Consider the following 57,375-nt stretch of genomic DNA (forward strand, 5'->3'; position numbering starts at 1 on the left):
GTACCAGACCGTGCAACAATAATCAAAATGACAAAGTACAAGAGAATTCAAAGTGATTTCCTGGTGTCTAAGATCTCTGCATTGTCTGTATAAAAAAATGAAGTCTGGAATTAATTTTTTCACTAAGTTTTCAACAATATTCTGGCCTGTTAAACAGTTATCTATATCGATACCGACATCAATTGATCTGAGGTTTTATAGATTTTTCCTTCACAGATATTTCAAATGAGTTACTTTTGCTAAGTTCTGGCTTTGTATCAAAGAGAATAAGTTCAGTTTTCCCGAGGTGCAGAGACAGTTTGTTATTTACAAGCAATTTGCCAATTCCTCCAATAGTTTTGTTACTATTTCCCCAGGGCTTTGCTGGAAAACAGAATTGCGCTATCGTCTGCGTAGAGAAGTGATTTGGAATCTTTACTAATGCTTAGTTCGATGTCATTGACATAACAGAGGAAAAGAAGGGGTCCCAAAATACTCCCCTGGGTACCCCAAATGTAACATTTTGAGACGAAGACACGACATTTTAAATAGAGACGATGTGATCTCTAAAAGACAGATATGAAGAAAACCAGGATGTACAATCAACCCCTATTGTCTTTAATTTGTCACATAAAATTATATTGTCGACAGTGTCGAACGCTTTTTGTAGACCCAACAGTATCAAGCCTATATAAAGGCCTTTTGTCAATTGACACTTTAAATTATCAAATTGGTGTATCAGGGCCGTATCTGTAGAATAATGTCCTGTAAACCCAGATTGATGTTGGCACAATAAATTGTTATCCATCAGAAAAGTATTGAGTTGGGAATAAACAGATCTTTCTAATATTTCTGACATAGTATTTTAAATACTGACCGGCCTATAATTACCGGCATATGCTATAGATTAGATTTCTTTTTATAGATAGGTGTAACTTTTGCGGATTTCAGACTATCTGGTACAACCTGGAAAGAGAGGGATATATTAGTTACATGGTTAATTGGTGCTGTTGAGAAAACAGGCAGAAATGTTATCTAAGCCAGTACTTTTGGACGGGTTTAAATTTGTAAGTTGATTGTAAATCATAGGTAACAGGTGTAAATAAAAACGTTGTATTACATTTATCTGATAAAATAATTGGAACAACTGTAAACAGGTGCCGTAAATATTTTGGAAGTTTGGCAATTAAGCAACTGATCTTGCAGCAACATTTGTGTAAAACGTATTAAAGTAATTTACGAGTGTTTGAATCATGACATAAAACATTATCTATTTCCAAGATGATGCTGGATTGATCTTTTTTGGAGCATGACCTATGTCCTTCAGTATACTCGATATAGTTTTTTTATTGACCCTTTGTTCCGCTATTTTGTCTAAGTAATAGCCTGATTTAGCAGTTTTAAAGACTCTTTGTATTTGGTTTCTGATTTTACAAAACTCTATATGTGTTTCTTGTTGTCCATCTACCCTGTGTTTATGTAGCAGTTTGTCTCGGTTTTTGAATATTTCCCAAAATCTCCCCATTCATCCACGAGTCTGTCATTTGCATGATGCGTGTTTCCTTAAACGGCGCAAAATTGTCAATGATATTTGATATTATTTCACTAAGTCTGTTCCATGCTTCATTCATGTCTGTTATAGAAAAGAAAGAGAACCAATTAACATCTAGACGTTTTTGAATAAAATTATCCTAGCTATACTCTGTCATTGAACGTATTATCATAGTTTTGTGACTTTTAAACGTAGGTTTCACAATTTTTCTCGTGCAAAATATGGTAAAATGGTCACTAAAACCAGTATGAAGAACGCCATGTTGGGTTCTTTTTTCAGGAGAATTAAATAAAATATAACCAATGGTAGTTGTGGAATTAGATGTGATCCTGGTGAAATCTATTATAAGTTGTTTCACTTTTAATTTATTTCAAATCTCGTTGTAGGTTCTATACAAAATGTTTGTATCCTGATGGACGCAGATATTGAAATCGCCAAAAATTATGAGTTCCTCCTTCGGATCTGTAAAATTTGTAATTTCCTCAAAGATTTCGAGAAATTTGTCATCTTTCGGGCTTCTATAACAAACGCCGACAACAATTGGTTTGGTTTTAGGTAATAAAATGTTAATCCAAGCAGACTTAGTTGTATCATTTGGTATGTCCTTTATTGTAAAATCGATATCATTTAGATATAAATACACACACCTCCGCTTTTTTTTAAGTTCTGTCCCGTCTCATCGTAGTATAGTAGTTTATGTGTATCTCGTGAACCGTGACCATGTCGTCAAGTCTAGTTTCACTTACGGCAAGTAAAACCGCACGCGTATTACGTGCGAGAGATCTCAATTCAGATATCTTCGGTAATAACGATTTATATTTATATGGACAAAATGAAGGCTTTTTTGCGGAATTTTTCAAAGTCATTGTCATTGTTCTGCTCATTGAGTCCAGAGTGGGGATGAACGTCGCCACATTTTAATAAACATGTAAACAAAAACGACAATTTTGATTTGTTTACCTTTTACGTGAGCTGTAATCTGTGATATCTTCGCTTCAGAATTTCAAATTGTCCAAACACAGAATTGCCGAAGTTGTAACTCTCAACGCCGATTATAGATGGATCCTTTGGGTTGAATAGTTGATTTGAAGTGAAATTTTCGTTGTAATTTGATGTCTGCGTTCTTAAAAGGTCAAAGAAGGGATTATCGAGGCACCTAAATTTACACCACTGCTCTCGATTTAGAGCTCGTCATACCGTTAGGTAATCTTCATAGCGACACATTGATACAACAAATTGACACGGCTGACAGAAGTTCAGAGGGGCCAGACCAGACATTTCGGTGTCCATATTTGCATTATAGAACGTCTTGTTAGACATCTAAAGGAAAATGGGCAGGGCGTCCGCGCGTGACGTCAAAACGGTTTATTCGTTTCGCGCATTTGCGCAATTGGCAACTTACTGCCACTGAATCTGCCCTTTATACCATAGCTACTCATAACCATCCTATCCATGCAAAAAGTGTCAAGAAACGATTGCGGGAAGTTGGTTTGCGGGCACGTCACCCGATTGTAGGTGCTCACAATCAATCCAATTCAATTTCAGATTATAGAGTTCTCATCCAAGTCCCTTCAATTACTCCTAAATCACTAACAAGATACAAATCGTTGATTTTGCAGCTTGTTTCTGTATGGATTAACCTTCATTCTTACTCTAAAATATCGAACATTATACTCGACGTCTTGTCTAGAACCATCTTCAAAGTTTACCCTGCGTTTCTTTATCCCTTGAGTATATATATATATATATATAAACTTAAAAAAACTGGAAAACACGATGAGCTGTAAAACATAAGCGCTTTCATTTCTTCTTCAGGTGTTATGTACACAATGTAAAACATATGAAGAAGAAATGAAAGCGCTGATGTTCCACAGTTCATCGTGTTTTCCAGTTTTTTTAAGTTTATATATGTTTTCTGGACACGGAGAATTTACCATATTTTCACTATATATATTGAAGTTTTAGACAATGACTGATTATATGATCACGCATATACTACAAAAGGAGGTGAAGTATGGTTGAACATAAGGATTTCAACTGTTCGAATGAAGCGAACAATCATGAACGTCCGCTCTATCAAAACATTCATCAAAACGAAAACGATTGACGAACAGGTCGCCGTTTGTACGTGTCGTCGTAACAGAGCGCCATTGGTCAATCACCCTAATTTGTATCGTAATGTAATTACATGGTATACATGTCAACACGCACGCACGCACGCACGTACGCACGCCTGACACCTGAAATATGTTTGTACGTTGCTACATCTGTGGTATAAACCATGAACACATGATACTGATATAAGTTGGAAGCAAAGCTTGACGCAAGTACACTTAGGGGTGTTTTAAAGATCCGGTTAGTGACAGATTCGATATAAAAAGGAAAATAACGCACCTCACCATCGAGATGTCAGGTCGTAGGGCTCAAGTTCAGATTCCCAGCAGATTTGGTGAATTCTAGACGTTTTGTCCTTGATCATAAGTTTACCGTTGGTTGTAAATTTACCGTTGGTTGTCCATGTTTGGGAAAATTGTTTAGACTTCACTAAGTTCCTTGCAAAGAAAGCTTAGCGACCACGATATTTCCTTAGTTCCTTGTTGGCAGAAATACCTTTAAACCTCGGCTGTACTTCAGCAGTGTTAACTTTGCACCAACAGAGCTCAAACGTGCAATGATCTGGCGTGTCTTAACTCTACTCTGATCAGGTTTGCCGACTGGATGAGATCGTTCACTAGTCTGGGGAGGTCGGTCGACGCCGCACTCTTGGACAGCCTTCAGGATGGTAGCGGAAGTGTCCTCTTCCGCCTTGGAAACCAGAGAAGCGCACGAGGGTTCTCCTTCCATACTACTCCATGTCGTTAAGCTGGTGTCGAAGATCGTCATTCTCAACCTCGAATCTGGTAACCTTTTCTACTAAAGGAGCAATATGTTGTTGTACGGAGAGCTGCAGGTTTTGCTGGATAGTCTGCATGTTGTAAATATTTTTGTCTTTATTTCCTCCAAAGATGAAGAGCATTACATACAAATTATAAAATAAATCAACTTGAAAAGCATACAATTAAGGCGGAAATTAATGTAGATGTTACAAATTATGATTATACATACAATATGTTAGTTTTATGTAATTCATACTCCGTCAAGAATTATCTTGCAAGTTATAATGTTATGAAGTAATTACATACTAAGTATATATGTCACAATAATAGTTTTTAAGTGTATATAATACAGAAGACCTCCTGGCGCACTATACATAGCCATATAGTTCAAGCGTCCTTTTTATAGAACATGCTGACTTCAGTCTAAATTGTTCAAAATCATGTTTGTCTAACTGATAGGCCAGAGGACATCCTAGTAAAATGTGAAGCAATATATACTCTGGAAACGATTGTAAGTATGAAATAAATTCAATACTCGAAATAGACACAATTGCGCACCATAAATCGTCACGTCCAATTTCTGTTAATGAACAATGTAGAATTGCATGATTCACAATATCTGTATAAAAATATCCACAAAAATGACACAAAAATTGTGTATTTGAGTTTCGTATGGAAACAATAAGTTTGATTACATAACGGATATTATCAAGAGAACTAGGGTGATACAGAGCTAGTTTCCACAAACAGTGTGGTTTTAAAAAATCGTGCAGTAGTTTAAATCTTAAAAATCTGCATTGTTAGACATTCTTTGTAACCATGCATTTGTTTCATAGTCTTTTAAAGAATTATAAGTCAGTTTCGTCCAAAGTGTTTTGTTTGGAAATGTACCGTCATCCAGTAAAAGTTCGAAATGCTGGAATGAATTATACTTTTTGAGGATGCTGACAATATCTGATATATAACCATTTTGTACATATTCATTCATTGTATACAAAAAACATCTTACCATAAAAATTTTACTGGTCAAATTACTTCTTCTCATTCTACATAATTTACCGTTGGTTGAACGTGTTTGGGAAAATTGTTTAGACTTTACTAAGTTCCTTGCAAAGAAAGCTTAGCGACCACGATATTTCGTGAGTTCCTTGTTGACAGAAATACCTTTAAACCTCGGCTGTACTTCAGCAGTGTTAACTTTGCACCAACAGAGCTCTTACCTCTACTCTGATCAGGTTTGCCGACTGGATGAGATCGTTCACTAGTCTGGGGAGGTCGGTCGACGCCGCACTCTTGGACAGCCTTCAGGATGGTAGCGGAAGTGTCCTCTCCTGCCTTGGAAACCAGAGAAGCGCACGAGGGTTCTCCTTCCATACTACTCCATGTCGTTAAGCTGGTGTCGAAGATCGTCATTCTCAACCTCGAATTTGGTAAACTTTTCTACTAAAGGAGCAATATGTTTTTGTACGGAGAGCTGCAGATTTTGCTGGATAGTCTGCATGTTGCTGAGTATGTGGACTCGGACCGCCATGGCGATCCTCTGGACATCGGTATCCGATAATGCCGCGCCCACGGGATCGGTGGGTTGAAAGCATGGTGAAGGACGTCTGTAGAAAGCCTGGTTGGGGTTGCTGGATTACCTGCTGGAGGACAGGGTAAGTCTTTTTGTCACTGATCATCGGGGAGGATAAGTCGAATCCAAACACACTGTCGGATAATGAGGACGAGACAAATGATAAATGTTTTTGTTTTTAATTGTTTCTGATGATTGGAGATGGTGTCGGGGAAGATGGTAATGCTCTCTTAGAAGATACAGGGGTATGGTTCGTGTAGGACATGTAAACAGATTACGATCAGTTCTCCTTATGTAACACACGCGCGCATGGCGTTCACATTACCTACACGTGCACTATACGTTTGCGGTTCATTAGTCACAGGTGTGCCTACATGGCACTGTAAGTAATTTCAAAGTATTCGTATAAATTGGTTACTTCATAGATATAACATGCGATCTATATTCGAGGGTTTATGTAACTCATCAGGCAATAGCAACACCAAACCTGGACTCCATATGGAAAATGACATTTGTATCGGAACTCTGTCAACACTGTCCATATCTACCAAAGGCACACGGTCCTTGACTTTTTTGTTTTATATCAATATCATTGTATAATCTTCCCAAAATGGACATTTCTTAGGGAAGGGAGAATGATTTACTTCGTAGTGTTTGAAGTAATTTTCAGTTCTCACAAATAATCAGAAAACAAAATTGAATATCTTTATTATGTACAAAAATAAAAATGATATTACCAAACACAAGCTAATGTTGAATACACCAACAATAGCATTATGCAGCTGTTTCGTTCATCTACCACTCGTTTGTGCTGTTATGGCCCTGAACAGATATATACAGTCATTTACATCTTATCACTGGCAATGAAAAAGTCAGTTATATCAAAGCAGTTACGTAAGTGAACCTTTATAAATATACAACAAACAGTAAACCACATCGTCATAGATATTTATACAATACCGTCGCTAGATACCCGTTGTATTCTGCATTCAAACTTTGTTGAAAGGACTAAATGGTTAGCTTTCGTTAGTTTTTCCCCGTGCGTTTTATTCGGACAACCATTGTAATACTTCAAATCAGAATCTTCACAATAATATAACACTCTCTGAGAGAAATTAATAAAGATTATCAGCTTCAAACTAACACTAGCCGACACTCGTTTTGATCGGAGATAGCCGACTTCATCCCGTGACCTTTCGGAGAGTCGTTTTAACTTTATTAGTTAATATTATTTCTTACTATGTATAATCATGTAAATAGCCAAAACTTAATTTGCCAGACATGTTTCAATTCTTACTTTGTAAAATGATCTCTTGTTTCACGCTATACGCGTGACAGAGGGAAATAAATGAATTAGAATTTATCTTAATCTGAAATGGCATGCGCAAAAACATTGTTTACACTCTCCGAACAATACTGATATGATTTAGTGTAGGGTCGTTTACGTTTTATCTTAATGTTTTGACGTTGCTAATAAAATGGTTATGCAAACTTTGAAATATCATAATTAACAGAAAGTACACAATTCTTTACATATATTTAAATGTTATAATGTTTTTCTTTGTTAGTTATGAAATTAATGTCTAACGAATTAGTCCCTTATAGGACACTTTAATACAAAGTTTTATATATCTGATAATTTCCGAAGAACGCCAGTTAAATTCATCATTACAAAGCCACAAAAACATCAAGACAGCTAATGAGTATATTTACTTACTTTCCCACCATTTCTGTACAGCATCACAACGTACCATTTTATATGAAGGCTTTATTGATATGAAGAACTATTACAATTAAACGACCATAGATTTTGGTACGGCGTTAAGATATTTAAAATGAAACCTAATTTTATCTAAAAGTGTGGTGTTTTTTAGAAAGTTGTGGTTACTTGTACTGATAGCAACAAGATCTCTTGGCGACGTAAGCTTCATCTGTAAAATATGACATGAATTCAAGGTTGTTTGTTAGTTTACCATATATGAATATCTTAGGTGGTGTAACTGCAATAACAAAGGAACATTATGAAATGATAAACGGCTATTCAAACAAATTCTTTAGATGGGGAAGGGACGATGATGATTTATATAGAGGGTAAGTTTATTTAATTTAACTCCTGCAATGACACAGCCTTACTACTTGCAATAACCACACCGGACTCCAAACATGTCGGCAGGAAGAGTAAACTTTATTGACTCCACATAGGAGAGTTACATAATGTTAAGGTTGCACAACAGTAATGCATACAGTACATTGCATCCTCTTTCGTTATATTTTTTAACATCAGACATTGCTGTTATCATTACATAAAAAAATAGTTCAATACTGGTCTATAAGGAATTAAAAAATGATCAGCACATTTATATCCCTATTCACTGTACATTTTGTATGCCTACAGAAGTTGAACCTGTCCATGACCTCAACCTGTCAATTAAGTGCTTAATTATCACAACTATACCAAAATAAAACATAACTGACTAGACTTGGTCATATATAAAACAACTAAATTAAGCTAAACTACCAAATTGTCAACACAAACTATTATTAATGGATAATATGTCAATGAGTCACTCGCGTGCAGTACACTCAATGAGTCTATATCCCTACAAAGTCATCAAGGTATTTTGGTTTCCGACTCTCGCGTCCCGACCGCGTTCGGATCTCGTTTTTCGCGACCTTTGGCACATCCCTTGGAGGGTTAACACATTTTGTGCTACTGTCTCTTCTTGGACTACACGGCGCATATCCTGAACCGATCGCGTCCTTTCTCGAACTGTCTGGTGCTACACGTATCTTTGGGTTTTGGTTTCCTGGCACTAAACTGTATGGCTGCGCGACCTTTGGTTCATTCGCGACGATTTTGTGCGGTTCTTCACGCGTTCTCATGAGGTGTTCTGTATTGCGCCTGTATTCTCTCGCGCTGTCGCCTGCTTTGACGATATATGATCGTGGTGTTCTTGCTTTCCCTACAACTTCGGCAGGTTTCCACCCTGAAGGGGTTTGAATACGAATCGCGTCACCAGGTCCGATTTCTTTCCTGTCCTTCGTATTCCAGTTATAATAATATTTCTGCTGTTGGCGGTGAGCCACAAGTTTTGATGTCACCTTACTCGGGTCAGGAACTTGAGGTTTCCGGAGATTCGGTGTAATAGGTAAGAGAGTCTTCCCTCGTCTTCCCATCAGTCTCTGCATTGGAGAACCTGTCTCCTCATCGCGCGGTGTGTTACGTAGTTCTAACAAACTCAAATATATATCATCCCCGGATTCTGTGCATTTCTTTATGATGTTTTTCACCATTTGGACTGCCTTCTCCGCCAATCCGTTTGCCTGCTGATGTAATGGAGATGACGTAAGGTGGTTGATTCCATAGACAGACGTGAATGCCTTGAATTCTGCGCTCGAATACCGTGGACCATTGTCGCTGACTAGAGTGTCCATGATTCCGTAACGGGCAATGTTTTCCTTCATGTGTCTAATGACTGTACTTGTCCTAGTATCTTTAAGTGGTGCTACCTAAATGAAATTGGAATAATAGTCAACTAGCACCAGGTAGGTTTTGCCATTGAGCTCGCAAAGATCGGTCCCTATCTTGCTCCATGGGAGTGATGGCACAGGGTGGATTATCATCGGTTCCTTGGGCATCTTGTTCCTGTACGTGAGACATGCACTGCATCTACCTACAACGTCCTCTATCTGCTTATTCATGCCAGGCCAAAAAACTAATTCCCTGGCTCTCTGTTTGCATTTGACGATCCCCAAGTGTGAACTATGAATTGTTTTGAGGGTTGCCGCCCTCAGGTCAGTAGGAATGCACACACGTTCCCCACGATATACAACTCCGTTGTATGTAGAAAGTTCGTCACGATAGTCCCAGAATGGTAATGCTTCAAAAGGCACATCTCCCTTATCCTGTGGCCAACCCTGGCATATGACTTGTTTGAGGACCTTGAACTGGTTGTCCTCTCGGGTTGCCTTGGCAATCGTGTCATGGTTACCACACGATAGAGCCTCTACAGTCAGAACCATCATTTCATCGTCGATTGGCTTTTCACCGACCTCATCTAACGGTAGTCTGCTGAGACAGTCAGCTAGTCCTATGTGTTTTCCTTGAACATATGTCAACTCAAACTCATATGGCTGTAATTTGAGTAGCATCTTTTGCAAACGCATCGGCGCCTTGTGTATCGGTTTCCGCATAATGTTTTCAAGCGGCTTATGATCCGATTCAATGGTAACGTCAGATTTTCCGTACAGCAGTTTGTGAAACCGTTCGCAACCGAAAACTACCGCTAGCATCTCTTTCTCAATTTGCGCGTAACGCTGTTCAGCTGGTGTGAGGGCTCTTGATGCGTATGCCACAACTCCATCCTCTTGAATGATCGCTGCGCCCAATCCTTTCATAGACGCGTCTACAGTCACTCTTACGGTTTGTGTACATCGTAGTACCTCAATACCTTTGTTGAAGTTAGCGTGTTCTTTATGTTCTGGAACGCTTCCTTCGCTTGGTCCGTCCATTCCCACTCTTTGGCTTGTTTCAGCTCACGAAGTGGCGCATTGAGCTCACTCAAATTTGGTATAAATTTTGATACATATGCCAACATTCCAAGAATTGTTTCCAACTCATTGTGGTTCTCCGGGTCTCTCATACGCATGATCGCCTCAACTCTCTTCTGAGTTGGTTTGACTCCGTCTCCAGTTAGTCTGTGACCCACATAATCGACTTCTGGTTTAGCCAATATACACTTGTCTTTGTTTAGTTTGAGGTTGACGGACCTTTCTCTTTCTCTAAACGGGCATTGTGCTCTTCAATTGTCTTACCGTGTACCAGCACATCGTCCACCACTACCTCAACACCATCCAGGTTGCCAAACTGTGTAATCATTTCGCGTTGGAAAACTTCTCCAGCACATTTCAGACCCATAGGTAAACGTAGGTACCGGTAACGCCCAAACGGCGTGTTGAATGTGGTTAGAAATGAACTTTGTTCTGACAACTTTATCTGATAGTATCCCATGTTAGCGTCAAGGGTTGAGAAGTATTTGCTGCCGTGTACGCGGGTTACAATATCATCAATACTGTTCATTGGATAGTGTTCACGGAGTATGGCCTTATTAAGGTCTCCTGGGTCAATGCATATTCTGACTCTTCCGTTTTTCTTCCTCACACACACCATGCTATTTACCCATTCAGTTGGATGTTCCACGGGAGAGATGATACCACATTTCTGCAGATTGTCTAGCTCTGCCTTTACTTGCTCGCGAAGGATAACAGGTACTGGTCTCGGCGCATGAATAACCGGTGTAATACTCTTGTCTATCTTTATTTCGTACTCGCCCGGTATGCACCCAATCTGGTCACCTACGACGTCATCGTAGCTACGGAATATCCCTTCCATAGTTAGCTCTACTTCGTTTACCCTGGCTATGAGTCCAAACTGAACACAATCCTCTCTACCTAGTAGATTTACTCTGGTCGCAGTGTCCAAAATTTGAAACTCGACCAGTCGCTTGACTGATTTGTACGCGCATGGGAGGGTTACCATTCCGCACGCTTTCAACGGTCTGCCGCTAACGCCATTTATAATTACATCGCTCTCCTCGATCTGGGAATCTGACAGAAATTTGCTCGCAGAGTCCTTTGACAAAACATTACATCGCGCTCCGCTGTCGATTTCAACTGTTAATGTTTGACCATTAACATCGAGATGTGCTTTCCAGTCATTGTCGCTGTGATGTTTGATGTTAAACACGTCAGTTTTGAAAACATCTTGCACAGTACACTGATCAAATATTTCACTGATATTGTCCTGACTGGCATCCTGGTTTTCGGTATAATGTACCTTTTTGTTACCACTTCCTCTGTCGTGTCCTCTACCAGTGCCCCTGTGTCCTCTACCCGCACCTCTGTATGGTCTACGGTTTGTCCGACCGCGGTCAAACTTCTGGTTACAAACACTGGATGCCTTGAAATGACCCTTTTGACCGCAGTTGTCACAGTATTTATTATACGCAGGGCGTTGTTTATATTCATGATGTCTACAACAGCTTTTACAATATGGGTGGTCTCCCTTGTAGCTCCTTTCGCTATCTCTCTTATGCCTAGTCGAACCACGTCCCCGACTTCTGTGTACCATGTTTACATTTGGATTTTCAGCCCCAAGATTCTTCAGATGTGCTGCAGTTAACTCAACTTGGCGGCATGTTTGAATTACTTTGTCAAGTGTTAAATCTGCGACGGGAATTTCCATAAGTTTTTCTGAACATTTCCTGTCGTTTACGCCATTGATAACCATGTCGCATATGAGCCCCTCAGTCTGTTCCACATACTGACAATGTTCGGCCTTCCGTTTCAACGTCGCAATAAAGTCCATGATCGATTTTGCCTCTCGCTTGGTGTTTAGAAATTCTTGCCTTTTAATATTTCTGTATGTGTGAACACCAAAATGCTGATCAAACTTTCTGAATACAGTGTTCAAGTCATGTTTATCTTCAGCAGCACGTGCCTGAATACCAGCATCCTCGTTAGGTTGGACTTCCGGTGCCCAAACAAATGAATCATATATTTTCACTGAGTCTCTGCCCATGTTTGATAACAAAGCACCAACCTTTCGTCTGCCGGGTTTATCATCAAGTCCTAAAGCGTTTAGATGTATTAGAAAATCACGCTTGTAGAGTTCCCACTCCGGCGCCCCTGCTTCTGATGGGTTGAAATCGGGTAAGTTTTTAATGCCTTTCCCTGCCATTCTTCCTTAAACGCTGGTGTGTAAAGGAGAATCAGTGTTTCAGCTGTAATTAGGACTTAATATGATGACTATATCATGTCTATCTTTGCCGATGAAGGTGGAACTTCTGACACCATGCAATAACCACACCGGACTCCAAACATGTCGGCAGGAAGAGTAAACTTTATTGACTCCACATAGGAGAGTTACATAATGTTAAGGTTGCACAACAGTAATGCATACAGTGCATTGCACTACTCACCATGGTAAGCACTTTTATGGTACTGTAATTAATTTCAAGTTCCAAGGAATTTTCAGCTTAATATGATTAATTTTGCGTTGTTTGTTACGCAATATGCAGCGTTCAAATGTGTCGATTTTTCATTTCCAATGCAAAGAAATCTAACTCCACCCACTTGGTAATTATTGGAGGTGTCTGTGGCAACACGTCACCTTGCGGCGGATCTTTTTGAACTTCTTTTTCGTATAAATGGAATGTCTGTTTACTCAATGACTTGGTGTGTGGAATAGAAAATATCTCAGTTTCATGCTGGTATGAAAGAAAAAAAAATTCTTGCAAACTTATTATGAATGAATATGTGAACAATCATTTAGTTTGCGATTTTTTTTCACACGAGCATGGAAGTAAAATATTACTATCAGACTTAAATGAAAGGAATCTAAATCAGAAAGGAATCTTGTGGAAATCTTTCTTCTGAGTACCGGATCATAATGCGGATAATAATCTTCCTCGTTTCAATTAGATCCCCAAATTTCACTCGAAGCGATGATGATGATGATGGTGATGATGATGATGATGATGATGATGATGATGTATTGTAATGTTAACGGAACCAGTATGCCGTTTTGTTGTTTGACAAATATATATCAGAAAGTAAATGCTATTTTGTATTTTAAAGCAGCTTGTACTAATTAAAAAGTTCGTACAAAAGGTCCGATGGGCGTGTATTGCTCACAGGGGGTATTATTCTCAGAATCATTAGAAACATGACATTCTTTCAAGTAATTTTACATATTGCGAGGAAAATAATGAAATTCTAGGGATATTGATTTCTTTAAAGTGTCCGTTTGATGAGTTTGACCAAGGTCATTGCTTCATCCCAACTATTAATATCATAACTCAGGTCCTCTTGGTTGATAAGAAGTCACCTTGAAATATTTTTTCAAATGAAATATCACTTGAACATACCAACCAATATGACCGTTGGTGTCTTGGCTGTTGTTAAAAGGTTTATTTTAAGACCATTGACCTACACCTTTACATTAGTGAAGGTAATTTATTTTGAAGCTAGGAACTCCTTCATAAAAAAACAAGAAGAAAATACCAACGTGTCAACATAATCATAATTCAAACTCATATTCCATAAAACTAGGGCTAACTATACACAAAAGAAAGATATGGATAGAGACTCTTGAAAAAAAGAACAAGGAGAATAAGACCATGAGTTTATGAAGAATAAGCGTTTTCTGCTTCATCGACTACACCCGCCATATAAACATTGGTCATGTTATCAAATGAGAACAAGTTATATACGATGGAACCAACAGGTAAACTAACGAGCATCAAACACGTCCAGATTCATATCGCACAAAACAAATATTTCGCAATGAGATCAATATGATGACCATAAAACTTCCACATCATTTCCATCACTCTGCATCTTTTGAAACCAATGTGTTATGAGTTTGTCCGTCAGTTGACTACTTCTTGGTTGTAAATCGTAATAATAGTATCAGGCCCTTGTATATCGAATCAACCATGGTACAAAAAAACAAAAGCCGACCTCTATATCACGAAAGTGCGCCGTTGAGCGGGTGAACAATGTCCCAATGTCACAGTATTATATATATACATATAATGTGCTCAATATGGACCTCATAATGTACACGGGTACATCATCAGAACTAACACGTGATAAATAAGTATGAGATTGTTGACAACTGTCGTGAACACACCACTTCAATACACATGATTCATGTATCACTATATATGTACATCATGTATATATATATATTACTGCAGTATCTACCTTATATGGTCAATATCCACCTTAATTGATAAGCTATATCTTGATATATTATCGTAATACGATATAGATATGTAACATCCTAACAGAGTTTATACATAACAGTGAAATATATCTTGTTTGTTTTTCAGTTGTGGTGCGGTACATTTATATTTTACCAGTTGTCGTAAGAATGGCGTTAGCGTCGACTACAAAGTTATGTATTGTATTTCTCCTAACATGTATTGCAAGAACCGGAAGTGTCGAAGATATGTCGTACCAGACTTTGTTTATAGAAGGAATGAAGAAAATCTACGATATGCAGGAAAATCGGTCACCACTTTCACCCTCCAGTTTAAAAGTATCCCCGGCCCAGCTAAGACTGTTCCAAGATTCAATTGATCCATACAGAATATTAACTGGATCCCCGGGACCCCGGGCTAAGCCCGGTTTAGGGGCTGTTGTCGGTGGATTTAATGTTTCGGACACTTGCTACAACGATACCCAGATGATCGGCCCTTCCGCCACGTTGGTGCAGCTTTGGGCGCTGAAAAGTAAGATTAATGTTATAAGATTTATTTCTGCATGATCTACGACTTTACACTGACAGATCTATTGCTTATATATATATATACTAGTACAGATATCAAAGATATCGGAAACCTAGCGAATTTCGAAAATTAGTTTCCGAGAAAAAAAAAATTGACTCTCAAATATAGTTAACCTTTCAGATTAGCACGTAGTCGAAGCATTTAAAAGGGTGCACTAGTCATTGCCATTGACTATGAAGTGCTATTTTACTTTTATTCCAGTTAAGCGGTATCACTGATATCACCAATTTAATCGACAATATTATAATAAAGTGTTACCTCCTATTCATTATAATGATATCACCTAGGATGGCAATGGACAGTGTCATCTTCATCAGACAAATGACCAGTGCAAAGCGTGTAGTATCGAGGTGTTTTCTGATGAAGGTGACAGTCGTCATCGAAATGTCACATAATTTTTTGAACTAGTAGATATATAACATCTACTGAATCATGTTTGCCGAGTTCTTGGAAGACACAAGGACCCAGTTGATGTCTGACAACGCCATTGTTTTACCTGCTGGAGATAAATAAAAAAAAATCTTTTCTTTCTTAATGGAAACTGTGTACCTTGCATTTTGGGTGATTGCTCAGACGAATTGCAATTTCTGTATTATGAATTTTCCATTTCTGTATAGCAATATTTCTGCATCTCCTACCTATGTATTTTACATGTTGATTCGATATTCAAGAGCCGTTTCCCATTATCACGATTTTCATGCAAGAAGTCGTTTACTAACTGTCAAACACGTAACACAAGGGTTCAAAAGATACTGATGAAAATTATGGGAAAGTATTATGGTCGCCATAGAAATCTCTTTAGGAAATGTTCTATTTCTTTGTGCGACATGAAGCTGGATGTGTTTGATGCTCGTTAGTTTGCCTGTTGGTTCTGTTATTGTATACCTTGTTCTCATTTGAGAACCATACATTACTTACTTGGATTGACCAAGGTTTACATAGTGGGTGTCGTCGATGAAGCAGATGACGCTTACACTTCCTGAACACCTGGTCTTATTCTCCTTGTACCGTTTCAGGAGTCTCCGTACAAATCTCTCTTTTGTTCCTGGTTTGCCACAGTTGTGTGGAATTTTAGTTTGAATTAAGGTCCCATTTACATGTTCTTATATAAACGGTAAAGACATGTTTTTCAGGAAACTGAGACCATGAACTATTCTGCTCTATCATTGTTGTCTCCTTGGCTAAATTTGTATTCTATCCTCCATAAATTAATTCATTATAAGTAATATCATTATTATGTCATTGGGTAAAACACCCGTGGCATGTCGTGGGTAACACGTATGTTGTGAGGTAGCCATGAGCTACTGCAAGGTTAGCCCGCCAAAAATGGCTGGTTGTTTGCGGAGCCAGAACGCAGCTAGCAAACAAACCGTATGTTTTGTAGTTAATAGACAGGAATACAGAAAGACAATACAGATATAGTCTTTAACCATTACTTTCTAGTGATAGACGCCGGCGGAAAGCCTCCGAGTGACATTTTAAACGGTAACCAAGGATGGTTTGGTTCTTACGACGAGTGCCTCAGTGTGACGAGCGACAAGTTTGAATACGGTCAAAAGCCTCCACACTTTAATGGGAAGTACTGTATAGTTAGCGTTCCTGTGAGCATTCTGAACATACCACTACCAAACGCTAACCTTGGACTGTGTTTACCAGATTCCTGTTCAGAGGCGGATGCTGTGGCACTCACAAACGCAGGTATACCAATGCATTTTGTTTTTTGTTATACTTTGTTTAGTGTGAATATTTTTTCTTCAATAACACATACAAACTGTAATTGTTTTATATTTCCCTAACATTATCATAGTTTATAATAAGATTCGCCTTTTAGGCAGAATGATCGTCCGCTAAATAACATAACAATAAGATGAAATGTTTTAAAGATTCACGAGGTTCGTGTTGTATATTCCAGTAACACTCCAGTGGACCTTCCTTATATCTGTAACAAGCATTAGGAATCTGTTCTTAAATTTAAGTTACATGGTCAGGCCTTGATATCAATTCAGCATTAACTTATACAGCCTCATAAACCGACACAACATTTATTGCTTGACATGATATTGCAGCAGCTGAAATTGTAATATATATTGTACTTTTTGTTGACCAGTCATCAGACTGTTATTGAAAATTTAGTGTTACTTTAAGAATTGTAGACTTTTGCATTCATTGCCGAGTAAATGACACAAGTTTGTGTATCGTCTGCTGTATTTCATATTTCACTCTCATATGCAAATTACTTTTCAATCTAAATGATGTAGATACCTTTAAATGAAATAGCCTTGTTGACTGTTTATTATAATGGTCACGTGATCAGTGTCATTTACAACATATATCTATGAAGTAGTACCACTTTTGACGTCGACGTTAATCCTTTTTTATAACTATTAGTTTTTCGTTTTTTTTTTTTTTTTTTGGTTTTGTTTTTTTTTTTATCAGTTTTGTTTTTGTTTTATAGAATAAATTCTAACACCTGGATAGTCTGGGCGTTACTTGTAATTTGCTTCACAGGAAAAACACCTCTTCGGTTTAATGTTTAATTTAATGTGTTATCTAGCTCTAGAAACGATTGAACCTGGAAAAGTTTTGTTTTATGGACAATGTAAGATGTTTAATTCAATCTGTTTCTTAGCCCTAGAAACGATTGAACCTGGAAAATTTTCATTTAATGGACACTGTAAGAAGAAAGTCCTGGAGTTCGATGACAAGGCTGTAGGCGCTGTGTAAGTATCATCACTTACAGACAGAATACCACACATAAGCACCATATATTCATAACGTGATAAATTAAAAAAATAAACAGAAATATTCCTCGCTACAGCACAGAAAAAAAAATAAATGACCAATTGGCTTCATAGAAAGAAATCCCGAAAGAAGGTATGCTATTATAATTCCATACTTTCAGAATTTTGTGTGGGTTCATCCTCGCCATGATGATCGTGGGTACAGTTTACGACGTGATAGTTGTTCGTGGTGTATTACGTACCTGGAGTCGAGTCGACACAGCTTTACCAAGCACATTAGCGACCACGACGTTTGGACCAGAGTCAAATGAAAAGACAAAACTAATATCCAGTGATCAGAACTCAACAGAAGTGAAAGATGAGCCAAAAGAGCTGGGTGAGTACTGTGTCATATAAACTAGCCACAGTCTCTACTTGTATAACGAATTCATTAACAATTAATCAGACTCAATATGCTGATTTTTTCGAATATATATGAAAAGTTATCAAAAAGGGAAATAACCGAGGACGTAGTGGTATGATCCTTTAGAATAACTAATTGGTATTTCACGCGTCACCAAGTGTCCAAATATCTATCTATAAACCTGTGATCTAATATTGTTTTCTAACACTTAAAAATCTTTACTTGTTTGTTTAAAAAGACGAGTTTGTTTTCGTCAGAAGATGAACGTATCCTTATACACACCTTCATTTTCAAAACATCATCATTTAAACAAAACTAATCGTGTCATTTTCTGACAATGTTTTTAATAAATCGTTAATTACACTTTTCACGATAATGTTTTAAGTATTTAACATTTTTATTGACCCTTTAGGTTAAGCAGAGACTTGACAAAAGACGTGCCATTGGTTTACTGTTAGAAACTAAAATACAGCACGATTTGATCACTTTTGATGTTACAAAAATATGACAACATGCTCTATCCTATCATTCGAAAAATGAAATTATCACATTGTAAAACTACTACTCTGTACATTAAACAACATATCAAGATATACTTCAAACAGCATGGATCAAATCTGGAAGAAATTTATTCATAATTAAGTCACTTTCTACATTCAGGAAGAATGTCAAACATATTAGTGGCATTTTCTGTCTACACAAATGGCGCCAAATTACTTAACACCAGTGTTCCAGCAGGTAGTCTAACGGCTCTTAATGGAATCCGTTTTCTGAGTATGACCTGGGTCATTCTTGGTCACACTTACTCTACAGGGATGAATTTTGTTCGTGAGTATCAAAATAGATTTTTTATTTCGCTTTCGATACGAGTTTTCTCTATTTTATTTTATTTTTTCCTTGTGGTTTTCTTTCGGTATAAAATTCAACCTATCGGTTTATATTACTGTCAGAACACTAATAAAGATTTCATCGTTTTGTCTTTGTATTGACACATTTTGTACAGACACTTTTTTACTTGTAGATAATGTTTCTACGTTTTGGCCACAAATGGCCAATCGATGGACTTTCCAGGCCATCATGAATGCATTGGTTTCTGTCGATACATTCTTTGCATTAAGGTAATGATATTTCAAATGACAATATTATAAAGTATGTATATGATAAAATACACAGATAACCATTTTTGTGCAAGTGCGGTTCCAAAAATCAACAGTTCTGTGATAGATGTCGACAAATGAAGGTTGATGAAGATCAATGCAGACGTTATTAAAATGATGTTCCCCTCACACGAGAGATAAGCTGGCTTATAATCAGAATGGTACAAACCAAATAACACGAGTGAACGGGACACGTCGCCGTGTTTGCATTATTCGTTGTTTAAAATTTAAGGTAATTTGGTTCAAAATGACTACTATACTGTTTTGCAGTCATAAAACCCAAACACTTACTGATACATCGAGTAGATAAAAAATGTCCAGGGTTTTTCGGTTTCTCTCAACCACAATCATCTCAAATATATATCAACATTGATAACGAGATAATTTTTTATTTAAATGGATATGAGCGTAACAATAATGTGAATTATAACCCAAAAGTCTAAGAAACACGTTGCTTTCACATGTTTTTTTCTAAGCTCCTTTGATCAGACACATTCACAATAATCACGTTTGAGAGAAAATAGCCCCACGATATGACAATAACTTTTATTTATAGAAAGTTATCTTTGTAGAGAATTACACTCAACAATTTAAACAACTGCTAAAATTAGAGATGGCAAGAATTACAACATGATTGTTAAGAGGTACTTCATATCATATATTTAGTAAAGAATATCTCTCCAATAGACTTGATAGACGTAAAAAAATTTAATGTTTAAAACTCGTCTTAGCATAATTCCTCATTATCAAAAGTATAGTGCGTAACCTCTACAAACCTCGAAAATAAGACGCTGTCTGGGCTTATTTCCAGTACAGGCTAATTTCTGGGTCAGCTTGTTTTCGAGTTTTCAGCGTATTACAGTGAAATCGAAAGATATCTGTTAAAAACATTTCCGAACATTTTTCGAGTTAGTAATGTTAATATACTAAAAGGATAAAGAAACGCAGGGTAAACATTAAACCAGAAATTAAGTATGATATCGGGCTTCATTTAAAACGAAATTTTGTATACTTACAGATAAATTAAAGCTTAAAAATTTCCAAATTCTGTATTTTGCATCTGACAATTGTTTTAGAGGTACTAACGATTAAATTGAATGGACCCATAGGATTTTGAAATTGAAATTGAACTGAGTCATCAATATCTTGTGTGTCCGCCTTTTGCTGTGGTCACGGCCCTTATTCTTCTGGTCATAGAGTTCATGAGAGCGTTAATCCGTCTTATGGGGATGTTGTCCCACTCTTCAATCACAGCTCTGGTCAACTGCTCTCGAGTAGCAGGGGATGGCTGGCGCTTTCGAACCTGTCTATCCAACTGGTCCCAAAGATGCTCGGTCGGGGACAAATCAGGGCTATATGGCGGCCGATCTAGTGGTTGAATATTGTTGTTGGCCAGAAAGACTTGGCAAATCCTTGCTACGTGGGGCCTAGCATTATACTGCTGGAGGATTAGATTATGCTGCTGTAAGACAGGGATAACATGGGGTCGGAGGATCTCATCTCTATACTTAGCTGCTGTTAAATTGCCATCAATAACAACCAATTGTGATTTTAACCCGTGTGAGATTCCTCCCCACACCATTACTGAACCGCCCCCAAACCTATCCCTCTCTACAACGCAAGCGTCCGTAAAACGTTCGCCACGACGTCGGTAGACACGTTGACGGCCGTCAGATCGATAAAGACAGAATCGTGACTCGTCCGTAAAGAAAACTTGTCTCCACTGCCTCAGCGGAAACCGTCGTGGAGCACGTGGAGCACGTGCAGCGACCCAGGTCATGGACCTACGTAGGGGCGACGTGCTCTTACACCAATTTCTCTTAATCGGTTCTTTACAGTTTTTGAACTTATAGGACGCCCTTGATTTCCACGAACATTAACAGCACTATCAACGGCAGTAAGGCGCCAATTACGCACATGAGAGATGACAATATAGCGATCCTGACGTCGTGACGTTACGCGCGGACGTCCTGACCTAGGTCGATCGGCCAATCGCCCAGTTTCCCGAAGACGTCTTACAAGACGTTCTATGGTGGAAACATTAACACCAAAGTGCCTAGCAACCTGATTTTGCAGCTGTCCTTGCATCAGCATCTGAATGGCCTTACACTTCTGAACTTCTGTGAGTCGTGCCATTCTTAAAACGAATCGAATTCTCAATTAATTTTAGGGAAGCAGTTGGTCTGTATAAAGACTAACGAAGAGTGACTTGACCAACGCTGCATGAGACCAGAACAACACGGTGCACGAGATTATTGTTTTTTCCTTCCTCCATTTACCAGAGCTGCGCACTGTACCGTGACTAAATTTTCGATACATGACAAGGTGTAATATGACCTAATTACTCAATCCAAAATGTTTCACTTTATTTGGAGAACGCGTTTTCAAAATATCGGAATAAATATTACCTTGCGTTTCTTTATCCTTTCAGTATAGAATAAAAGTCATTATGACACCACAAGTAGAAGCTGTGAGTGTGATGTTTCGATGACACCACGGTCACATTCATCAGACAAATGACCAGTGTGGGGCGTGCTAGCAGTAACTTGCACAGTGTATCTGATGGTACGGAATCGACCTGCTGTTTCGTCTAAACTAAAATCTGATGTACATAAAATGATGTGACGAAATAGTCAAAATATTATATAAATATACACAAGATGATTTGCATTTTTACCGAATTTACCAAAAGAACGTTAATACCAGATTTGCCCGATATCTTATTCTTTAGCATATTTTACAATACAATTTGTTGAAATAAAACGAAATCCTAATACTAATCAGGAGCGGATGATTAAAGCCGGACAAACTTCTCTAATGCTTCTTAAAATATCTATACTTCAGTTATTCCCTTCTGACGAATGCGGTAAGGCTGTTTGGTTTAAGAATTGTTGTAAAAAATGTAATAATTATTTGGTCTCACAACTTGACAAGAAAACAAGGTCGCGATGATTAAAATGATTTCTGTGAGATCTGTTTGGTTAAAATAAGAGAAGACCCATATAATTGAACAATGGTATGAACGTGCAATATTGTTATACAAAAGCATGCCGAGCTAATATCTTGTCATTGTTGTTGCTAACCAAAATGAAATCAAATAAGGAGCCATGCCTGACAAGTAATTGATACTATTTGTGCTGATTTCATGACAATTCTATCGTCAAAATTCACATACCATCTAGAAAATATTTAGGGATTAGGTATGCAAATACATTAAATAAAGGAACGTCTACATTTTGATTGCTGCAACAACAATGTCAAAACAAAATCAAAATAATATAACTAAGTGGAATTTGTCGTTTTTAATGATATACTTGTTTTACTTTTAATTGCATTTACACATGAACAGTGGATTACTGGTGTCCTATCTGTTCATGCGCGAGATGGACAAGACAAAGGGAAAGATGAACTGGGCGATGTTTTATTTCCATCGATTCTGGAGGTAAGTTTGGGTGAGTCCATTCCACACCACACGTAAACAATCTGACTTGTAGGAAGGTATTTTTACTCTCTTCAGATTCTGAAAGAAACATATTTGTTATTGCCGTATCTTATTTCTAACCTGTATCGAAAAGTGTACTATCTAATTGGGGGACTTGTGTGTAGTTTTCTATTTTACACTCTAGTATTTAGGATATTTCATAGGGATGTATTATCGTGTCAAAGACTGTTACTCGTTAGGGGTAAACTTAATACACTTTTGTTAGATTATGTTATATATAATATATATATATGTATATATATATATATATATATATTCTGCGTGTTATACGTATTGCATACAATATCTTCAAACGAAATGTTTCATCTTTCCAATAAGTGTTTGAGGAAGAATATCGGTCAAGTATTGACCAAATTATGTATCTAATTAATTCCGAAATTCAAAAATGTATAAGTATAAATTGAACAATCTACGTTTTGGCGGTATAAAATACCCATACCCGTATCAACACCGAATGTGCTAGTGTTATGTCACGTATGTAGTAGAAAGTCAATATAAAACATCACGCTTCTCTATCTAATCAACAACAACTGCCTTCGTATCTGTTTGTCGTAGACGGATGAACGCCGTACAAGGCCTCAACCCCAACCCCTACTCCAATATCTACGTTATAAAAGAAAAAAAAATAAATTTTGATAATTCTGTAATAACATATTAGGACATTTAAAAAAATCTTATACTTTGAATGAATTATTTTGCATTTCTTGTTTACATTATCTATACATAATTCAAGGGGCAGAAACGCATTCAAAATATCAATTCTAAAATCATAATTTTAAGAAATATGCTCAGTTTTCCCTTCTCAGGAGTTAAACGTGTTGTAACTATAATATAAATACTGACCGGGCTGGAAATTCGTGCCAAGTCCATGTGGTCTTTTCTTCTGGTCACTATTGTGACGTCATCAGGGTATTTATCTAAACGCGGCTTGTAAATACCTGTCATACTGTTATCGCTGTATCTTGATCTACTTTGTTAAAAAAAATCACATGTTTCATAAAGTAGAATAATTAATCTACCAGATAAGCCTTGTGTTCAAGGACGTAAGAGCTGTATGATAAAGTTTAATTAAAAAAATGTCACTACTGTATCTAATTCTATATTTGAATGGTCTGACCAGTAAGTCTTTGGTATAATCCGGAAGTAGTTAATATTAGATTCATTAATTGTCACTACTGTATCTAATTCTATTTTTAATGGTCTGACCAGTAAGTCTTTGGTATAATCCGGAAGTAGTTAATATTAGATTCATTAATTGTCACTACTGTATCTAATTCTATTTTTAATGGTCTGACCAGTAAGTCTTTGGTATAATCCGGAAGTAGTTAATATTAGATTAATTAATTGTCACTACTGTATCTAATTCTATTTTTAATGGTCTGACCAGTAAGTCTTTGGTATAATCCGGAAGTAGTTAATATAAATTCATTAATTGTCACTACTGTATCTAATTCTATTTTTAATGGTCTGACCAGTAAGTCTTTGGTATAATCCGGAAGTAGTTAATATTAGATTCATTAATTGTCACTACTGTATCTAATTCTATTTTTAATGGTCTGACCAGTAAGTCTTTGGTATAATCCGGAAGTAGTTAATATTAGATTAATTAATTGTCAATACTGTATCTAATTCTATTTTTAATGGTCTGACCAGTAAGTCTTTGGTATAATCCGGAAGTAGTTAATATTAGATTCATTAATTGTCACTACTGTATCTAATTCTATTTTTAATGGTCTGACCAGTAAGTCTTTGGTATAATCCGGAAGTAGTTAATATTAGATTCATTAATTGTCACTACTGTATCTAATTCTATTTTTAATGGTCTGACCAGTAAGTCTTTGGTATAATCCGGAAGTAGTTAATATTAGATTCATTAATTGTCACTACTGTATCTAATTCTATTTTTAATGGTCTGACCAGTAAGTCTTTGGTATAATCCGGAAGTAGTTAATATTAGATTCATTAATTGTCACTACTGTATTTAATTCTATTTTTAATGGTCTGACCAGTAAGTCTTTGGTATAATCCGGAAGTAGATACTACTACATTCGAAGCTTACATTTGGGAGTGTTTTGTATTTATTGGTATCTGTGTATTATAGAAAAAAACCACGTGTACCTATAGTCTACAGTGACCTGTTTCAAACAGATAAATGTTTTACTGATAATTCGATGATTTAACAACTTGCTACTAGCGCTTTTTTCAAGTATATTGTTAACGAGGGTTTAGCTACCTTTGATTTATCTCCAGGTTAACACCTCCGTACATGCTGGTACTCTTCGTGGAAGTGACCCTTACACGTTACTTCAATGATGGTCCGTTTTGGCCAGAAGGAGGTTTCGAACGAGACTTCTGTGAGGATACATGGTGGACTAATCTGTTATATATAAACAACTTGGTGAAAACTGACAAATCGGTAGGTGATGCATTATCTGTTGTGTATATAACTAACAGTATGTATAAATCAATTATTGTGCATATTTTACGTGCATTCCACACTCTGTATCTGGTAAATGGCGTGACATTTTACTTCAACTGTATCAATTCGACAAAAATGCTATTTTGACACAGTATATGACCTTTATAAATTCATTATGAAATTGTTGTATTTGTCAGTGTTTCACCTGGGCCTGGTACCTCGCAAATGATATGCAATTCTTCGTGTTAAGCCCGTTGATGCTGGTGCCTTTATTTTAGTAAGTTGGAATGTTCTTATTACTGTTAATTTATGCTTATGAATAAGCTGGTGCTTATATATTCTCAACGTAATATTGGGTCCAGACTATTTTTGAACCATAGAAAGATGTATATGAAATATTACTGTAATTGTAATAAATTGACTATGGAATATATATATATATATAAGGAAATATCATTTCCAAAAAACGATGAGGATAAGAGATAAATGGACGGCAGGATAACAGATCACACACTGTTATATCATTTCAAATATATAGCAATATGTAGTTAAGTAAAATATTGAAAAACAGTTAGAAACGGACTTGATAGTTTCTTTCCTGTTTTTTGTTAGATGTCATACTTAAAAGCTCTGGTGACAACATAATTAGTATCTGTTTTACATTAAAAATATTTCATTTTTTCCTCTGCAGTTCTAAGGTTATAGGTATGATAACGTGCTTAGCTTTTCTCACGGGAACGTTCATAGCAACAGGTGTCGTGTCTACAAAGTACGACCTTCCCGTTTCTACATTTATACCCAGGTATGTTAACATTCATAACACATATTTCATACACAGGTAAGTTAACACGTGTTATACTTACTTTATGCCCAGGTAAGTCAACACGTGTTATACTTATTTAATGCCCAGGTAAGTCAACACGTGTTATACTTATTTAATGCCCAGGTAAGTCAACACGTGTTATACTTACTTTATGTCCAGGTGAGTTAACACGTGTTATACTTACTTTATGTCCAGGTAAGTCAACACGTGTTATACTTACTTTATGCCCAGGTGCGTTAACACGTGTTATACTTATTTAATGCCCAGGTAAGTCAACACGTGTTATACTTATTTTATGTCCTGGTGAGTTAACACGTGTTATATTTATTTTAAGCTCAGGTAAGTCAACACGTGTTATCGTGTTATACTTATTTCATGTCAATGTGACTCAACACGTGTTATACTTATTTTGTGTCCGGGTAGGTTAACGCATTTTATACTTATTTCATACCCAGGTAAGTTAACACGTGTTATGTTTATTTCATCCCCCAGGTACGTTAACACGTGTTATGTTTATTTCATAGCCAGGTAAGTTAACACGTGTTATGTTTATTTCATACCCAGGTAAGTTAACACGTGTTATGTTTATTTCATCCCCAGGTACGTTAACACGTGTTATGTTTATTTCATACCTAGGTACGTTAACACGTGTTATACTTAATTCATACCCAGGTACTTTAACACGTGTTATGTTTATTTCATTCTCAGGTAAGTTAACACGTGTTCTAGGTATTCATAACCTAGGCAAGTTATCATACCAAGGTAAATCACCATGTGTTATACTTATTTTATGCCCAGGTAAGTTAACACGTGTTATACTTATTTTATGCCCAGGTAAGTTAACACGTGTTATACTTATTTTATGTCCAGGCAAATCGCCATGTGTTATACTTATTTTATGCCCAGGTAAGTTAACACGTGTTATACTTATTTTATGTCCAGGTAAATCGCCATGTGTTATACTTATTTTATGCCCAGGTAAGTTATCACGTGTTATACTTATTTTATGTCCAGGTAAATCACAATGTGTTATACTTATTTAATGCCCGTTTAGGTTAATGCATTTTAAACTTATTTCATACCAAGGTAAGTTAACATGTGGTATACTTATTTCATACCCAGGTAAAACACCATGCGTTATACTTATTTCATACCTTGGTGAGTTAACACATGTCATACTTATTTCATAAATAAGTAAGATAACTATTCTAGCATCACATGTAAAACTTAACTATAAATTCCAATATCACACTGAAGTACAATTTCGCTGATTGATCACAATTTCCGTTTTACAACTAGTGAGAAATATATTGGGCGATACGATGCAGAAACGTTATGATTGATTCTACTATCGTAATATAAGTGAAATATTCCATTTTAAAGTCATACACTGTGTTAAAAAGAAAAAGATTATTCCTGGTCTAAACTAAATATTTCATGATCTGCATATTCATTCAAAAGTTAGAGCTCGCTAAGCGGTGTTACAACTTGTAACTGTTAAGATGCGTAGTTATATTTCACTTAATTCCTTTACTTTAAGCGAAAAATACTTTGAGTATTACTACATCAAACCCTGGACACGTATGGGTCCCTACATCGTTGGTATCATGGCTGGTTATCTGCTGTACCGTTCTAAACTCAAGTACAATATGCACTGGGTGAGCATGCATTGAACAGATCAAGTAATCTTGTGTTATTAGCCGCGCTAACTTACGAAAGTTTTCCTTGCTATGACTTGATATATAGAAGGTCACAGTAATTATATCCAGAAATTTGTCAAACGATTACATTGATATGTTTTATAAATTTATAAATTTTCATCTTTAATGTAAATGATAATTGTACCATAGAGCCGGAAAAAATTGATTGCTGTCACGTGACCCGCCAGGAATTGAACGGAATTGTAATCACAAGCGTGCTCCGTTGACAAAGTGTTGAGATCATATTAGCACTATGTGCGCGTCACACCGACACTTCATTTCACAAGAACTTGCAAGGACCGATGAGGGCCATGCATAGCTTCAGCTTAATATTCGTGTTTCACGTTTATTATGTATTTTTGTCTTTTTGTTATTATCCAGCTCCTCAACTTGTTAGGATGGGCTGTAGCTACTACTCTGGCCTGTCTTGTTTTATACGGACTATACGAACCGCTGCGAGGGAACGAAACACTGAGCACGGAGGTGTCAGCACTGTATAACACAGTACACAGAAGCGTCTGGGGTGCGTGCGTCTGCTGGGTGATATTTTCCTGTGCGAACGGAAGCGGCGGTATGTACAATAATTAAATCAAATACAACAAAATGTTCCAATATTTGAAAATAAGTCGAATTGAATGAAGAATTAGTTTTAATGTGAACTGTATCACATATGATAGAATATTATTCAAAACAAAATTTAAACCTGTTTTTGTACCATGAATGGCTACGCGGTCTGTAGAAATTTATTTTAATTTTGGTAATGTACAAGACTGTATGCGCTCTCGTGGGCAGGCTTTGTGAACACCTTGTTGTCATGGGGTGGATTTGTACCCCTAAGTCGTCTGACCTATTGTGCGTACCTGGTGCATCCTATCCTACAGAGCCTCGTGTATTTAAGTCTCCGCCAACAGTTCCGAATGAGTGATTTGACGATGGTACGTTATCATAATTCATTGTGGGAGGGGAGATAACTGAAATGTATTAATGATATAATTTGGTAAATGTGTGCAGGTTTGTCTAAAATATTTGATAAAAGATTAATTAATGTCAGGATCTACATACAACTTACCTAGATTTCTTCACAGTTGCGGGTGACATATCTATTGAATTTAAACATGATAGATGTACCAGTATAAAGTTATATGCGATCCAACATAATCCTATAATGGACAGATAAATTCTAAGTTAGTCAATCACTAGATAACAAAACTACATTACGGGACCTATTCATGATTGGTGCATGAAATGCCCATCATGATAAATTGACTATTGCTTAATTATTTTCTACAACTTTTTTTTAAAAATATAACTTCAATTATTTAAAACATCTACGTTAATATAATTATTATCATATTTCATTACAAATAAATTTCATTTTGCCAAATGTATGGATTCCTTTTCATCATCAAATTATATGGAGGTAATGTTTAAATGCAATCTCACGTTACAGATAACGTATTTCCTGGCGTTCCTGATGATGGCATATGCAGTAGCCTTTGTTGTCTCCCTTGCATTTGAATCTCCAATGATGGGATTAGAAAAGGCGATATTCAAACGAGGACAGAAAAAATGAAAAGTATTACCATAACATGGATCATATTTTGATTTAGTTTTTTTTAAATACATTAAACAATGTTAAGATATTGATTATGAAGAATATATCGATAGTATTACACAATATTTCATGTTTGTGTGATCTCATTGCTAAACATGCTTAGCAATACGATTTCTGTATGCAATATGTTTACATTTATATGTAATTTTGATTGAGAAATGTTTCTTATAATTGACAATCGTTAAGTTTATTTGTCTACAGAGAATCTGGTATTTGTCGTGAGACAATGACACACACAAATCATTAAGATAGGTAGTTCTGAAGTGTCTTAAACATGTAACATTTATTTGTTCTTGAAATGCCAATTTTTCACTTGAATGATTGTATTAGGTTATATCAACCCAAATTGAAACTATTTAAACCAATTTGACCAAAGCGGGTTTTTTTTTTCAAAATAACCAGGTAATACGAAAGGAAAATACAACGAAAACTTCAACGCAAGTTTAATAGTGATTCAACGAATGGTACATTCGACATTAACACCCGGATTGATCTAAACCTAAATATCACGCCATGACAATAAGTTCAAAGGATATACCGAAGCTACTGGAATTGAATGAAATAGTATCTATTGTATCTTTGTATATTTTATTACAAATTGGAGATTGAATTACGACTAAAACTACCTTATGTATTGTATATCATTTGTATTAGATACCAGAGATTAAAATATTGCATTATATTATTAGTTTTTGTTTGTGTTGATGTAGGGTCAGTTTGTTTCTTCCTTTTCTGTGAGGACCATTCTGTCTTGGAGCATATCTAAAATATTAACCTTTGTAATATTTCATGAGAATATTTATTACAAGGAAAATCTACACAGAGACTAATGAATATATGAGACTAATAAGAATAAGACCATGTGTTCTGGAAGAGTAAGTGTCTTCTGCTTCATCGTCGACCATCTTAATATTGGTCAACCCAAGAAAGTAATGTCACGTCCTTAAATGATAACATAAGGACGAAACCTACAGACAAAATAACGAGCATCAAACACGTCCAGCTTCATATCTCATAACATAATATTTTTCAATGTGATCACTATGACAACGGTAAATAATTTCCATCAACCTGCATTTTTTTAAGCCCCGTGTTATAAGGTTGTCCGTCAGTTGATGACTTATTGCAAGCAAATCGTGATAATAGGAACGGGCCCTTGAATATTGATTCAAAAACGATATGTTAACACCATAGCTTGGGAATGCAGGATTGTTGTTATCCAGAAATGGAAAATTAACCATTTGGAAATCGAAATCATGCTAGTCATACAGCTTGGTTGAAAGATGTCCGTGTTAGTTTCATTGTAGGAAAAAATGAGATATGCGGCTGATGTAGAAGAGTCTGTTGTGCCCTTGATTTCCAATTTTGATGGATATATACGATGCACGTGGTAAATGAATGTCTTACTTTTTAAAGAGAAAATATATACACTATATTTGTACTTAATTACTGAAATAATAACGTATATGAAAATGACGACATTTCTTTCATCATGAGGCAAGTGCACCTTCCAATCGATATTTTGAATTACATTTTCATCAATATAGATTTTCCCCAATCGCATCCAAGGTTTCTGAATTGAATTCCTTAGCATCATTGAGCCCCAGGAGGACGAAAAATCTGTATAACGCAATTTGAATCATTGTTTGGCTCAACTGCATCTAACTCTAAAGTTTCATTAAAATGTGGTACTTATTTACGTCATTTATCGAATATTAAAGAAGTCTATATGTGGAAATATCTGAGAGAGGATGTTTCGACATCATCACTTTCACAACGCCATTTCGGGTATTTCAATCGACACCGAATTAATGTGAAATAATTGGCACACAAAGAAACTCCGCTTAACAGGTTGTCTTATTATCTCTAAATACTTCTCAATTCCTATTTTGTCAAAGCTTCATTGAGTTTGAGTTAGAATTAAGATTCTGTTGATATATTAGTATCATTGTCTTTGTTGATACTGTTGTATTGTCCTTGAAGGTAGTTGGCGAAGAGATCGAGGTCACGAGGGAGTGTAATATATCTATTTAGAGTCACGTAGGAACATATCAGTGTAACACGGCAATATAGGACACCGTTATCCAATGAATTCGCCCACGTGGTGAACGATGTGTATGTCACTAGTGAAATCAACCTTGGAACGTCTTTTCATGGTAGAGGTAGTGAGAAAATACTTGTGATATCATTTTATAGCCAATGACGAGATGTCATTAATTGTTTAAAAATGAAATGTTTGTTTCTATTTATTTGATTTTGTCCTCTTTAGGTTTACTATACAACATATAAAAATGTAATTTTGCAGAGTTTATGTGATAAAAAACAACTTAAAATAAAATAAAATAAAACCTTCTTAAATTTTGCTTAATAAAATCCCATATGTAATGATGATTCATTTTAGACCGTATAAGTACATGGGTTCGGGTGTATTCACTGACACAATCTACAGCATATACTCATTCTTACATGATAGACATCACTATCACGTCTACCACTCAACACAGCCACATTTCACAACCGTGCCCTCCGTTTATTATCATCCACTATTTAAACAACAGACGATGATGTTCGGGCTTTGCACTTCACTTGTGAATGATATATGACGCATTCTCGATAACAAGAGGTCGTCTCTTTATGATGTGATCATTAGCAATACCTGTGATTCCAAAAGTGACCTGATGACACATGACATGTGTTTAGATGTAACGTACTAAATACTGATAGTCAATATATAACATGCTCGGGCAATGAACTTTGCAAACGGTTTGTATCTCACGACATTAACAACGGATAAAGTATATGACATCAGAAATCACAGAGAACATCAATACAATGATTGTACGTGGTAGGTTTGTGTTTTTCATGATTTTTCTTGGCTCTGTGACGTTATCATCCAGCGTCAATGGAGGGGGAACGCCCGACTACAGTAAAGCTGCAGAAAAGTTGAGGACCATGGCAAACAGTGACTATATAAGAATGACAAAAAATAATTTAATCACCGAGTTGTTTGATAGTTTTCTTGGAGCATCCCAGCCATACCTCGACATATTCAAGGACGTTTTATATAGGACAGATGATGAAGTACCTAGAGAAGACTTTAACATTTCCGAATCCTGTTTGAATGATGCCAAGCAAGTGATTCTAGGATTAGAAAGGAAGAGTCATTGGGCCTTACAAAGTACGTACATAATGGTGGTAAATCGACTACGGACCAATTCCAGTTTTTAACTGCGTATTCAAACTAAACATTTCCTTTGAAATTGCCATGTGACATTCAGCTCGTTTTCATTGCTTGAGAATAAGGCGATATTATGGTTTGGTTATGGTTCTCATTTGGAAGACATCACAATAAATGGCTTTTGCATCTCGATATATATTTCGGGCAATTATCCTCCTGGACATCTGCTCTTATTATATATCTATACTTGAATGATTTTATAATTGAGAAATAGCGCTTAAAAATATACTTATCACTTGTGTGCGTTTCTACTTTCCCCCTGGACCATCCATTCAGGTCTCATTTCTATGCCCGGCTTGTAGTCTTTATTTTGTTTATTATTGATTCCCATCAGATTACTCCTTATTTTTTAAGCTTTGTATCCGATTTGTTGTTCCTCCCTTTACACTTTTTTTATCAAGTGCTGGATGCCATGGCAAAGCCCCCAAGCGACATCTTGAGCGGTAACATATTTTGGACCGGAGGTTATGAGGAATGTCTTTCCGTAGAAGGTACTGTTTATGTCGATATGATCACCAACACCGGGCCACAGTACCAGATAAAAGCCAAACAATGCCTCGGGCAATTACAGCTGGTAAATATCACTGATTGTTTTCATATTCTGATGCTCTTTATGTGTTTGAATTTTTCTAATATCATAACCATTACGTGAAATTGCCTGTTTGTGTAAAGAATCTACAGAGATTAATAGTACATGTTGTAATAATGATCTTAACTCTACAAAGGCAGTTTATATGTATGTTTATGATCAAAGTAATGAAGGTTATGATATGAAATCTGTTTTCCAATGAAGTAATTTGAGGTTCTTTTAAAAGGTCTCTAATATATCTTGATAAATCGTTCATATTGAGACTTTTTCACATACATGAAATGCAACCACATTGAGACTAAATCTTAATGTGATTACAGCAATACGCATTGAATTTTACCTACATAAATCAACAAGTCGCCACACATTGAATTTTACCTACATACATCAATAAGTCAACACACATTGAATTTTACCTACATACATCAATAAGTCACACACATTAAATTTTACCTACATACATCAATAAGTCACACACATTGAATTTTACCTACATACATCAATAAGTCGCCACACATTGAATTTTACCTACATACATCAATAAGTCACCACACATTGAATTTTACCTACATACTTCAATAAGTCGCCACACATTGAATTTTACCTACATATATCAATAAGTCACACATTGACTTTTACCTACATACATCAATAAGTCACACATTGAATTTTACCTACATACATCAATAAGTAAACACACATTGAATTTTACCTACATACATCAATAAGTCACCACACATTGAATTTTACCTACATACTTCAATAAGTCACTACACATTGAATTTTACCTACATACTTCAATAAGTCGCCACACATTGAATTTTACCTACATACATCAATAAGTCACACATTGACTTTTACCTACATACATCAATAAGTCACACATTGAATTTTACCTACATACATCAATAAGTCGCCACACACATTGAATTTTACCTACATACATCAATAAGTCACACACATTGAATTTTACCTTCATACATCAGTAAGTCACACACATTGAATTTTACCTACATACATCAACAGGTCGCCACACATTGAATTTTACCTACATACATCAATAAGTCGCAAACATTGAATTTTACCTACATACTTCAATAAGTCACCACACATTGAATTTTACCTACATACATCAATAAGTCGCCACACATTGACTTTTACCTACATACTTCAATAAGTCACTACACATTGAATTTTACCTACATACTTCAATAAGTCGCCACACATTGAATTTTACCTACATACATCAATAAGAATAATAAGTCGCACACATTGAATTTTACCTACATACATCAATAAGTACACACATCATTGAATTTTATAATAATAATAAGTCACACACATTGAATTTTACCTACATACATCAATAAGTCACACACATTGAATTTTACCTACATACATCAATAAGTCAGTAAGTCACACATTGAATTTTACCTACATACATCAATAAGTCACACACATTGAATTTTACCTACATACATCAATAAGTCACACACATTGAATTTTACCTTCATACATCAGTAAGTCACATACATTGAATTTTACCTACATACATCAATAATAATAATAAGTCGCACACATTGAATTTTACCTACATACATCAATAAGTCACTACACATTGAATTTTACCTTCATACATCAGTAAGTCACACACATTGAATTTTACCTACATACATCAATACGTCACACACCGAATTTTACCTACATACATCAATAATAATAATAAGTCGCACACATTGAATTTTACCTACATACATCAATAAGTCACTACACATTGAATTTTACCTACATACATCAATAAGTCGCCACACATTGAATTTTACCTACATACATCAATAAGTAAACACACATTGAATTTTACCTACATACATCAATAAGTCACCACACATTGAATTTTACCTACATACTTCAATAAGTCACCACACATTGAATTTTACCTACATACATCAATAAGTCACCACACATTGAATTTTACCTACATACTTCAATAAGTCACTACACATTGAATTTTACCTACATACATCAATAAGTCGCCACACATTGACTTTTACCTACATACTTCAATAACCACGAATTGAATTTTACCTACATACATCAACAAGTTACCACACATTGAATTTTACCTACATACATCAATAAGTCACACACATTGAATTTTACCTTCATACATCAATAATACATCAATAAGTCACACATTGAATTTTTTACCTACATACATCAATAAGTCACACACATTGAATTTTACCTACATACATCACACACAATAAGTCACACACATTGAATTTTACCTACATACATCAATAAGTCACACACATTGAATTTTACCTACATACATCAATAAGTCACACACATTGAATTTTACCTACATACATCACACATTGAATTTTACCTACATACATCAATAAGTCAATAAGTCACACACATTGAATTTTACCACATACATTAAGTCACACACATTGAATTTTACCTACATACATCAATAAGTCACACATTGAATTTTACCTACATACATCAATAAGTCACACACATTGAATTTTACCTACATACATCAATAAGTCGCCACACATTGAATTTTACCTACATAAATCAATAAGTCACACATTGACTTTTACCTACATACATCAATAAGTCACCACACATAGAATTTTACCTACATACATCAATAAGTCGCACACATTGAATTTTACCTACATACATCAATAAGTCGCACTCATTGAATTTTACCTACATACATCAATAAGTCGCACATATTGAATTTTACCTACATACATCACACAATAAGTCACACACATTGAATTTTACCTTCATTAAGTCACCACACATAGAATTTTACCTACATACATCAATAAGTCGCACACATTGAATTTTACCTACATACATCAATAAGTCGCACTCATTGAATTTTACCTACATACATCAACAAGTTACCACACATTGAATTTTACCTACATACTTCAATAAGTCACTACACATTGAATTTTACCTACATACATCAATAAGTCGCCACACATTGACTTTTACCTACATACTTCAATAAGTCACTACACATTGAATTTTACCTTCATACATCAGTAAGTCACACACATTGAATTTTACCTACATACATCAATAAGTCGCACACATTGAATTTTACCTACATACATCAATAAGTCACACATTGAATTTTACCTACATACATCAATAAGTCGCCACACACATTGAATTTTACCTACATACATCAATAAGTCACACATTGACTTTTACCTACATATATCAATAAGTCACACATTGAATTTTACCTACATACATCAATAAGTCACACACACATACATCAATGTCACACACATTGAATTTTACCTACATACATCAATCGCACACATTGTCAATAAGTCACACACATTGAATTTTACCTACATACATCAATAAGTCACCACACATTGAATTTTACCTACATACATCAATAAGTCACCACACATTGAATTTTACCTACATACATCAATAAGTCGCACACCACACATTGAATTTTACCTTCATACATCAATACGTCCACACATTGAATTTTACCATACATACATCGCACACATTGAATTTTACCTACATAAGTCACACACATTGAATTTTACCATACATACATACATCAATAAGTAAGTCACACACATTGAATTTTACCTACATACATCAATAAGTCACACACATTGAATTTTACCTACATACATCACACATCAATAAGTCACACACATTGAATTTTACCTACATACATCAATAAGTCACACACATTGAATTTTACCTACATAGTCACACACATCAATAAGTCACACACATTGAATTTTACCTACATACATCATACATCAATAAGTCACACACATAGAATTTTACCTACATACATCAATAAGTCGCACACATTGAATTTTACCTACATACATCAATAAGTCGCACTCATTGAATTTTACCTACATACATCAATAAGTCGCACATATTGAATTTTACCTACATACATCAATAAGTCACCACACATTGACTTTTACCTACATACATCAATAAGTCGCACACATTGAATTTTACCTTCATACATTGAATTTTACCTACACACATCAACAGGTCGCCATACATTGAATTTTACCTACATACTTCAATAAGTCGCCACACATTGAATTTTACCTACATACATCAATAAGTCGCCACACATTGAATTTTACCTACATACTTCAATAAGTCACCACACATTGAATTTTACCTACATACATCAATAAGTCGCATACATAGAATTTTACCTACATACATCAATAAGTCACACACATTGAATTTTACCATACATCATACATCAATAAGTCACACACATTGAATTTTACCTACATACATCAATAAGTCACACACATTGAATTTTACCTACATACATCAATAAGTCACACACATTGAATTTTACCTACATCACACATCACATAATTTTCAGTCACACACATTGAATTTTACCTACATACATCAATAAGTCACACACATTGAATTTTACCTACATACATCAATAAGTCACCACACATTGAATTTTACCTACATACGTCACACACATTGAATTTTACCTACATACATCAATAAGTCACACACATTGAATTTTACCTACATACATCAATAAGTCAATAAGTCACACATTGAATTTTACCTACATACATCAATAAGTCGCCACACATTGAATTTTCTACATCAATAAGTCACACACACATATATCAATAAGTCACACACATTGAATTTTACCTACATACATCAATAAGTAAACACACATTGAATTTTACCTACATACATCAATAAGTCACCACACATAGAATTTTACCTACATACATCAATAAGTCGCACACATTGAATTTTACCTACATACATCAATAAGTCGCACTCATTGAATTTTACCTACATACACACACATTGAATTTTACCTACATACATCAATAATACATCAATAATAAGTCACACATTGAATTTTACCTACATACATCAATAAGTAAACACACATTGAATTTTACCTACATACATCAATAAGTCACCACACATAGAATTTTACCTACATACATCAATACATTTTACCTACATACATCAATAAGTAAACACACATTGAATTTTACCTACATACATCAATAAGTCACCACACATAGAATTTTACCTACATACATCAATAAGTCGCACACATAGAATTTTACCTACATACATCAATAAGTCGCACATATTGAATTTTACCTACATACATCAATAAGTCACCACACATTGACTTTTACCTACATACATCAATAAGTCGCACACATTGAATTTTACCTTACATACATCAATTAGTCGCCACACATTGAATTTTACCTACATACATCAATAAGTCGCACACATTGAATTTTACCTACATACATCAATAAGTCGCACACATTGAATTTTACCTTACATACATCAATTAGTCGCCACACATTCAATTTTACCTACATACATCAACAAGTTACCACGAATTGAATTTTACCTACATACATCAACAAGTTACCACACATTGAATTTTACCTACATACATCAATAAGTCACTACACATTGAATTTTACCTTCATACATCAGTAAGTCACATACATTGAATTTTACCTACATACATCAATAAGTCACTACACATTGAATTTTACCTTCATACATCAGTAAGTCACACACATTGAATTTTACCTCACACACATTGAATTTTACCTACATACATCAATACGTCACACACCGAATTTTACCTACATACTTCAATAAGTCACCACACATTGAATTTTACCTACATACATCAATAAGTCACCACACATTGAATTTTACCTACATACATCAATAAGTCACCACACATTGAATTTTACCTACATACATCAATAAGTCACCACACATTGAATTTTACCTACATACATCAATAAGTCGCACACATTGAATTTTAATTTTACCATTGAATTTTTACATACATCAATAAGTCGCCACACATTGAATTTTACCTACATACATCAATAAGTCGAACACATTGAATTTTACCTACATACATCAACAGGTCGCCACACATTGAATTTTACCTACATACATCAATAAGTCGCCACACATTGAATTTTACCTACATACATCAATAAGTCGAACACATTGAATTTTACCTACATACATCAACAGGTCGCCACACATTGAATTTTACCTACATACATCAACAAGTTGCCACACATTGAATTTTACCTACATACATCAACAAGTTGCCACGCATTGAATTTTACCTACATACATCAACAAGTTACCACACATTGAATTTTACCTACATACAGCAATAAGCCACTACCTCTACACAACACAATTCCACGGCATGAAGTGTACTTCCATATATCAATATGTCACTTTATACTGAGTGAAAGTAACATACAAAAATACATTCACGTAAACACCTAGACAGAAAAATCACGGAAATTACATTTTGCTCAAAAATATACCATTGACCAATATTTATCAAACAGGGCAAAATGGGACTGTACCTCGGATTTTGTGTACCAAGCAGATGTAGCTCAGAAGAAGCTAATAAGCTCGTGAACTCTGGTAAGTATACAACGCAGCACAGAAGTTGATGAAAAGTTGATGAAAAGTGTGCAGCGCTGATGACACTTCCAAATTGGTGAAATGTACAGTTGTAGATGGTACTAGTTAGCTAATTAGTGAAATTGGATAAAGATAATGTAGTAAATTGAATTGCATTAAGAATGATTACATTCATTGGACCATGGGATTGATACATCTCCTCTGTACTTTGACCTATATCTCAGCATTGTTTTATTATTTTCATCAGTTTTCCTGGATTTTAAAACAATTAGACCTGACAGGTCCTATAGGGACAAGACAATTACACGATGATATTTAATTAATTATTTGCTATGCTGTATTTACTTCTATATTTGGTATATCTTTCGTATCTTTTATACATATGCACTGCCACTTATGATAACTAAGTTTCTTTTTCTTGCAGCGTTTTCCGTGTTCTCTAACACATCCCGGATAATTGGAATGACTTGCCCCGAAGTGGAAACAACCTATGACACTAAAGCCATTGTCAGTTTGTAAGTATTCTTTTTAGGACGTTTCATTTAGCTCTTGTCAATAAAAAAGAACGCTCATCTCAAACTGACAGACTAAGAGAGTATTTGATCGAAATCTCCCCAAAAAATGCAAATGTGCACAGAATACAAACGTTCTCTCGGAAGACGTAGACATTACTTTATTATAAATTATTAGGATTTATCTAAAATAAAGCCTAATGTTTCATATTCACGTATATACGACTCATAACCAAATGGAGCTGTGATTGGCTAAAGATACCTATCATTTTCTCTATAACATCATAGATTTATGGCATCATATACATTATGACGTTATCAAAGATGGAGATGTGGAAGGAAAATATTGATCATCAAGACGTTATTTTTGTTGAATAAGATGTTGTTTTCAGGATTAAATCTGGGATATAAGATCAACAGAATCCTGTTTTTTATGTTTACCTCGCCAGAAGTGCAATGAAAAAGAACAATCTAACACTTGTTCCATCAATCTCTTTTGCATGGAAACTCATGCACGACCATCTATATATCAAAGCCTCCATGTCCCGAGTATGAATATGTAGAAATTATCACTGAAAAATTTGATGACTGATGTCAAGTATTGTAACATTGTAGAACATCCTTTCTTCCTCCAACAGTACAACATGTAGAAATAACAGAACATGATGTTTATACCCAGAGTCAGAATCAGGTAGTTTCCTTCTGTACCGTCACAGATTTTGAAATTCCCGCACGAATATCCCATCGTTAGAGGTCACTAGGAGAAGAAATCATGACCAGTTTGTATCACCAATCAAATAAGAGAACGGTGTATGTTATGATATATACATCCTATCAGCATTGTCATCAAAGCTATGAAAAATATTTGAAGTACTTTATATGTGTATTACACAGTCATGTATTCATTGCTGTAATTATCGAATGGGAAAAGCACGTGACTTAGGTGAGTTCAAAAACATTTTATTTGTGGTATGTACTTTCTCATTCCGCAATCTGTGTATATATTACTTTTTTATTTTAGAGTGATTTGCAGTATTATTGGTCTGATGATGGTAATTGGTACCGGATATGACGTAATAGTTGTCAGAAATGAAAACAGAAAAGAAAAGAAAAGCATCAATCCCGAGAATCAGACGACGGCTGACCGATATGAGTCAGGGGCTTCTCTCAACGAAAGCACAACACTTCTGATGAAAACAAAGCCAGCTGTAGAGAAGAATGCTGAGGGTAAGTAGCTGCAGAAATCTTTTCTTCCGGGAAGTTTTGTAAACAAATAACAAATAGTATTCATTTCATATGAATATGCATGATATGTCATCGTTTTTATGTTTTAGATTTTCAGGAAATTCAAAGGGTTAGAGCACCTGTCCATTAAGACGCTGACTTATCTTACGATATCAATTCTCTGCTATCATCAGACGCCTTCTGGGCTTCAAATATTTGGTTCTTAGAATCACGGTTGATTCCGAGTGGGACAAAAATACCGTATGGTACAGTTTAAGCCAGTTCTTTGATATATTGTGCCTTATTCTAAATTTGTATTAAAAGGCACCATTCATTGTGGGGTTTTTTTTGCGCAATTTACGAAATGCATTAGCTCAACACTACTGATGGACTCAGAGTTTTCATACTTTAGGACCTCAGCATCTTTAACGAGTTCTCTAAGAACGAAATATCTTAACTCTTCTCTACATAATGTTATTTCAATGCACGATGTCATTTACCGGTATGTCTTATACAACCTTCGGAAAGGGATATATCTGACAAAATTTAGAATATTAAGGTAAAACCATTTATCTAAAACACATATTCGTTGAAAATATGTAGGACAGATTGGTTTACACAGAAAAAGAAGTACGAGAATAATAAGACCACATATTCGGAAAACGAGAACATCTTCTGCTTCCTCGACTACCTGTTGTTGGTAGATCTTTAGAACATCCTTGTTGATCACTTCACAAATCCTGGTATCTAGCTGTAGACAGCGTGATTTATTTAGCTTAAAAAGTTTCTTCACGTTATTTCCAGGAATATTTGTGAAAATCATTCTGGCCTTCTCTGTGGTGTCGAATGGCGAGAGGATTCTGAGTACAGCCCAAGGCGAGGGTAGTCTTACAGCTCTCAATGGAATGAGGTTCCTCAGTATAACATGGGTCATAATGGGCCACTGTTTTATGCAAGATTTGACGTCTGCAAGAAGTAAGGCTGTAATATTAGCTTTCAAATTTCAAGTTCGGGTCAACATCAGGTTTTATACAGACTAGATATATAGAAATCTATGACACTGTAGATGATATAATTCGCGGGGATATAAGTTCACTATCAAATGTAGTACCAGGCAAATATTCAGCAGTAAGTCGTAATTTCGCGCTTGTATACATTGAAACCAATGTAGAGACAAGCGTGAAATTAAATCCCAGCCCAAACCAGGACAAGCAATAAATTTCTCCATGAAATAAACCTACCACACGGTAACCTGCGATTAACAATGGAATTGCTAATTTGCAAACAACCATAGTGTTGCTTAGAATATTTTAAGCAAACAATTGCAAACGTTTTTGTCATTATTGACGATTGTTTAGCACAGGGAATATTTTCTCTTACCTGAAACAAAAAACAGATCTGTCTGATTATCTTTCTCGAGCAAAATAGCCTAATTAGAAAGAAATCTAGGGACGATGGAATATTGTAGTAATATTATATCTCACTGTACACCAAATCCTTACACGTGTTTGAAAATTCATACAGAAATAGACAACACATTGTTTATATTTTTGTTCGTCTAACGTGTAGAATGGAAGACTTCTAAACAATACTAATTAATTAATGGTCATTATTACTTTTTTGTAACAAACTCTTTTCGCATGAAAATATGTGTGTGCAGTGTATTTCCTATTGTTTTCTATTTCAGTAAATTCACTGCCGTTTTTACAGACGGTAATGAATAGATGGACATATCAAACTATACTAAATGCCCTTGTGTCCGTTGATACATTTTTTACCATGAGGTAGGTACATTAACTCTCACTCTTTTGCAATTAAAACGTAGTACTTCAGAATCAATAAACTAAAATAAGATATATGGACAGCAATCAAACTGCCAATGTTTTAGGTTGCTAAAGTTAAATGTTATTGATAACATAGTCAAACATATATCTCAAGGCCATGAAAGGGAGAGGAGAAAATTGGTCTTTACACAGAGGTGGTCTTTATATAAAGGTTCAATTACTATGAATTGCATCACACAGGGAACAATTCTTAACAGAGCACAATTTAAGTCACTTTGTCCCAACATCTACCCTATGGTTAAGGAAATATTCAATTCTGTGTATCAATTATTGATTTCGATGTTCTGGACTGAAATTATATTGTTCCATATAATATCATGCTGTAGAATCTATGATGTTTCATGTGATGGTATTATCGGAAATTTCACTGCTTGTTTCAGTGGTCTTCTGCTAGCCTACATGTTAATGAAAGAAGTGAAGAAAAACGGGAACATCAATTGGTCATTGTTCTACTTTCATAGATTCTGGAGGTAAATCATTGATGGATCTGAAGTATGTACATCTTTATTGTGAATAATGTTAATGGATTTATTATCTAAATGTGTCTTTTTAAGTATCGTACGAACTCTAACCTATTGATCAGAATTATGCAAATAGGTATGCAGCTTAAACTATTTAAGCCTACCATTATCAAATGGTGAGCTGCTGAAAGTACCCTTTGCCCGTCCATCTTTCTACAATTATTGTTATCACTATTTATTGAGAGGAACTTGATGGATCATTCTCATACTTCATGTGCATTGTCCATTTTGGGATTGATGGGAACCGGGGAAAATGGTCGACAGGCAGCCATTTTGGATTTGGCACTAATATTTGGTGATTGTTTTATCTTAAGCGGGTGAATAAATCTCAGCAAGCATCCCCTTTGGTGTCTTGTTATGTATTGTCCATATTCGAAATGATCGGAAAAATAAATTGGCCGACTTGTAGCCATCTTAAATTTTACGGATATAGTTTGTTATTGATTTTTCTAGTTTAGTACTTGTTGGATTATAATGTATCTTATCTAGATTATCCTTCGTGTCCTTCATTTTGGAACTGATTGTAACAAATAACTGACTGACGGTTAGAAAAAGTTACATGTGTATCTTGGGGTCATTCCAGGAGTTGACTTAGATTAGTACCGACCTAATTAATGTCTAACACTAGTCTGTTGTGTTGACCTAGATTAGTACCGACCTAATTAATGTCTAACAGGAGTCTGTTGTGTTGACCTAGATTAGTATCGACCTAATTAATGTCTAACAGGAGTCTGTTGTGTTGACCTAGATTAGTACCGACCTAATTAATGTCTAACACTAGTCTGTTGTGTTGACCTAGATTAGTACCGACCTAATTAATGTCTAACAAGAATCTGTTGTGTTGACCTAGATTAGTACCGACCTAATTAATGTCTAACACTAGTCTGTTGTGTTGACTTAGATTAGTACCGACCTAATTAATGTCTAACAGGAGTCTGTTGTGTTGACCTAGATTAGTACCGACCTAATTAATGTTTAACAAGAGTCTGTTGTGTTGACCTAGATTAGTACCGACCTAATTAATGTCTAACACTAGTCTGTTGTGTTGACCTAGATTAGTACCGACCTAATTAATGTCTAACACTAGTCTGTTGTGTTGACCTAGATTAGTACCGACCTCATTAATGTCTAACAGGAGTCTGTAGTGTTGACCTAGATTAGTACCGACCTAATTAATGTCTAACAAGAGTCTGTTGTGTTGCTCTAGATTAGTACCGACCTAATTAATGCCTAACAAGAGTCTGTTGTGTTGACCTAGATTAGTACCGACCTAATTAATGACTAACAGGAGTCTGTTGTGTTGACCTAGATTAGTACCGACCTAATTAATGTCTAACAAGAGTCTGTTGTGTTGATATAGATTAGTACCGACCTAATTAATGTCTAACAAGAGTCTGTTGTGTTGATCTAGATTAGTACCGACCTAATTAATGCCTAACAGGAGTCTGTTGTGTTGACCTAGATTAGTACCGACCTAATTAATGCTTAACTGGAGTCTGTTGTGTTGATCTAGATTAGTACCGACCTAATTAATGTCTAACAAGAATCTGTTGTGTTGACCTAGATTAGTACCGACCTAATTAATGACTAACAGGAGTCTGTTGTGTTGACCTAGATTAGTACCGACCTAATTAATGTCTAACAAGAGTCTGTTGTGTTGATATAGATTAGTACCGACCTAATTAATGTCTAACAAGAGTCTGTTGTGTTGATATAGATTAGTACCGACCTAATTAATGCCTAACAGGAGTCTGTTGTGTTGACCTAGATTAGTACCGACCTAATTAATGCCTAACTGGAGTCTGTTGTGTTGATCTAGATTAGTACCGACCTAATTAATGCCTAACTGGAGTCTGTTGTGTTGATCTAGATTAGTACCGACCTAATTAATGCCTAACTGGAGTCTGTTGTGTTGATCTAGATTAGTACCGACCTAATTAATGTCTAATACGAATTTGTTTATATTGGCCTAGATTAACACCAATGTACATGCTGGTTATGATGATTGACTCCACACTAACTAAATACATGGGTGGTAACGGTGGTCCATTGTGGCCCCGAGAGGGAATCGACACCAACTGTGCTGACACCTGGTGGCAAAATCTGCTGTATATCAACAACTTTTTTAAATTTGAAAAAATGGTAGGCAACGTGCATTGCGGATTTCCTATATGGCTACACAGTGATATGTTTTCTTTTGTTTTTTATCTTATAACTGTGGATATTTTTGTTTGTTTGAGTAATACAACTTATCTAATTGTCAGTACGGTTTACATGATAAAGAAACAATAGAGCGCTCAAAGTTTATACTGAATATTGATAATTGAATATTGAAGTTATTATGTTAACTAACCGAGTATGAAGAGGTTAGATAGAATGTGGAAACCTTTTATGGACAATTAACTTTCAATTGAGCCAGTACAGTTTTGGTTTTTAAGGATGTAACTTAAGAGAGTGCATGTAATTGAATTGCAGTGGTATCGGCTGAGACCATTCGGAAGGCGTTATATAACTTTTTCTAGAAAACCATTAATTTTCATGGGGTTTTATTTTCGATAATAAGGCTTCTCTGAAAATCATGAAATTTGTGTCCATCAACAATATGTTTGAGTATTTGTGTTCTTTGTTGTTATTAAACGGTAATACATTTATAGTGTAAGGGATGGAACTCTGCAGAATGAGTCTATCAACAATATTTGATATATAAGTATTTGTGTTCTTGGTATTGTTATAGAGATGGTCGTGGAATCTGGTGAATGAGCCTATCGACAATATGTGATGTTTGTGTATTTGTGATTTATGTTATTGTAATATAATGATAAATTTACAGTGTATGGCATGGTCGTGGTATCTGTCGAATGACATGCAGTTTTTTGTTATCAGTCCATTGCTGTTGGTGCCACTATACCGGTATGTGTTTTCAACAGAAAAATATACAGTAAATTTCGTTGCCTATCAATTAACACTGTATTAGTTGTAAAAGGGACAAAATATTCTTCTTAGAATTCCGATATAATAACATAAAAGAAATGATTTGAAAAATTACAATAATTATATAACAATAAATACATAAACATCCAATGACATACATATGATGTACATGATGTAACTGAAAGGATGTTGTTTAATTTCAGTAAGAAATTTGTTGGCCTAGTGACATGTGGCGTAGTGTTGTTTGCTTCGTTATTGACAACGGGATTACTGAGTTCTCATCACCAATGGGTAATTTCAGCGATAATACCAACAACAACGCCAGAGTAAGTAACAATACACTTACTTACTTACACAAGCATTAATAATCTTCTGCACGAAAACTAATATTCTATTCATCATCTTGTCGAAACTTGTCTTACTTCTGATGGGTCACGTGCTCAAAATGGAGCAACCTTAATCAGATTGCTTAGAATTGTTCCCCGTCGCAACCTTTTCCCGTCTATCACGCAATCTGGCCCACATTTCCCTTCGTAAATCATTTGAAATAATGCACAGTCTACAACTCCCACAGGTAGAAAAATACTTAAATTATTTCAATTGGAAAAATATTTACAAAAACCGTTTTAGACCATCTAAGAATACCAAACTGCCATGGCTTCAGCACAGAATTTTGCATTGTGTTCTAAATACTATTTAGTTAGATAAACCACAAGGTTAATTTTGTAAACTAGAAGAGGTAATTGATCATATAATGTAAGAATGTCCTGAAACACAAATCACCAGTTAGGTGAACATTTTGGTAACCTCATCTTATGTTGATATAGTGCATTTTACAACGATCACCAGTAGGTACATTTGGACCTGATACGAGGAGTGCATTTTACAACGATCACCAGTACATTTGGTCCTGATACGAGTAGTGCATTTTACAACGATCACCAGTAGGTACATTTGGACCTGATACGAGTAGTGCATTTTACAACGATCACCAGTAGGTACATTTGGTCCTGATACGAGTAGTGCATTTTACAACGATCACCAGTAGGTACATTTGGACCTGATACGAGGAGTGCATTTTACAACGATCACCAGTAGGTACATTTGGTCCTGATACGAGTAGTGCATTTTACAACGATCACCAGTAGGTACATTTGGTCCTGATACGAGTAGTGCATTTTACAACGATCACCAGTAGGTACATTTGGTCCTGATACGAGTAGTGCATTTTACAACGATCACCAGTAGGTACATTTGGACCTGATACGAGTAGTGCATTTTACAACGATCACCAGTAGGTACATTTGGACCTGATACGAGTAGTGCATTTTACAACGATCACCAGTAGGTACATTTGGACCTGATACGAGTAGTGCATTTTACAACGATCACCAGTAGGTACATTTGGACCTGATACGAGTAGTGCATTTTACAACGATCACCAGTAGGTACATTTGGTCCTGATACGAGTAGTGCATTTTACAACGATCACCAGTAGGTACATTTGGACCTGATACGAGTAGTGCATTTTACAACGATCACCAGTAGGTACATTTGGACCTGATACGAGTAGTGCATTTTACAACGATCACCAGTAGGTACATTTGGACCTGATACGAGTAGTGCATTTTACAACGATCACCAGTAGGTACATTTCGTCCTGATACGAGTAGTGCATTTTACAACGATCACCAGTAGGTACATTTGGACCTGATACGAGTAGTGCATACGAGTAGTGCATTTTACAACGATCACCAGTAGGTACATTTGGACCTGATACGAGTAGTGCATTTTACAACGATCACCAGTAGGTACATTTGGACCTGATACGAGTAGTGCATTTTACAACGATCACCAGTAGGTACATTTGGACCTGATACGAGTAGTGCATTTTACAACGATCACCAGTAGGTACATTTGGACCTGATACGAGTAGTGCATTTTACAACGATCACCAGTAGGTACATTTGGACCTTACGAGTAGTGGACCTGATACGAGTAGTGCATTTTACAACGATCACCAGTAGGTACATTTGGACCTGATACGAGTAGTGCATTTTACAACGATCACCAGTAGGTACATTTGGACCTGATACGAGTAGTGCATTTTACAACGATCACCAGTAGGTACATTTGGACCTGCATTTTACAACGATCACCAGTAGGTACATTTGGACCTGATACGAGTAGTGCATTTTACAACGATCACCAGTAGGTACATTTGGACCTGATACGAGTAGTGCATTTTACAACGATCACCAGTAGGTACATTTGGACCTGATACGAGTAGTGCATTTTACAACGATCACCAGTAGGTACATTTGGACCTGATACGAGTAGTGCATTTTACAACGATCACCAGTAGGTACATTTGGACCTGATACGAGTAGTGCATTTTACAACGATCACCAGTAGGTACATTTGGACCTGATACGAGTAGTGCATTTTACAACGATCACCAGTAGGTACATTTGGTGATACGAGTAGTGCATTTTTTGGTACACCTGATACGAGTAGTGCATTTTACAACGATCACCAGTAGGTACATTTGGACCTGATACGAGTAGTGCATTTTACAACGATCACCAGTAGGTACATTTGGACCTGATACGAGTAGTGCATTTTACAACGATCACCAGTAGGTACATTTGGACCTGATACGAGTAGTGCATTTTACAACGATCACCAGTAGGTACATTTGGACCTGATACGAGTAGTGCATTTTACAACGATCACCAGTAGGTACATTTGGACCTGATACGAGTAGTGCATTTTACAACGATCACCAGTAGGTACATTTGATCCTGATACGAGTAGTGCATTTTACAACGATCACCAGTAGGTAACTTTGAACCTGATACGAGGAGTATATTTTACAACGATCACCAGTAGGTACATTTGGACCTGATACGAGGAGTGCATTTTACAACGATCACCAGTAGGTACATTTGGACCTGATACGAGTAGTGCATTTTACAACGATCACCAGTAGGTACATTTGGACCTGAGTAGTGCATTTTGATACAGTAGGTACATTTGGACCTGATACGAGTGCATTTTAGTGCATTTTACCTGATACGAGTAGTGATACAACGATCACCAGTAGGTACATTTGGACCTGATACGAGTAGTGCATTTTACAACGATCACCAGTAGGTACATTTGGACCTGATACGAGTAGTGCATTTTACAACGATCACCAGTAGGTACATTTGGACCTGATACGAGTAGTGCATTTTACAACGATCACCAGTAGGTACATTTGGACCTGATACGAGTAGTGCATTTTACAACGATCACCAGTAGGTACATTTGGACCTGATACGAGTAGTGCATTTTACAACGATCACCAGTAGGTACATTTGGACCTGATACGAGTAGTGCATTTTACAACGATCACCAGTAGGTACATTGATACGAGTAGTGCATTTTACAACGATCACCAGTAGGTACATTTGGACCTGATACGAGTAGTGCATTTTACAACGATCACCAGTAGGTACATTTGGTCCTGATACGAGTAGTGCATTTTACAACGATCACCAGTAGGTACATTTGACCTGATACGAGAGTGCAACGATTTACAACGAGTAGGTACACCAGTAGCATTTTACATTTGGACCTGATACGAGTAGTGCATTTTACAACGATCACCAGTAGGTACATTTGGACCTGATACGAGGAGAGCATTTTACAACGATCACCAGTAGGTACATTTGGTCCTGATACCAGTAGTGCATTTTACAACGATTACCAATAGGTACTTTTGGTCCTGATACGAGTAGTGCATTTTACAACGATTACCAGTAGGTACATTTGGTCCTGATACGAGTAGTGCATTTTACAACGATCACCAGTAGGTACATTTGGACCTGATACGAGTAGTGCATTTTACAACGATCAATTCGAAACTGTTCCTTGGTAGTCCAGATTCAATTGTTTTCGGGTTACAGGACGAGGTTTCCCCTGCTCTGGCACAGTTACATTTGTTGTCCCTTATCTCCTTGTATGTTTAATGACGATGCTGTGTTGTAGTGTCGGACAGGGAATCTGGTAGAGAAGTTTTATAAAGATGTATCGTTAAAACCAAAGCATAATAACTTGTTTCGTTCATCTTTCATAATAATCTTTCATTTCAAAAGATTTTATTGAATAATTCGAAAGGAGTTCGTCAACAGGCCAAAACCAGTACAACTCCCTTGGCACTGCAATGCTTCATCCTCCTCCTAAAGAATGTATAGGTATCGTGTGCGTGTGGAGGGTGTTATGTTCGGTCAATCAGCAGGTAGCGGTGTATATATTCTCATCCCATATCCCTTAATGTCTGAGATCAATTCTGCCATATTTCATGAGAATCAGACAAGCAGTCATTAGGAAAGAGCGGATTAAAATTATAAAAGAACAATTTTACTCCGTTTGGAGGTTAGCGATCAGGCAGTCCATGGTCTGCTGGTGGTAACAACGCTCCAAGTATATATCATTGTTCCTTTTGGTTGGTAATTATTGCTGTCGAGATGTTATAGAATAGAAAATCTTATAACACAACCAATACGAGGTTTTCCTGTGACGTTTCGAGGACTACTCTGTCACCTTCATCAGACAAATCACGTACGTAGTGTACGAGATGTTAAAGAATCCATAAACTTTTTCGGCTATGCTCAAATATCATGAACACAAAGGTCGAAAATAGTGTGTCGAAATGGTAAACAGAATATATACTAAAATATTCACAAGATGGTAACAATGTACTGTAGGCATGTGTTGAAAGAACTTATGTTTTACTTACATTACCAACTGTTCTGAAGTAGTTGTCAAGATTTAAGGTAATCTTTGAAATTATTCTATTAAAATCTCGATACTTTATTTATTTTGCAAGCGCTTTTAACAAAAAAGAAAAAAAGAAATCTTTTTTACACTCATATCAAATCCAAAATTACAAAGTCTAATTATTTGAAAAGCAAGCTATCTACACCAGACCTTAAATCTCTTCCTGTGGAACATTAACCATACATGTCATCCTCTTTCTTTATTATTGCAGGATTTGTGAATACACTATTGTCTTGGAAGGCGTTTGTGCCCCTCAGTCGTCTATCGTACGCGGCGTACCTGATCCATCTAATCTTCATCACCGTCATTGAAAGTGTAAACCAATATCCAACGTATATATCAGTCATTAATCAGGTATCAAATTACCGTGTTGTTTCACCATTCTTATATCATGTTTCATTAATTAGTATATTGTTGTATTTCGTTAATTTGAGAAATGCCTCCTTTTAACGTTGAGCAGGTGTGATAAGTTAGTTGACATAGCGACTATGTACATCTGATTTCTGCTGAAACTTAATTACACCATAGAATTCTTTAAGACAGCCACTTTTAGCGTAATTCCATACAACAAAGCTGTCTAAAAATTTAGAAGTATAATTTTTAAAAGCCCTAATTCAGTGCCTTACTTTATTCTGCAATGGATCTGAAGCAAACTTTTCGCTAACTTTTTTTTTTCATAACAATATTGATACTCCTGAAAATTTTCGGGGAGTCCTCGCCTTGTTTTACTTTGAGACCTATGTTAAGTCTTCATTACTACTGATGTATGAAGCAGTACAACTAAAACACCTAATCCTTTTGTTGTAGGTTGTTTTCTTCCTCGGCATTGTCGTGATCACATTCATGTGCTCCTTCGTGACGTCACTTGCGTTTGAGTCTCCAATGATGGCGTTGGAAAAAGTGATACTTCCCCGAAAGAAACGCAACTAAATCAACTGATCTGTTCTAGGAAACAGAGCCTGTTTAAAAGATTTGATCTAAAGATGTCACAATTTTTTCTTGATACGACAAGAGATTAATATGTTGTCATTGAGAAACATGCTGTAGAATTTTGTTGTTGTTTTTTAAGGTGTTGTACAAACATGAAGTTACGGAAAGAATTTCATTCAAAGTATAAGAAGTGATTTGTCATTTTTTAGTGGATATAAGAAAATTGATATTTCCGTGTTGTTGTTTACTGAGCAAACAAAACTGTCAGCAAAGGAAAAAAGGACAATAATAGTTATATAAAATTTCAAAATACCGTACAGCCGCTTATTTTCGCTATGTCATTGTAAATTAATGTTGTCGTGATAGCAATGATGTATTAGATGTCCTTTTACATCCAGGTCGTGAAATTTTGACTCACAAAAAAATAATTCGATCATTAGAAAGAAAAAAAAACAACGCGAAAATTCCACCCGTAAAAATTAACAGCCATAGCATACTTGATTACTAATAGACCATCTGAGACTGACCTTAATACGGAGTAAAGTTGGTGACTCACCGCTCCATGTGAGGTTAAAATGTGATTATCTGGTCATCTTCCGTAATGACACATTCATTAAGTATCAAGCTACCACGGCTGAAGTGCATTAGTTACACCCACACTACAGTAGTGTTGTAATCATGATAAGGACACGTAACAACCTGTTAAAGTATTGGATTTTGCGAACTGCGTCAGGCTGATAGACAAGTTTAATATGAAATGTTTTAGAAATAACAAGTACAGTCGAACTTAATTATCTCGAAGTCGGCAGGACTGCGGGAATGTTCGAGTTATCCGGATATTCGATCTGAGTGAGTTTGACTGCTTAATGTGAAATTTGGCCGGGACGATAAATTACTTCGATGTAAACGAGGTATTCGAGTTATAAGAATTTACAATAACGAAGTTCGACTATATATGAATAAACCTATGTCAAGATTATAAATGTCTTATTTGAAAATTCTAGTAAATATAAACACGTGATAACCTCATCCAATCAGCACGTGGTTATGAATCAGCCAATAGACTTCAAAATGACTTCATTCATTTTGTTAACAGATTCTGTTGATGCATTTCTAAAATGGAAACCGACGACTAATTTAGGGTTTAATGTTGTAAAACAGGGCTCTTTGTAACATCGGTCAGCTGTGGCGTTATTCACCATGTTTTGAACTGCAATGATTAAATAAACGTGTTTCAATGCTTAACATTACGACATACCGATAGTTTTATAAATTCTTGATCCAACCTCACAATCAATGGAACAATCATCGGCTGCTACTGAAAGGTAGAAGAAGAACGATTTCAAGTGTCCTGGAACGATGAGCGTTTAAACATTACCATCTAACTGAGGCCGATCCTGGCTAGGACTGACTGTATAACGTTTCGATCACAACGACTGCGATCGTTAAACGTCCACATAGATTTCAAAGAATAACGGAATATTTATCTCAAAACATGCAGCATTACATAACTTATCGATACCGCGAGTATGTCAAACCTGTGGAGAAAGCGTAACACAAAGAATAACAGGTTATTAAGCAAATAGAATGTAACGAGATGAAAGATCTAAGGTTAAATGACTTGTTCGAATTCTCACGTGACTATTGTCATGTATATCGAGAAGTCATTGCGTTGGTAGATAAGGGAAGTAAGAACGAGTTTAATGACAGACATGATATATAAATCATTCTATTACAGTTTGAGTAGTTCTATTATAACACATTTGTTTCGATGTTATCACGATGACGTCGAAAGCAATATTACAAAGTAAATATAAAATGCTTTATCAAGCAAACGTCAACTTTTTTTAATCAGCCAATCACAGTTGTTACACATGACTTTGAATGATCTTGAGCGTTCACAATTTTGAAATTACATCCATTTTTCAGCATATAGCAGCCATCTGGGATCTCAAATACCCCTGCCTGGTGACCAAATCTGTGAATCAATGAAAGAAATTAATTAACTTTATCATCATAAATATATATTAACGTGTCGACATCAACAATGAAAATGCTGACAGGTCAAAAGAATCATAATTTAAACATATATTCGATGAAACTAAGGCAAAATATAAACAAAAGAACGATTTACACCGATACTTCTGAAAACAATAGCAATCAGAATACGACCCAGTGTTCCCAAAGAGTAAGCGCCTTTTGTTTCATCGACGACACCCGCATTGTAAGCCAAGTAAAATATATAGCATTACATGATCTTCCGGAAGATGACCTTTTTTGACTCGTGACCCTCCCATATCCCTAACTGGAATGTATGGCTAGAAATATATTCTCCAAAAATCATATTTCTCTGTAAACACTACGCTGCAGAAACATCAACGGCATCCTCGATACTCTAGGGGTTACGCTTACTATCGCTCTCTGTACCTCTCTAGCAAACTTGAAGGTTGAATGTGCGACACCTTGTGAAAAAGACGAGAACATCAAACGACTCTCGAGATCGCATAACGGTTCGCTGTTTGGCTTAGAAGTTGGGTGTCGCTCAAAGGCGTTTATCAGCCTGTAATTTGCTAGGCGTTCCCCTCGTGAAACCCGCTCTAGACCAATCAAATCATTTCGCTTGTGCCTCTAATTACGCTATTAACGTTCTAGGGGTACAGAGAGCAAAAGTGATCGTAACCACTGGAATATCGAGGATGAATCAACGATAGCCAGTCATACATGTGATTTAATGGACGGCTTGTCAGTAAGATGATGTTGGAAGTATCTGACTCTGTGTCACTATGACTATGACACATCCTGTCCTAGTCGCCATTATATCACATACATCTCTTTAACTGTTAGTTCAGTTTACGCCATTTCCCTCTCTAACTGACTTGTAACTCCATGTCTGTCGTTTAGTTTGCTTCACCAGTAGTGACCAGTGCATGTGATGTCTTACTGTGATCTGTGTATGGTGTGAAAACACAGATGTCCATTTCATATCAACCAATTTCGACGTTTGCATTTCATTAAAGTTATTGCTACTTCTATTTTAATAATTTCCGCTGTTTTTTTTTTTTTTTTTCTTGCGTCAGTTTTAAAACGTACGTTATCTCTCTAGTTCATTATCAAAAAGTCATAAAGTTCGATTTTTAAAATCCCTGTAGTTGAACTCCAAGATACGAGTTGTAAACGTGCTATTTACCCACAACACTGCATGCTATTGTCTGTGCCACAACTACACGAGAAGCACCTGTCCATATCCCTATAAGAGTCTCCTGTCGCAATATGATGTCCGTTGTAAACACATCCGTCAGCTCCGGCTTTAATGAAGAAATCAGTAACATTACATAGCTACACCAATCAAAAATATGTGTTGTATTAAGGGAGCTAAGGCGATGACAGGGATGTCCGTTGTTTAATCAGTCCACGTTACTAGTTACCTTCATTTCCTGTCAGTTTTTATTGGGAACATGCTATTAATCTGGTGGAACGTCTCAGAAAGGATTATAATGCAAACATTAACACCCCTCATGAGAAGGAGGGGGCTTGGATCATTAAGTTTCTGTTAAATTATAACCTAGAACGATTTTTATGTGGTGGGTTTATAGCGTTGAATGTCTTATCTACAGTTATTTTTGCCTCTGTAAAGTGAGTGCATGTCATGAGTGAGTGGATATTTTGTACATATATTATATTATATTATATTCATTATATTATATTATATTATATTGTGGTTTTACTTACGGTCAGGCAAAGCATACATGCAGGACGATTCCACTCTAACAGACAGAATACCTACAAACACAAGAATCAAGAGAGGCGACATGTTGTGAGAGTGGGTTACTTGTGATCAAGGTCTGCTATACACCTTGGAGATAAGCTTTACTTCTAGTCTTCTGGTCACTAGATAAGAATTTCTGTGATCACATTCCACGGACTTTCCTGTTGGATCAGTGACATTAGATTATATATAGGAGACAGAGATAGGAATTTCTGTGATCACATTCCACGGACTTTCCTGTTGGATCAGTGACATTAGATTATATATAGGAGACAGAGATAGGAATTTCTGTGATCACATTCCACGGACTTTCCTGTTGGATCAGTGACATTAGATTATATATAGGAGACAGAGATAGGAATTTCTGTGATCACATTCCACGGACTTTCAGAGATAGGAATTTCTGTGATCACATTCCACGGACTTTCCGAAATCAGTGACATTAGATTATATATAGGAGACAGAGATAGGAATTTCTGTGATCACATTCCACGGACTTTCCTGTTGGATCAGTGACATTAGATTAGAAGTATAGGAGACAGAGATAGGAATTTCTGTGATCACATTCCACGGACTTTCCTGGTGGATCAGTGACATTAGATTTTAATATCAAAGAGACAGAGGCTGACCACACCGTGTTAAAAACAACAAGATATACCAATATGATGACAAAAGTTTTAATCGAACTCAAAGTCGGTATATAAATGGCAAAATATGACAAAACAAGTTATTAATGAAACTAAGAATGACTGTACCTTGTAGCTCATCA

At 36.0% G+C, this 57,375-nt stretch overlaps 4 protein-coding genes across 4 annotated transcripts; 2 read left to right on the top strand and 2 right to left on the bottom strand.

The window, feature by feature from the left end:
- Nucleotides 1-10,730: 10,730 nt before the first annotated feature.
- LOC132549375 (uncharacterized protein K02A2.6-like) lies at nucleotides 10,731-12,719 on the bottom strand. Its single transcript, XM_060213303.1, has one exon. It carries the CDS (start codon nucleotides 12,717-12,719, stop codon nucleotides 10,731-10,733), a length of 1,989 nt encoding a protein of 662 aa, XP_060069286.1.
- A 2,199-nt stretch (nucleotides 12,720-14,918) lies between these two features.
- Nucleotides 14,919-30,121, top strand: LOC132549376 (nose resistant to fluoxetine protein 6-like). Its single transcript, XM_060213304.1, has 15 exons — nucleotides 14,919-15,279; nucleotides 16,780-17,034; nucleotides 17,966-18,056; nucleotides 18,239-18,453; nucleotides 19,141-19,308; nucleotides 19,484-19,598; nucleotides 22,987-23,079; nucleotides 25,390-25,555; nucleotides 25,756-25,835; nucleotides 26,250-26,360; nucleotides 27,922-28,039; nucleotides 28,463-28,652; nucleotides 28,874-29,016; nucleotides 29,532-29,657; nucleotides 30,099-30,121. Exons 1-14 carry the CDS (start codon nucleotides 14,919-14,921, stop codon nucleotides 29,652-29,654), a joined length of 2,229 nt encoding a protein of 742 aa, XP_060069287.1. The 3' UTR covers nucleotides 29,655-29,657; nucleotides 30,099-30,121.
- A 2,374-nt stretch (nucleotides 30,122-32,495) lies between these two features.
- Nucleotides 32,496-52,840, top strand: LOC132549377 (nose resistant to fluoxetine protein 6-like). Its single transcript, XM_060213305.1, has 14 exons — nucleotides 32,496-32,874; nucleotides 33,336-33,508; nucleotides 39,973-40,051; nucleotides 40,476-40,566; nucleotides 41,585-41,790; nucleotides 42,592-42,762; nucleotides 43,475-43,571; nucleotides 44,012-44,101; nucleotides 46,126-46,294; nucleotides 46,983-47,062; nucleotides 47,287-47,409; nucleotides 51,248-51,324; nucleotides 52,122-52,264; nucleotides 52,718-52,840. Exons 1-14 carry the CDS (start codon nucleotides 32,496-32,498, stop codon nucleotides 52,838-52,840), a joined length of 2,001 nt encoding a protein of 666 aa, XP_060069288.1.
- A 1,851-nt stretch (nucleotides 52,841-54,691) lies between these two features.
- On the bottom strand, nucleotides 54,692-56,651 carry LOC132549395 (beta-microseminoprotein-like). The gene is made up of 3 exons (XM_060213322.1): nucleotides 56,570-56,651; nucleotides 56,028-56,145; nucleotides 54,692-54,818 (listed from the first exon to the last, which is right to left on the bottom strand). The coding sequence occupies exons 1-3, from the start codon at nucleotides 56,649-56,651 to the stop codon at nucleotides 54,692-54,694; spliced, it is 327 nt and encodes a 108-aa protein (XP_060069305.1).
- Between the last annotated feature and the right edge of the window lie 724 nt (nucleotides 56,652-57,375).

The sequence above is a fragment of the Ylistrum balloti genome, unplaced genomic scaffold (genome assembly GCF_031769215.1).
Source record: "Ylistrum balloti isolate Yb309-2 unplaced genomic scaffold, AGI_CSIRO_Ybal_v1 Utg370056, whole genome shotgun sequence".
NCBI lineage: Eukaryota > Metazoa > Mollusca > Bivalvia > Pectinida > Pectinidae > Ylistrum > Ylistrum balloti.

Coding starts and splice junctions, on each gene's coding strand:
- LOC132549375 (XM_060213303.1), bottom strand. CDS start 12,719: ATGGCAGGGAAAGGCATTAAAAACTTACCCGATTTCAACCCATCAGAA.
- LOC132549376 (XM_060213304.1), top strand. CDS start 14,919: ATGGCGTTAGCGTCGACTACAAAGTTATGTATTGTATTTCTCCTAACA. Junction 28,653..28,873: donor CTGTGCGAACGGAAGCGGCG/GTATGTACAATA, acceptor TCTCGTGGGCAG/GCTTTGTGAACACCTTGTTG. Junction 29,017..29,531: donor GAATGAGTGATTTGACGATG/GTACGTTATCAT, acceptor CTCACGTTACAG/ATAACGTATTTCCTGGCGTT.
- LOC132549395 (XM_060213322.1), bottom strand. CDS start 56,651: ATGTCGCCTCTCTTGATTCTTGTGTTTGTAGGTATTCTGTCTGTTAGA. Junction 56,146..56,569: donor CATGTATGCTTTGCCTGACC/GTAAGTAAAACC, acceptor TCTTCATTAAAG/CCGGAGCTGACGGATGTGTT. Junction 54,819..56,027: donor AATAGCATGCAGTGTTGTGG/GTAAATAGCACG, acceptor ATTGATTCACAG/ATTTGGTCACCAGGCAGGGG.
- LOC132549377 (XM_060213305.1), top strand. CDS start 32,496: ATGACATCAGAAATCACAGAGAACATCAATACAATGATTGTACGTGGT. Junction 32,875..33,335: donor GAGTCATTGGGCCTTACAAA/GTACGTACATAA, acceptor TTTTTTATCAAG/TGCTGGATGCCATGGCAAAG. Junction 40,052..40,475: donor TAATAAGCTCGTGAACTCTG/GTAAGTATACAA, acceptor TTTTTCTTGCAG/CGTTTTCCGTGTTCTCTAAC.